The 72,089-nt window shown below is 44.9% G+C and overlaps 1 protein-coding gene across 1 annotated transcript; it reads right to left on the bottom strand.

Moving 5' to 3' along the window:
- Positions 1 to 36,849: 36,849 nt before the first annotated feature.
- Positions 36,850 to 68,450, bottom strand: LOC126235630 (uncharacterized). The gene is made up of 2 exons (XM_049944341.1): positions 67,577 to 68,450; positions 36,850 to 37,040 (listed from the first exon to the last, which is right to left on the bottom strand). Exons 1-2 carry the CDS (start codon positions 68,448 to 68,450, stop codon positions 36,850 to 36,852), a joined length of 1,065 nt encoding a protein of 354 aa, XP_049800298.1.
- Positions 68,451 to 72,089: the final 3,639 nt, after the last annotated feature.

Here is a 72,089-nt window from a genome sequence, read left to right as displayed (position 1 = left end):
TGCTAGTCTCCGATCACTGATGTTCAATGACACAGAAAAAAAACTGTTAATTGTTCCGGGATGGTTGGCGCAGATTCGATGGGGTTACAATTTGCTATGTAATAACAGCCAGAGCTATGTTGGTGCGATCGGCTGGTTGACTGAAACCTTACCAACGAGTATTGCCTGCTCTCCCGTACCTATGAGGTCCAATATCGGACCAAAATTACATAGGAGTACACCACAAATCTGGATATTGCAGGATTCGACTAGGCGGGCAAACAGAGACTCAGAAAGAGCACCATTTCGAACTGTCAGGTGTTGATAACCCTGTTTCACACAGTTACACGGCATTTCCATGTCCTTCGCAGGGAAAGTCAACGTCTAACGCTCTTCTCGTTCCTTATACAGGGTGTTACAAAAAGGTGCGGCCAAACTTTCAGGAAACATTCCTCACACACAAAGAAAGAAAATATGTTATGTGGACATGTGTCCGGAAACGCTTACTTTCCATGTTAGAGCTCATTTTATTACTTCTCTTCAAATCACATTAATCATGGAATGGAAACACACAGCAACAGAACGTACCAGCGTGACTTCAAACACTTTGTTACAGGAAATGTTCAAAATGTCCTCCGTTAGCGAGGATACATGCATCCACCCTCCGTCGCATGGAATCCCTGATGCGCTGATGCAGCCCTGGAGAATGGCGTATTGTATCACAGCCGTCCACAATACGAGCACGAAGAGTCTCTACATTTGGTACCGGAGTTGCGTAGACACGAGCTTTCAAATGCCCCCATAAATGAAAGTCAAGAGGGCTGAGGTCAAGAGAGCGTGGAGGCCATGGAATTGGTCCGCCTCTACCAATCCATCGGTCACCGAATCTGTTGTTGAGAAGCGTACGAACACTTCGACTGAAATGTGCAGGAGCTCCATCGTGCATGAACCACATGTTGTGTCGTACTTGTAAAGGCACATGTTCTAGCAGCACAGGTAGAGTATCCCGTTTGAAATCATGATAACGTGCTCCACTGAGCGTAGGTGGATGAAAATGGGGCCCAATGAAGACATCACCAACAATGCCTGCCCAAACGTTCACAGAAAATCTGTGTTGATGACGTGATTGCACAATTGCGTGCGGATTCTCGTCAGCCCACACACGTTGATTGTGAAAATTTACAATTTGATCACGTCGGAATGAAGCCTCATCCGTAAAGAGAACATTTGTACTGAAATGAGGATTGACACATTGTTGGATGAACCATTCGCAGAAGTGTACCCGTGGAGGCCAATCAGCTGCTGACAGTGCCTGCACACGCTGTACACGGTACGGAAACAACTGGTTCTCCCGTAGCACTCTCCATGCAGTGACGTGGTCAACATTACCTTGTACAGCAGCAACTTCTCTGAAGCTGACATTAGGGTTATCGTCAACTGCACGAAGAATTGCCTGGTCCATTGCAGTTGTCCTCGTCTTTCTAGGTCTTCCCCAGTCGCGAGTCATAGGCTGGAATGTCCGTGCTCCCTAAGACGCTGATCAGTTGCTTCGAACGTATTCCTGTCGGGACACCTTCGTTCTGGAAATCTGTCTCGATACAAACGTACGGCGCCACGGCTATTGCCCCGTGCTAATCCATACATCAAATGGTCATCTGCCAACTCCGCATTTGTAAACATTGCACTGACTGCAAAACCACGTTCGTGATGAACACTAACCTGTTGATGCTACGTACTGATGTGCTTGATGCTAGTACTGTAGAGCAATGAGTCGCATGTCAACACAAGCACCGAAGTCAACATTACCTTCCTTCAATTGGGCCAACTGGCGGTGAATCGAGGAAGTACAGTACATACTGACGAAACTAAAATGAGCTCTAACATGGAAATGAAACGTTTCCGGACACATGTCCACATAACATCTTTTCTTTATTTGTGTGTGAGGAATGTTTCCTGGAAGTTTGGCCGTACCTTTTTGTAACACCCTGTATACGCTACTGGGCCTTCTAAGAGCACGAGATAAAAATACTATCATTCTACCTGTCACAGATAATTGCCACTCCAGTAATTTTTACATCTGCCGATGATGTGTACGTGTACGGAGGTATAACCAGATCACGTCTTATGGGCGCTTCACGTGGGGAATAATTCATCTGTTCTTACCTCTCGACATTGCTGGACTGAAATACCGAATTAACACTAAGCCTGCAGGTACCTGGTGGACGGACTGTACGAGGGTCACCCACAAAGTAATGCGCCGCATTTTTTTTCTCAGCCGAAAACAATGATACAAACGCGTAACGTTACGTATGTCGCCTGAGTGAGCGCGCCAAGTTCCTGTCACTCCCGACAGATAGCGTAGCTGCAGGGCAGTCTCAATATAGCCTCTGCAGATGATCTACGTCACAATCAACGTGCCGTCATCGAATTTCTCACTCCAGAGAAAGAAACTGTGGTGAATATTCGCAAACGCTTGTGCAAAGTTTATGGAGCATCTGCTGTCAACAGAAGTACAGTTGGTCGCTGGTCATGGAGGGTGAGGTCATCAGAAAGCGGTTCGGCGGAGCTCCACGATTTGCAGCGGGCGGAGAGACCACCCACGGCTGTCACACTTCACACGTTGCTGCGAGCTGACGTTGTCATTCGCCAATAGAGGACACTATTCGTGGAAGACTTTTTGAGGACGATGAGGAGGTGATTCACACAGTGAAGCACTGGCTCCGCCACCAGGACAAGGATTGGTACCGACGGGGCATACACGGCCTTGTTTCGCGCTGGAGGAAGGCCATACAACGAGATGGAGTTTACGTGGAAAAATAGGGTGTGCACATAAAACACCGTTCTTTCGTGTGTGTCATTCCCATTATGTACAATAAAGAATTGTCGAAAAAAATGCGGTGGTTTACTTTCAGGGCAACCACCATAGTTTTCCTAGTTCATGACCAGTGTTCCAGCAATACTACCGGAAAATTTACCGAGAAACCCTGTCACCACCGATGGTGTAATTTGATAAAAGAAATTTTGTGCTATGGTGTACGAAGGTAAACATACCAATTTTAGGTAGGAAACAATTGTCCAAAAACGACAGAATCGAAGGTTATGAACATAAAATAGAATATTTCAAAAACAAACGTTCGTTCAACACTCACCAAAGCGCACAGCAGAGAGTCCAGCAGTGATCCAGAGTAGAATCAAGAATGAAACACGTCGGCTCTCTGGGTAGACATGTTTCATTACTGCACTACCGCCCCACTCGCCGACCTTCTGTTTCCTTCCAAAGTGTAGCATTTATAACAGGCGACACTGCTTAGCTCGCTGCCGTATCTATTTATGTGTAGCCATATGTGGTACGTCAGGAGTAGCTCAAGAACTTTGTCCTGAGACAGCCAATCGGAGGTTTAGCACGAATTTCAGTTAGCGAGGGCACTGACTGCCGGAAGTGACACGACTGTAGATTTAGGTTTGGCATAGAACGGACGCAGATACGCCGTTAACTCATACTCCGAAACTTATTTGCATGGGATTGCTATACGCTCTTGAGATAAACCACGTCTCCACGAATGGTTCACTTAACGTTTCTTCCAGGATCTGCTACTTTTGCTTTATAGCGGAGTTAATTTCTCACGTTACCTGCTTATTTAGACTGTACAGAAACACGGAATTCCTTTGTCGTAGGCTCGGAAACATTGGTCCATGTGATTAAAGATATACATCCGTGCTTCTTACGGCCGCGAGCCTTCGTGCAAATCAGTCCCTCTCTCTCATAAGTATTAATGAGCACGTTATGAGATTGATATTACTTCTTTCTCTATGTACTAAAGTTATGAATCTGACGGTTTCTATGTAACGTCTGGGACGGTTACCAGTCGTTAATTTCGGACTGCCTATCATGTAATCAAAGTATCTATGTCACATCGACTCTGCACAAGTACAGGGGGTGGACAAAAATACGGGAACTTCAAAAACATGAGGCACTGACATGTCTAATGAAGCATAGAAAAACCGTTGGCATACAAAACAGCTTCCAGTCCTCTCTGAATGGATAAACACAGGCCCTGTATGATTTCAATGAAATCTTATACCTTTCTTCCAGGAAATTAGTGCAAGTATAAGTAACAATGATGAAGGTGAATAGCGATCACGCAAGCTTCTCCCCAAAGTAAACCACAAAGGCTCAATAAGTCTGGTAACTGCGGTGACCAGGGGAGACGCGGAAATTTATCCTCGTGCTCACCAAGTGAGGCGATGCGAGCTGTGTGAGCAGGGGCACTCATGTCCTGAAACACAGCATCACCATTGGGGAGCAAACACTGTACATGGTATGGACGTGAGCAGCCTTTATTGGTCACATACTCCCTGGCAGTAACGCGACTTCGCCGAGTAATCATGAAACCCATGGAATACCACGATCATCACCGAAGCCCCCAATGTTTCGCTATTGTGGCGTAAATTCGGTTGTAAGTTGGAAACACTGTGATGCAAGACTCATCCGACCAAATGACTTTCTTCCACTGCTCCATCGTTCAGGTTTTACGCTTTCGGCGCCAAGCTTGTCTATTACGGGCATTGGCATCACTGGTGAGTGGATTTGGAATACCAGCTCGCCACGTAATTCCTAGGTTATGGGGCTCCCTTCATGTTGTTTGGTGCCGACAGGATCCGTGAGTGCGACATCTCGGTCCGCATTGTGACTTAGCGGGTGGTGTTTTTCCGCTTTCCCTGCATGCAGTATAAATCTTCGATACGTTCCTCTTGGAACACAAAACACTAGGGCTACCATTTTTGCGAGAGCGCCCGCCATAAGGGCAACAACAATTTACCTACGTTCGATTTCACTTAGCTCCGACAAAATTCACTCAAAACTATACAACACTGCTGCAAGCGTGACTGACAGTTACAATGTATTGAGGACATTACACAGGGGTCGTTCGTGACCAGATACAAAAGTGCAGCCTGCAGGTTTGGCTACCATCAAGCGTGAGGTGTTTCCATATTTTCGTCAGTATCCTGTATTAGTATTTGTCTATACGCCACATTAAAATTTTCTTTTGTGTACGCTTTGGCTACAAGTAATGCACACACTTTTTACCGTCTTGCTCTATTCTCTATTTCGAGTAATATTTTCAGCTCCAAAGTAGGTTGCAGTTGGTCGCTGAATGCAGTTCCGCTAGCAGCCAAGCTACACTCAAGCGCCAAAGAAACTGCCACAGGCATTGGTATTGAAGTACAGATATATAAACAGGCAGAATACGTTGCTGCTGTCGGCAACGCCTATATAAGACAACAAGTGTCTGGTGCAGTTGTTAGATCGATTACTGTTCCTACAATGGCAGGTTATCAAGGTTTAAGTGAGTTTGAACGTAGTGTTATAGTCGGCGCACGAGCGGTGGGACACAACATGTCAAAGGTAGCGATGAACTGGAGATTTTCCCGTACGACCCTTTCAGGAGTGTACCGTGAATATCAGGAATCCGGTAAAACATCAATTCTCCAACATCGCTGGGACCAGAAATTATCCTGCAAGAAAGGGACCAACGACGACCGAAGACTATAGTTCAACGTGACAGAAGTGCACCCCTTCCACAAATTACGGCACATTTCAATGCTGGACCAACTGCAAGTGTCAGAGTGCGAACTATTCAACGAAACATCATCGATATGGGTGTTCGGAGCTGAAGGCACACTCGTTTACCCTTGATAACTGCACGACACAAAGCTTTACGCCTCGCCTGGGCACATCAACACCAAATTGGACTGTTGAAGACTGGAAACATGTTCTCTGGTCGAACGAGTCTCGTTTCTAATTGTATCTAGCGGACGGACGTGTACGGGTATGGTGACAACCTCATCATTCCACGGACCCTGCATGTCAGCAGCGGCCGTTCAAGCTGGTGGAGGCTCTGTAATGGTGTGGGGCGCGTGCAGCTGGAGTGATCTGGGACCCCTGATACGTCTAGATACGACTCTGACAGGTGACACGTACGTAAGCATCCTGTCTGAACACCTGCATCCATTCACGTCCGTTGCGCATTCCGATGGACTTGAGCAATTACAGTAGGACAGCGCGATACTCCACACGCTCAGAATTGTTACAGGGTGGCTGCAGGAACACTCTTCTGAGTGTAACCCCTTCCGCTGGCCACTAAACTCCCCAGACATGAGCATTATTGAGCACGTCTGGGATGCCTTGCAACGTGCTGTTCAGAAGAGATCTCCACCTCCTCGTGCTCTTACGGATTTATGGACATCCCTGCAGGATTCATAGCGTCAGTTCCCTCCAGCACTACTTCAGACATTAGTCGAGTCCATGCCACGTCGTGTTGCGGCACTTCTGTGTGCTCGCTGGGCCCTACTCGATGTTAGCCAGGTGTACCAGTTTCTTTGGCCCTATCGTGTAAAAGGAGGCGGGAGTATTGTCAGTAACAGCAGGATAGGGCGGTCAGGAAAATTCTGTGACGTTGAAACTGGACCAGTCGTTGGATATGGCCTGAGCAACAAATGTTTGAGCGACATTTCAATCCTTCAACAGATCCCTAAGTCGACTGGCAGTGATGGAATTGTCTAACGTAATGGAAATGCGAAGGGACAACCGCAGATAAACAAAGAGCAGGAAGACCTCATGTATTGACGGACTGGGATTGTCGAGCATTGCGCACAGTGGTTACAAAAAATGAATGAATTCATCTCAATGAGGACTCGTGAGATGCAGTGTGGCAACAACAGTTCAGTTAGCACAATAACTGTGCGTATGGAGTTAAAAAGGATGGGATAGAATGGGCTACCAGCTGTTTATAAGTAACACATTTAGGTAGTCGGTGCTAAGAGACCCCTGAGGTACTGTAAAGAGTGACACCAATGGACAGTGGATCACTGGAAGCGAGGGATTCGTTATGATGAATCAAGCTATCGTTGTGGTAATCTGTTTGAAAGGTTTGCTTTTGACGAACGACTGGAGAAGGTTACTTTCTATCGTGTATAGTGACAACTCTGCTGTACAGGGGAGGTGGTGTGCTTCATAAAACGCTGAATACGAAAGGATATCAACACATTTTCCGTCATTGTGTACTGTCCGCAGTAGAGGAACAGTTCGGGGATATGACTGTATCAGCAGGAAAATGCACTCTGTCATAAAGCAGCATCTTCGAGGCATTGCTCTGGGGACAATAACATTCCTGATATGGACTGGCCTGACCAGTGACTCGACATCAACCGAATGGAACGAGTTTGGGATGAATCAGAACGTCGACTTCGGTGCAGACCCCAGAACCTTCTCTAGTTTCGGATATTGAGGAAGCATGGGCTCCCATTACTCCACAGGTACCCAGACACCTCATTGAAAGGGTCCCCAGTAGAGTTCAAGCTGCCATGAAGGGTGGACACAAGCCGTACTGACGTCCCCTAATAACTGTGCGGATACCTTTGGACACATACTGTACGTGTATATGCGGCGTATAAGAAATCGGTTGCGTCAAACTTTGAGAAATTGTAGAGTGTCTCGGGAAAGAAATGGGGATAGGAATCTGTCCTAAGAAATGTCATCTATCCTCGCTACGGGATGTGGAAGCTAAAGGGGTTTAATCTTCATAGACGACTCCTTCGACAGAAAATGTGACTTTTTACACTGGCAGATCGGAGCGTCTCACAATGGGCCTATGATCGCTGATAGCGACTGACTGTCAAAATCTCAACTGCAGAAGATTAGGATAGCCGTCGCTTAGGGCATGTGTACGTCGCTGTAGTTTCTACACTCTTCACAACGTGGTTGGATGACATTTCTGGACACACCACTGTCGTTTTCTTATTCTCTGGTTATCTAAAATGTGTATAATTTTCGGCAAATATTCCAGAATAATTCTTGAATAAGTAATGATATTGCGAACTACTAGCTGGAAGTATGGAATGAAGATTTGACATCGTGGTCATTGGTAAACGGAAAACAGTAATGAGGGAAGCCTCTAGGCACTCACCTAAATAAGACAGTATTAATTCCGAAATACGTACGCCATAGCAACAGTATATTAATGTGCGTAGCTAATTTGAACATAAAAATGTCCGCTTTTATAACGCGCTGGACTTAAGGGCTCCCTGGATAGTGGAGGGGGTTGCTCTATTTGACAGCCTGGAAATCTAATCCAAACATATTTAGTATTTCTATGACCAGATACAGTGTGGGAAAACTATTTCTAGAAAAGTATTTCTAGAAAAAGTTACAGAGTGGATGAAAACCTAGGTCATAAGACCAAAAATATAGTTATGCAACAGATTGTCATGTTGCTTGAGGTCCTATGTAATGGCGGTACAGGTTGCAGATTAGGAAAGATATGTTACTCTTTGTGTTTCTTCGATGCAGTCACATGAGAGCCGGCTGCTGTGGCCGAGCGGTTCTAGGCGCTTCAGTCTGGAACCGCGCGACCGCTACGGTCGCAGGTTCGAATCCTGCATCGGGCATGGATGTATGTGATGTCCGTAGGTTAGTTAGCTTTAAGTAGTTCTAAGTTCTAAGGGGCTGATGACTTCAGATGTTAAGTCCCACAGTGCCCAGAGCCATTTGAACCATTTGCACCAATCACATGAGTATATAACGCGGTCACGTGTTTTGAGTTGCTTGTAGTCATCTCCAGACCGCCAATAGATATGAAAAGGAGACAAAAAGCGATTATATAGTGTATGAAATACACTGGTGTCCAAAATTAAAGCAAAAACGGCTATTTCTCCGTCCTGTGTCTAATTCACGATATAATCATACCAACTGTCAACCAGATGTCTCTCACCACATCCACAATCACTGTGTACACAGTCTCAGATGGTGCAGTATCGCACAGAGAAGATTCCTAGCATACTCTCTGTGTTGGAGCGCCATAGAAAGAAAGGAATCAGGACACTCGCAAACTGATTTGGCCCGCTGGATTAATGTGAATTGTGTTGTTTCTCGCATGTAGCTGCAGTTTATAGAAACCGATACTGCGTCCATAAGACCAGGGAAGGTCCGACCACGTGTGACTTCAGAAGAGAGGACCGATATTTGACTGTAAGGGTACAACAATAACGTCTTAGTACCGCATAGCAACTGCAATATGAGCTCGCAACATCCACTGGACGTGTTGTATCGAGACAGACGGTGTGCAGAAGGCTTTGGCAGAGTGGTGACTATTGTTGGAGACATGCTGTATGTCTACCTCTGACGCGTCTCCACAACTCTAGAGGATTCATCAACAGGCCACCTGGACCGTCAAAGAGTAGGCGTATGTTGTTTTCGCGTATGAGTCCCGATTTGGTCTGGAGAGTGAATTCGCATCTGGAGTCGACGTGGAACACGATTTCAGGAACCAAATATTGTGGAAAGAGACCGATATCGAGGAGGATTCCTAATAGTCTTGGCGGGGATTATGTCGACAAATCGAACACCTATTCATGAAATTGTACGGCTGAATCGGAAAGGTTTAACTGCTGTCAGATATCGTGGCGAGATCTCGGGACCTCATTTGTGGTTGTGCGACGTGCTATGGGCCGAGACTTCGTATTGGTGGACGGTAATGCTTGACCTCATATAACACGGGTGGTCGACGTTTTCCTGGAAACGGAAGATACTGCACGCATGGCGTGGACTGGTCGCTCTCCTGATTTGAATCCCATATAGCATGTCTGTGATGCGCTAGGGAGACGGCTTGCATCACATCAACATCCGCCAACCCCTCTCCAAGACAGCGAACAGTTCTGCAGGGAGAATGGGCGTTATTGCCTCAACATGAGATTGATGACATCATTCACAGCACGCCCCGTCGTTGTCAGGCCTGTATTGCTGCCAGAGGTGGTCACACATCATACAGAGAAACATTAACCAGTTGTCGGAATGTGTGTGCAAATACGTTAACTACGAAAAAACGAAGAACATCTTCGTTTACCGTTATGCATGTTGCAGTTGTTTACGTTCTGTATTCTTTACATCGTTTCTACTTTACGATCAACTGTTCATGCTGTTCTGTGGCAACATTAACGCTAACTTTCAAAATTTCCGTTTGTTACTTTAATTTTGGACACCAGTGTATGACAATAACTATCTACGTAGCGATGGAAAAGAATAAAACCATACCTAATGGAACATACTGCGAACCGCGTCCGTTGCATTGTCAACAATACTGGAGGTGACAGGAGGTAGAGGTCGAAATTTTGTAGGCGGAATGAATTTGTCTTTATCACATGTCTGTATTCACAAAAGGAATAGCTACTTCCGCATCTAGTTTCGTTTGAGCATCAAGGCACGAGTTTTTACAATTTGTAAAATTCAAAGAAAAGTTAAAAAAAAACTTTTTTAAATATGTGCATTTGTAAAGATGGGGGATTAAGCATAGTGGAACGGTGGAAGTGGCTCATAGGTAGCTGACGATGTCGGTGCATTAAACGAGAATAGTGTAGGAGTAATAATTAAGTATGCAAAGCTGTTTCACAGAGGAAGACTGCACTGTAGTTCCCTCTCTAGATTGTCACACAGGTGACAAAATGGTAGATATCGAAATAGACGACAGAGGGAAACAATTAAAATCGCTCAAAAGAGGAAAGGCCGCTGAACCTGTTGGGATACCAGTTCGATTTTACACAGAGTACGCGAAGGAACTTGCCCCCTTTCTTGCAGAGGTGTACCGTAGGTCTCTAGAAGAGCGTAGCGTTGCAAAGGATTGGAAAAGGCACAGGTCATCTCCATTTTCAAGAAGGGACGTCGAACAGATGTGCAGTACTATAGACCTATATCTCTAACGTCGATCTGTTGTAGAATTTTGGAACACGTATTATGTTCGAGTATAATGACTTTTATGGAGACTAGAAATCTACTCTGTAGGAATGAGCATGGGTTTCGAAAAAGACGATCGTGTGAAACCCAGCTCGCGCTATTCGTCCACGAGACTCACAGGGCCATAGACACGGGTTTCCAGGTAGATGCCGTGTTTCTTGACTTCCGCAAGGCGTTCGATACAGTTCCCCACAGTCGTTTAATGAACAAAGTAAGAGCATATGGACTATCAGACCAATTGTGTGATTGGATTGAAGAGTTCCTAGATAACAGAACGCAGCATGTCATTCTCAATGGAGAGAAGTCTTCCAAAGTAAGAGTGATTTCAGGTGTGCCACAGGGGAGTGTCGTAGGACCGTTGCTATTCACAATATACATAAATGACCTTGTGGATAACATCGGAAGTACACTGAGGCTTTTTGCAGATGATGCTGTGGTATATCGAGAGGTTGTAACAATGGAAACTTGTACGGGAATGCAGGAGGATCTGCATCGAATTGACGCATGGTGCAGGGAATGGCAGTTGAATCTCAATGCAGACAAGTGTAATGTGCTGCGAATACATAGAAAGGAAGATCCTTTATCATTTAGCTACAATATAGCAGGTCAGCAACTGGAAGCAGTTAATTCCATAAATTATCTGGGAGTAGGCATTAGGAGTGATTTAAAATGGAATGATCATATAAAGTTGATCGTCGGTAAAGCAGATGCCATACTGAGATTCATTGGAAGAATCCTAAGGAAATGCAATCCGAAAACAAAGGAAGTAGGTTACAGTACGCTTGTTCGCCCACTGCTTGAATACTGCTCAGTAGTGTGGGATCCGTACCAGATGGGGTTGATAGAAGGGATAGAGAAGATCCAACGGAGAGCAGCGCGCTTCGTTACAGGATCATTTAGTAATCGCGAAAGCGTTACGGAGATGATAGATAAACTCCAGTGGATGGCTCTGCAGGAGAAACGCTCAGTAGCTCGGTACGGGCTTTTGTTAAAGTTTCGAGAACATACCTTCACCGAAGAGTCATGCAGTATATTGCTCCCTCCTACGTATATCTTGCGAAGAGACCATGAGGATAAAATCAGAGAGATTAAAGCCCACACAGAGGCATACCGACAATCTTTCTTTCCACGAACAATACGAGACTGGAATAGAAGGGAGAACCGACAGAGGTACTCAAAGTACCCTCTGCCACACACCGTCAGGTGTCTTGCGGAGTATGGATGTAGATGTAGAAGTGTAGTAAAGAGGAAAAATACGTAGTTGGATATAAATGCGTTGGCAGAAATGAAGACGAGCTGCACTCTACTGTCTGTTACCAGTCATAACTGTCAGCGCACCATTTCGTCACACCAGGAAACACGCAGGCAAATAGTAAGTTAAGAAAATTCCAGAAAGACAATCACTCACTCGCTCTGTGGAACAGAAGGATTTCCTCGGCCAGCTGCGTCGTTCTCTTCGCCTGGGACACTGCTGATTCGCAGGCTGTGGCCAAGCAGACGAGCCTTGCTACGGCCAACACGATGAACGACTGGTCGACAAATGTCTCGACTTCTAGCGCGGCTGCCGAGGAGACGGTAATGAGCAGGTAGAACGCAAGTCCAGTTATCAACAGGAAGTCCTGGACAACAATGGCGACGATGGAGACACCGTACATGTCATTTACTGAAGAAGCCGCGTGCGTGAGCATCTTGTATATAATTTCGAAATATAGGCATTGTCGATGAAGCGTATGGTGGCTGATTACGGACGTGTGCCGTTGTGTCACCGTCCGTTTAGTGGCACAGAACGGCCACGTTTCATTCGGTTCTTCCCAGATATCGGAACTGGAACCAAAAGTGCTTATCAGCGCTTCGTTCAGTAAGCAAAATCTTTGACGTAGCAGCGTCACCAGCGTCGCAAACTGCGCCGCAGTCACCGTCGCCACGACACTGGCGAGACTGAAGAGCACGTAATCGCCCTTATACAGAGTCTTGTAGACGGCCAGCGAGCCGTGGTACACCGCTGCTAGGGACGTGGACAGCGCAGAGTAGAACAGAGTGCTGCGGTGGAGGCGGGGCCGGTCTGCGCCGAGCAGCTGGTCTACCACCTCGAGGGCGGCGAGGGCCCGCGCGAAGGCGTCGCGACGCCCGAGCAGGGCGGCCAGCAGGCAGGCGACGCCCCCGCAGGAGCAGGCGACCGCGCCAACTAGCGCTGGGGCGAAGAAGGACCGGCACGCCGCTCCCCGCACGATGCGCCAGAACGCGCAGATCGCGGCACCCGCCTGCCAAGCCAGCAGCGCGAGGACCGCCGAGCAGTAGCCGCGGGAGGCGGCCCGCAGCCAGCGCCGCCACCGGGGGTGGGCCGGCGCCGCCCCGACCGCTAGCGACAGCACCCGCAGCGGCCACAGCGCCGCCCCCAACGCGCCGTCCGCACGGACCGCCCCCTGCCACCTCCCGGTAAACGCCCAGTCCATGACGGCTATCAGCACTGCCGCACTACTGTTTGTCACGCCGCCTCCATGCCCGCGGGCAGTCCTAGATAAGTTCGTCATATTTTGCTATCCTTATCTTCCACGAAATCGCTTCGGGCGTCCCGTGACTTTGCTGTAGTTACACGCTGATAAGCGTAATTATTAAAGACCGCTCCAGTTTCTGATAAGTATTTCATGGTCGATTTCGGCCTCCACACACGGCCCATTTTGATCTGAAACTGTCATTGTTAATATTTAATATCATGAAAACAGTCCGCGGGTCGGTGATTAAAAAAAAAAGAAGAAAAGAAAAAGATGGATAGAGCGTTGCCATGACTGGGTGTTGTGTGTCTTTCAGCATCATTTCATCCTCATTCAATCGCAAGTCGCCGTTGTGGCGATAAAGAACTTGTGGAGCGACAGCCGAACCGCCCCGCGAGGGGTCTCCAATGCCATACGCTCATTATTATGAATACATAAAAATTTTACATGGCAATAAATGAACAAAAATGTACATCTTACACTCTGCTTTTGTGAAGCAACGTAAAATATTCTAAAGGTCTGGTGGATTAAAAAGTTATACGCTCAACGATATCGTGAGAAAAATTAGCGTGCCATAATTATAAAAACTGTATAATTCGGCACATTAAAAGTACTGGTATGTTACCAATAGTGAGGTAAAAGTAATTATTAGCTTTAATAAAAATCTAAAGTAGTTACAGTGGACCTTGCGACCAGATAGAGACTAAAGTTGAGTCCTCCAAACCTGATAGAAAACGAATCGCTCAGTACTCGAGGTACCCGGATCGCTCAGTACTCGAGGTATTTTAACTTGCCTCTCTGTTCGTCTACACAACCTCACAGCTCCTCAAAAATTTTAAGACTTGCACCGAAATATTTATTTCATTTATATAGCTAATCAGACCTCATTACGGCCATTACGCCCTCTCTTCAATCGCACCAGGGTTTCTCACATACAGTATATTTTTAATACCATAACTTCCTAAAAAATTATTTTAAGACGACAGATAGTATTAGATTGATCCGGGTGTCTGAAGTGGCTATGTGAGTAAATAATGCAGACCATGAACTAAGAAGTTAATGCTGATAGTACTTGTACTACCTCAGTTGTTGGCACTAATACTAATAATAGTAACAATAATAATGACAACAACAACAATAATTATAGTGGCAGATATGAAAAGAATTTAGAGATGAGAAAGATAAATGTTTTGTAATAGAGCGAGTTCTGGGGAAACGAAATTTATGGAGATTGCACCAGCTAAGAATTCTGGGTAAACAGGAAGATCTGTTTGGGAACAGAAAAGGGGTAACGAGTGCACACAGTAACAATGGTAATTTTTATTGTTGCTCTGGCAGACATATCACTAACTTATGAAGCTGGAGATGTTATTCAGCTCTCCAATGTGATGTGGGGGGTTATTGCAGAGTCGGTTTCCTGCTTCTGAGAAGGACTTAGAGAAATTGGTTTAACGATGGAGTGGGACAGGAAGGATTTTGCTCTGAGGGTAACGGGTGTTTCTGCCATGTTGTTCAGACAAGAGAATTCGGGCAGAGGAGACATATCAGGGACATTGTCCGTTGATAAGACAGAGGTTGTGGAAATCTCAATGCTTCTCCGCACGCAGCCAGGATAGCTGTGCATATGATGGTGAAATAAGATCAAAGAATCGAACATCACAGATGTAAAGAACACAGCATTGACAACTAGTTGCAGGCGCCGTCAGCTTTGCTGAGGAAGGCTTTGCACGATAACATCGCTGTAATCAATAATTGGAAGTGTAAGCACTTTTACAAGTTTCTTTTTCAGGCCAAGAGGGAAATGCTTTTTATATTTTTGTAGAGCATAGCGAGATGCTGAAGCCTTCTTGCACATTGTGGTTATATACTCAGTCAAATTTAGATTTTCATGTGTTATTACTCCTAGGCTCTTGGCTAAAGTTGATATTTGTCCCGTTTAGGGTTAAAGATGGTAGGGATTCCCGATATTTCTGGATAATGGGCGTAGAGCGATGGGTTGAGATTTAACCGTATATCCTGAGCCCGGTTTGATAATGCACACAGGTCGTTAATGAGACTCTCCATAGCTGTCTTCAAGTTTACTAGATTCGCACTGGAGGTCATCAGCATACATATGGTATTTGCAGTGGGACAGAACTGTTTACACATTACTTACGTACAATGAAAAGAGTGTAGGACGTAATACCGTACCCTGGGGGCACCTGATACTACTTGCATGCACTATGACTTTATGGTACAGGACAGGATGAATTGCTGGCGAGACGTCAAGTACGAGTGAAACCACTGGACTGCACTTGGAGGGAAATTTAGGCTGGTAGGTTTGCCAAGTAAAATGTCGAAGTCGACAGTCCAAAGACTTTGCTGAAATCTAAGAAGCACATGGCAGTGGCCTCTTGTGCATCCATGGCAAGCTTCAGGTCATCTGTTACCTTCCTTAAGGCAAAAGTTGTGCAGTGATGTTTATGGAAAGCTGGTTACATTCATCTAGTAGGTTGTTTGTGGTTAGATAGTTTGTTACACTCATGCTCATAAATTAAGGATAACTGCAGAATGTGGTGCCACACAATGTGGCGCTACACAAAACAGGTGCTAATAGCATAGGCACATATGGAACACATGCAACACAGATCTGTATGTCCACGGTATTGGTGGTAAGTTGAGAAAACCGTACCGAAACACATATGCTACAAAACTCCACTGTTTCCTGCGCATGTACCCCGACTTCAATATGGGATATGATCACCATGCATACGTACACAGGCCGCAGAACGGGTTGGCATACTCTGGATCAAGTGGTCGAGCAGCTGCTGGGGTATAGCCTCCCATTCTTGCACCAGTGCCTGTCAGAGCTCTTGAAGTATCGTAGGGGTTTGAGGACGTGCAGCCATACGTCGACCGAGAGCATCCCACACGTGCTCGATGGGGTTTAGGTCTGGAGAACAGGCAGACCACTCCATTCGCCTGATATCTTCTGTTTCAAGGTACTCCTCCACGATGACAGCTTTGTGGGGCCGTGCATTATCATCCATCAGGAGGAAGGTGGGACCCACTGCACCCCTGAAAAGGCGGACATACTGGTGCAAAATGTCGTCCCGATACACCTGACCTCTTACAGTTCCTCTGTCAAAGACATGCAGTGGTGTACGTGCACCAATCATAATCCCGCTCCACACCATCCAACCACGACCTCTATACAGGTCTCTTTCAAGGACATTAAGGGGTTGGTATCTGGTTACTGACTCAAGCCAGATGAAACCCGGCGAGAATCACTGTTCAGACTCATCTGTGAACATAACCTGGGGCCACTGTTCCAATGACCATGTACCGTGTTGTTGACAACAGGCTTTACGGGCTGTCCTGTCACAAGGGTTCAGTGGAATGCATCTTGCAGGTCTCTGGGCGAGTAAACCATGTCTGTTCAGTCGTCTGTAGACTGTGTGTCTGGAGACAACTGTTCCAGTGGCTGCGGTAAGGTCCCGAGCAAGGCTACCTGCACTACTGTGTGGCCGTCTGCGGGCACTGATGGTGAGATGTCGGTCTTCTTGTGGTGTTGTACACTGTGGACGTCCCGTACTGTAGCACCTGGATATGTTTCCTGTCTGCTGGAATCGTTGCCATAATCTTGAGATCACACTTTGTGGCACACGGAGGGCCCATGTTACTACCTGCTGTGTTTGACCAGCCTCCAGTCGCTCTAGTATTCTACCCCTCATAACGTCAATATGTGTTCTTTGAGCCATTTCAACACACAGTCACCATTAGCTCGTCTCAAAACGTCTGCACACTTACTCGCTGCACCGTACTCTGACATGAACCAACACACCTCTGCTTATGTGGACTGCTGCCAGCGCCACCGTGCGACGACCGCAGGTCAAATGCACCGCATGGTCATACCCCGAGGTGATTTGAACCCGCAAACCGTCCAATAGAGCGTTGTTTCACCATGTATCAGCATTATCCTTAATTTATGAGCATGAGTGTAGATGGCTATTGGCTACATACTCTAAGGCCTTGGACAGTTCAGGAAGAGTGGAAATGGGTCAGTAATCACTGGGTGTTGTGGCAACGTCCTTATGTGGTAGTGGTTTAGCTAGTCCATGTTTCCACGACTTAAGGAAAATATTTGTGGCCAAGGAGTGGCTGAAGATGTCTATTATAGTGGACAATAATGGTTCAATAATAAGTTTCACCATTTGGACTGTGATGCGTCGTGTCCAGTAGATGCTTATCTGACACGCATTACAGCCTTTTTAGGGTATTGCAATTAACAAGCTTTAGATTGAATGCTTAGTGGCTACAGTTGCTTCCTATGAAACAAAGATAAGGAATGAAAAACACTGACGTGTCTCACACAAGTGATTAGCTTTCTGGTAGGAACAGGCTAGCAGAGGAAATGGTACCATTTCTCGCTAAATGGTTAGTAATACTAAACATAGGCCCGCTTTTGACAAAGAAATGTCTGAGACTGAACTTCTAGAGTACAGCACTGGTTGGAAGTGAATAGTGTACTGTAGCAAAATACACTTATCAAAAAAAGTTTCGCATCACCTCGGTTCCGAGAGTGTTGGAACCTGAACAGCGAATTGGAATAGAGATCAACATAAACATCATTTTCCATTTTTATTGCTCAGAAAAACCATACATTGCATGTTGTTGCATCAGACTGCGAGACCTTCAGAGTGGTGATACAGATTGCTGTACACACCGGTACCTCTAATACCCAGTAGCACGTCCTCTTTCATTGATGCATGCCTCTATTCGTTGTGGCATACTATCCACAAGTTCATCAAGTCACTATTGGTTCAGATTGTTCCAGTCCCAAACGGTGATTCGGCGTAGATCCCTCAGAGTGGTTGGTGGGTCACGTCGTCAATAAACAGCCCTTTTCAATCTATCTCAGGCATGTTCAGTAGGGTTCATGTCTGGAGAATCTGCTGGCCACTCTAGTCGAGCGATGTCGTTATCCTGAAGGAAGTGATTCACAAGATGTGCGCGATGAGGGCGCGAATTGTCGTCCATTGAGACGAATGCCTTGCCAATATTCTGACGATATGGTTTCACTATCGGTTGGAGGATGGCATTCACATATCCTACAGCCGTTACGGTGCCTTCCATGACCACCAGCAGCATAAGTCGGCCCCACATAGTGCTACCCCAAAACAGCGGGCCACCTCCACCTTGTTGCACTAATTGGACAGTGTGTCTAAGGCGTTCAGCCTGACCAGGTTGCCTCCAAACATGTCTCCGACGGTTGTCTGGTTGGAGGCATATGCAACACGCGTCGGTGAAAAGAAAGTGATGTCAGTCCTGAGCGGTCCATTCGGCATGTTGTTGGGCCCATCTGTACCGCGCTGCATGGTGTCGTGGTTGCAAAGATTGACCTCGCCATGGACGTAGGGAGTGAAGTTGTGCATCATGCAGCCTACTGCGCACAGTTTGAGTCGTAACACGAGGTCCTGTGGCTGCACGAAAAGCACTATTCAACATGGTGGCGTTGCTGTCAGGGTTCCTCAGAGCCATAATCCGTAGGTAGCGGTCATCCACTGCAGTCGTAACCCATGCGCACCTTAACTTTCCCCGGCGAATCGAATGTTCAAATAACTTACGGGTTTGCTGCCGGGTGACGTCGTCGGACACCGCCGATATTTCGGCAGGAGCACACCCTGCCATTCTCAAGGCACAAATGCAAGGAAGAAAAAATGTGCAAGCAAATTTAATACCTCGGTTCATAGAGGAGAAACAAGGAAGATATCACACACAGAACAAGTGTCAACACAACCAAAGATAACCAACATCAGAAATATCGATGGTTACTGTTAATCGACAGGTGAGGTAGCACTAATTTTGTCCCTCTGTTTCTTGAGGAGAGACGGAGCCGGATTCCAAGTAGCATTTAAACAAAATCCACCATCTCTGTTAATAAGGTTGCTTCATAGTCTGATTTCAACAGCTTCCTTAATAACACTATCCCCCTAGTTTGACGTGCAAGCCAGAATCTCCGTGTTGTTGTATTCCATAGGATGACCGGTGTCAAGCAATGTTCTGCAATAGCGGATTTGCTCGGCTGTTGTAAGCGTGTGTGACGCTTATGTTCAATACACCGGTCTGACACAGTCCTGATTGTCTGACCAATATATGACATGCCACAACTGCAAGGAGTACGATAGACCCCAGCCTTACGCAAACCAAGATCATCTTTTACTGACGCCAACAGGGCCTTAATCTTGGAAGTTGGTCGAAAAACACATTTCACATCATATTTCCGTAAAATACGGCCAACGCTGTTGGAAATGCTTCCTGCGTAAGGCAAAAAGGCCGTGGACTTAGGTGCCACTTCGTTGCTATCGTCAGACACCCGTTGCACAGAAGGCTGATGGCGCAACGCACGTTTGATCTGCCTCTCACTATAACCATTCTGACGAAAGGTGACTTCGAGATGTGCTAGCTCAGCTGCCAAACTTTCAGGGTCTGAGATAACGTGGGCCGTGTGAACCAAGGTGCGAAGTACTCCTTCACGCTGAGCTGGATTGTGACATATATCAGCTCGCAGATACAAGTCAGTGTGGGTGGGCTTCCTATAAACAGAATGTCCCAACATACCATCAGTCTGCCCTTTGACCAACACATCAAGGAAGGGAAGGCATCCATTCTTTTCCACCTCCATAGTGAACTGAATATTCGGGTGGATTGAATTGAGATGTTCCAAAAACCGGTTTAAATTCTCACTACCATGAGGCCACACAACAAAAGTATCATCTACATATGTGAAAAAACACTCAGGTTTCAAGGCCACAATAGGTGACAACGGGCTTCCCATTGCAACTCCATCAGTCTGTTCGTAGTACTGACCATTCAATAAAAAGTAAGTGGAAGTCAGCACATGTCGAAACAAATTTGTTAATTCGACACCAAACTTAACCTCAATTAGCTGCAACGAATCAGAGAGAGGAACGCGAGTGAGAAGAGAACCACATCAAAACTGACTAAAATATCAGAGTCATTCAAACGCAATCCCTGCAATCGACGTAAGAAATCTGCAGAGTTCTTAATGTGGTGTTCACACCTACCTACTAGTGGGCTCATCAAACTAGCAAGATGTTTAGCTACACGATATGTCGGAGCACCAATGTTAGAAACATTAGCCCTCAACGGGACAGCCTCTTTATGGACCTTAGGGAGGCCATATAATCTAGGTGGTACAGCACAGTAAGAATTAAGACTCTTGATGGTCTCCTGTGACAAAAAACTTTTCTTCAGGAGGCTATTTGTCTTTCTCTCAACACTCTTAGTAGGGTCAGTACCGATTTTGCGATACGCCGAATCAGAAAGTAAACACTGCATCTTTTAAATGTAATCGCGCTTGTTCAAGAAAACGGTGGCGTTACCCTTGTCCGCAGGTAAAATAACAATATCAGGATCGCTTCTAACAAGGGAACCTCCCCATCGCACCCCCCTCAGATTTAGTTATAAGTTGGCACAGGGATAGGCCTTGAAAAACTGAACACAGATCAATCGAAACAGGAAGAAGTTGTGTGGAAGTATGAAAAAAATAAGCAAAATATACAAACTGAGTAGTCCATGTGCAAGGTAGGCAACATCAAGGAGACTGTTATCTCACGAGCGCCGTGGTCCCGTGGTTAGCGTGAGCAGCTGTGGAACGACAGGTCCTTGTTTCACATCTTCTCTCGGCTGAAAATTTTAATTTTTTATTTTCAGATAATTATCAAAGTTCAGGCTCTCACACATAATCAACTTCGCTCTCCAAAATTCCAGGACATGTTCAGATTTGCTTGGACATATACAGAATTTGACGGTGTACGCACGGAAACATTTGAAAACGTAAAAAAAAAAAACATATGTTTTGACAGAGCACAGGGAAAACTGTGAGACTCTGAAACTGTTGCATTCATTTGATGCAGTTTATGTGACAAACTCTTATGTTTTCATCACTTTTTTTTGGAGTGATTATCACATCCACAAGAAAACCTAAATCGGGCAAGGTAGAAGAATCTTTTTACCCATTCGCCAAGTGTGCAAGTTAGGTGGGTCAACAACATATTTCTGTTATGTGACGCACATGCCGTCACCAGTGTCGTAAAGAATATATCATACGTGTTTTCCTGTGGAGGAATCGGTTGACCTATGACCTTGCGATCAAATGTTTTCGGTTCCTATTGGAGAGGCACGTCCTTTCGTCTACTAATCGCACGGTTTTGCGGTTCGGTCGCAAAACACAGACACTAAACTTATTATAGTGAACAGAGACGTCAATGAATGAACGGACAGATCGTAACTTTGCGAAAATAAAATTTTCACTCGAGGGAGGACTCGAACCAAGGACCTTTCATTCCGCAGTTGCTCACTCTAACCACGAGACCATGGCGGTCATCAGCTAACATACTCCTTTATGTTGCCTATCTTGCACATGGACTACTCAGTTTGTATATTTTGCTTATTTTTTCATAGTTCCACACAACTTCTTCCTGTTTTCTCGATTGATCTGTGTTCAGTTTTTCAAGGCCTATCCACTGTGTCAATTTATAACTAAATCTGAGGGGGGTGCGATGGGGAGGTTCCCTTGTAAGTGAACGTAAAGCAGCCGCCTCAGCTGCTGTAATGTTACACTTGGGTGGACAGGCCCCAGTCAACACACGACAAGCTTCCCTCCTAACCTCTTCCGCAGCCTCGGAAGGTAGTTTCTAAACAGCCTGTTCGATAGAACTAATAAAATCAATGACTGGCAAACTCTTAGGCGTCGGTGCGAAGTTCAAACCTTTCCCCAGCACAGACAAAGCTGCGTCGTCAAACGTTTTCTCCGTGAGATTGATCACAGAACGTCGAGAATTAGAATTAGACACTGAGCCAAGGAAACGTTCAAACTTCGCCGAATGACGAACAGTTACAGATTGAAATTCCCAGTCAGACTGCGACTAAGAGGCACCTCCTGAAGAAAAGTTCTTTGTCACAGGAGACTATCAAGAGTCTTAATTCTTACTGTTCTGTACCACCTAGATTATATGGCCTCCCTAAAGCCGTCGGCACACGGACCGTTCATCCGAACGTTGAGCGTTGAGCGTGCCGAGTTTCTGACCTCATAACGTGGAACAGCACGCTCGGGAGTCTTTCCGAACGTGCAGAGCAATATCTGGCATGTCAGATATTCTGAGCGTGCGTCTGAGCGTTGACCAACGAGATGGCACAACGCCACCTACGTCACACGGACGCCGTCTCCCCTCAGTACAGAGTTTTGAGGCGCCATATTGGCATTCATTTCAAGCCTATATGTATATATGCCGCTTCTGAGCACCAGAAAGTTGAGAATCACTGGAAAACCCGTTATTAACTGTGTGATTCGTTCCAATAGAATCATGAAAAACATAAGATTCGTGGCAAAAGAATTATAGTAACTTGCGTATTACGAGAGTAGGCTATTTGAAGGCAGCGAAACACTGAAGATCCACCCAAAACGAATTGTTCTTGGTACAATTTGTTATAATTAAATTTCAATTAGTAACATATCTACGATTAAGGTTTTCAGCAAGGGGTAATATAATATGATTACAGTCCAAGAGTGTGCTGTTGGTATAGCGTAATGAGTAGCGTCACGTTCCTATTTTAAGTTGAATGTAAGGGCGGTGGTTCACGTCTTGACAGGTGCAAATTTTTTTTCCTAACATTCGCGTTTTTATTAGGTTCTGATACTTTATTATTAGTTTAATATAAGTATATACTATAATATTTGATGTTACGTAAATATAAGTTCACCTTTTTTTGAGGGGCTGGCCGGTGTGGTCGAGCGGTTCTAGGCGCTTCAGTCTGGAACCGCGTGACCGCTATGGTCACAGGTTCCAGTCCTGCCTCGGGCATGGATGTGTGTGATTTCATTAGGTTAGTTAGGTTTAAGTAGTTCTAAGTTTTAGGGGACTGATGACCTCAGATGTTAAGTCCCATAGTGCTCACAGCCATTTGTAATACGTAAAAACTGCAGAATAAAGCCATGTGTCACTTGTTATCTGAATGGATGAAAAAAAAATGTTCAAATGTGTGTGAAATCTTATGGGACTGAACTGCTAAGGTCATCAGTCCCTAAGCTTACACACTACTTAACCTAAATTATCCTAAAGACAAACATACACACCCATGCTCGAACCTCCGCCGGGACCAGCCGCACAGTCCATGTGGGAAAGATAAAATAACGCTTATGTTATCTGGAGAACTATTGCAAATTTGTGTCACACTGTTTGTAATGGAACTTTTATGAGCCTGTGTCCTTCTTGATTGTGTATATTAAATATAGAACAACGCGACTAGGATCCGGAAAATCGAGGAAACGTGCGTTTTAATAGGGCTAACATGGAAATTTTACGCGCACCCTTTGAGTAAACAGTGTGATTTACGGACAGTAACATCCCACAACTGCCGCTGATGTGCGTCGCGATCGCGTATACCACGTCGGGGCCCACGTACCGTATGCACAAGTCGCATCGTTCCTGAGCGTTCAGCAGCACGTTGAACTTGGCACGCTCAACGTTGACGTTCTACAGCATGGTCCGTGTGCCGACGTCTTAAGGTCAATTAAGAGGCTGTCCAGTTGAGGCCTATTGTTTCTAAAATTGGTGCTCCGACATATCGTGTAGCTAAACATCTTGCTAGTTTGTTGAGCCCACTAGTAGGTAGGTGTGAATACCACATTAACAACTCTGCAGATTTCTTATGTCGATTGCAGGGATTGCGTATGGATGACTCTGATATTTTAGTCAGTTTTGATGTGGTTTCTCTTTTCACTCGTGCTTCTCTCTCTCTGATTCGTTACAGCTAATTGAGGTTAAGTTTGGTGCCGAATTAACAAATTTGTTTCGACATGTGCTGACTTCCACTTACTTTTTATTGAATGGTCAGTACTACGAACAGACTGATCGAGTTGCAATGGGAAGCCCGTTGTCACCTATTGTGGCCAATTTGTTTATGGAGGACTGTGAGGAACATGCATTAGAGTTAGCGACCTTGAAACCTGAGTGTTTTTTCAGATATGTAGATGATACTTTTGTTGTGTGGCCTCATGGTAGTGAGAATTTAAACCGGTTTTTGGAACATCTGAATTCAATCCACCCGAATATTCAGTTTATGGAGATGGAAAAGATTGGATGCCTTCCCTTCCTTGATGTGTTGGTCAAAAGGAAGACTGATGGTATGTTGGGACATTCTGTTTATAGGAAGCCCACCCACACTGACTTGTATCTGCGAGCTGATATATGTCACAATCCAGCTCAGCGTGAAGGAGTACTTCGCACCTTGGTTCACAGGGCCCACGTTATCTCAGACCCTGAAAGTTTGGCAGCTGAGCTAGCACATCTCGAAGTCACCTTACGCAGGAAGCATTTCCAACAGCATTGGCCGTATTTTACGGAAATATGATGTGAAATGTGTTTTTCGACCACCTTCCAAGATTAAGGCCCTATTGGCGTCAGTAAAAGATGATCTTGGTTTGCGTAAGGCTGGGGTCTATCGTATTGCTTGCAGTTGTGGCATGTCATATACTGGTCAGACAATCAGGACTGTGGAAGACCGGTGTATTGAACATTAACGTCACACACGCTTACAGCAGCTGAGCAAATCCGCTATTGCAGAACATTGCCTTGACACCGGTCATCCTATGGAATACAACAACACGGAGATTCTGGCTTGCACGTCAAACTAGGGGAATAGTGTTATTAAGGAAGCTGTTGAAATCAGACTATGAAGCAACCTTATTAACAGAGATGGTGGATTTTGTTTAAATGCTGCTTGGAATCCGGCTCCGTCTCTCCTCAAAAAACAGAGGGACAAAATTAGTGCTACCTCACCTGTCGATTAACAGTAACCATCGATATTTCTGATGTTGGTTATCTTTGGTTGTGTTGACACTTGTTCTGTGTGTGGTATCTTCCTTGTTTCTCCTCTATGAACCGAGGTATTAAATTTGCTTGCACAGTTTTTCTTCCTTTCATTTATGCCTTGAGAATGGCAGGGTGTGCTCCTGTCGAAATATCGGCGGTGTCCGACGACGTCACCCGGCAGCAAACCCGTAAGTTATTTGAACCCTTGGGCAGTCTGAGCGAGGCACGTCATCAACAGTTCCTGTCTCTCTCTATCTCCTCCATACCAGAACAACAACGCTTTGGTTCACTCTGAGACGCCTTGATACTTCCCTTGTTGAGAGCCCTTCCTGGCACAAAGTAACAATGCGGATGCGATCAAACCGCGGTAATGACCGTCTAGGCATGGTTGAACTACAGACGAGCCGTGTACCTCCTTGCTGGTGGAACGATTGGTACTGATAGGCTGTCGGAACCCCTTCGTCTAATAGGCGCTGTTCTCTGAACAGTCAAAGGGGCTGTGTCTGTGATACAGTAGCCACAGTCAGGGCCTATCTTCAGGAGTTCTGGGAACTGGAGTGATGCAAAACATTTTTGATGCGTGTAGAAGAAGAAGAGAATTTGTACGTTTGAAATGGTGAGCTGCAGAAGGATGTAGAAATTTATATGGATGAAGAAAGATGAAAAATTAGGGCGTACTCCGTAGAGTCTACGAGGACACGATTATAAGGAGAATACTGACTACAAGGAATGACTGGATGTTAGGAAAATATTTATGTCATCAGGGTACAACTTCTGTCGTGCTAGAGGAAACCGCAGTAAGGTAAAGCTGTAGGGGAAGATAGATATTGGGATATTTGCCCTAAATAATATAGAACTTGGGGTGTAAGTTCAACTCTAAGATGGTGATTTCGAGACTGAAGATATAGTTCTAGCGAGCTGCATCGAACCAAACACAAGAATGACGACCTACATTCCCCACCACCGCGTCTCTCCCTTACAAAAAGAAAAAAAATATTCGGTGCGAATTTATACAACTGTGTTAATGACCAATATTTACAATCAATTTCTTTAAGTTGAGTGATATCCATACAACTGAAACTGCTGATTCATTATATTCCCGGCTACTATTTAACGATCTGTTGAAAAGATTAAAATGTTTAGAGTTGGAGATTGGAATGTTTCACATGTGTTGTAGTAGTACTTCACCTGGAGCCTGTTTTAGAATCGCAGAATTTTCTATTAGTGTGCTGTCAGGCATGATATTTATGCATGACTGCGAGAATAATACTAGACGCGCGCATGGACGGCACTGTCAAAACACTTTTGCAGACAGAAGACAGTCAAGTCTGGTATCCTTTTCTGGTGTTTTCTGTCGCGTTGCTGTGATGGGATCGATGGAGCAACAAACGGTAGAGTGATGTAAACCAAGATTAGCTATTTCGCCTGATCAGGAGAGAAGAAAGATCAGAAATTAGCACACGACACGACGACGTAGCGTGTGATACAGTTCACATTGTCACATGGCAAGTTATTCGTAGAAATTTCGCAAATCTACATCACGTTCAACGTATGTAGAGACTCCCGTTTGCCGATCATTGTTCACAGCAAATCTTCTGCCGATAAGCTGTTGCATAAAGTGTCAGCCAGAAGTTTGTATTTCCAACTATGTTTACAGATGAAGCCATATTTGGAAGAGATCGAATAGCAAATTTTCACATCCAAAATTTATGGGAGAATTAAAATGTTAATGGCGCAGTTGAGCATAAATACCGACATCTACAAGTGTATTCCACAATCCACGGTATAACGCGAAGGCTCGTTTCATTTGAATATGGTACGGGAGAAGAAAAATTGATATTACAGTTCCATACTAGTCGTGAAACGTAGCTGGGTTAGCCTAAATTGCTTTAATGCAGTAGTCGATCTAAAACTTCTGGTATACTTGACGACAGGTACCACTTATCGGTTTCGCACTATTTAATTGTATTACGAAGTCTGTTCAGTTGGTAATGAGGGACACGCTAAATTCCAAAATTTTAGGAATTTTGTTTGAAATGTATTGGACTGAAATTTATTATTCAGAATTTAGGTATCATTTATTTGTTACGAAGAATAAAGCTAGTTTAATTGAAAACATGGTAGTCAAAGAAAAAATTACAAAATAGCAATGTAAACGAAACAAAGATCATATAAAATTTCTACGCAGACTCACATTATTTGAATTTATTGTCATTTATCTTAAGAGGAACATCTTTCCACTAACGAAAGAATAATTTATTCCGATCAAAAAATATTTCTTTCAAAAATAATTTTTACAAAAGAAACTCGTAAATTATAGAAACGACGATAAAACTTTTGAAATGAATGCAAACAACAAATACTATTTTTGTAACACTAAAATAGTAGTTTGCAAAAAAGTGTAGCTTTGTTGAAATTAATGTTGAAATAACGAAATTAGTGTAATTAAAAAGTGTATTTTCGTACAATTTTATGGTCTAAATAGTTAGATTATAAACAGGCGAAAGCGGTCCAGCTGCAGTGCAGTTGTTATTCAGATTCAGATTTTGTTGGATAGTTCAGTTGTTGCAATTCATTTGTTCAGCCACTCTCTTGTTAGAATGAGCTTTGTAAAACGTTTTTCTGCCGTGTGTGCTTCACTATGTTGTTTTCTAAGCAGTGTTTTGGAGGTAATTATATGTCAAGAAAAGATGTCCTGAAAAGTTTTTCAGTCAGTATAACAAGAAACGAGACGTTAACGGGCTGCGAATGACGTACAGGAAGGCCAGGAAAGATATGTAAAAGTCTCTTAGTATTTGCAGCAATTTTTTCTGGGTTTTAATTATATAGCGCAACATTGATTTAAATTACTCCAAAAACGCAAAACGCAATTTCTGATCATTGGCCAACATTATTGTTATCATTATTTAGGAAGAGGTGTATTATAATACGTAATTATAATCCTAATAATCCGGGATTATTACGATTTATGTAGCTAATCTGGGAAGGAATATTACAGTCGTAAAGTCTGTAAATTCGCCTTTGTGGCTATTACACGATATAATTTGTTGGAGGACGTAATACGTTTTTAAGCTCGTTTTAGAAAGAGAGCTCTTTGATTTTTGTGACTGAGTCTCTCTGCCGAGTATATCGTTTTTCTCTTATTTGACTTTTCCCTGTCTGTTCCTTTAACCCTATTTGATAATAGCGCCTACTCTCTTGAAACTAGCAGCAGCTAGTGCAGCGGGTGCTCGATTTGTAGGTGACTGTGGAGGGGGTCGGGGGGCGGGGGGGGGGGGGCATGTCCTTCTAGCAGTTCTTACAGGTGCTGTCTGCAACGAGTTTTCTCAAAACACTCTTCCAGATATAACATTCGTCTCCAAATAAAAGGAAGTACTTAGTTTGTTAGTGAAGGGTATCCAGCACATCTTAGTAACACTGTTCGAGGCTGCACCAGGTCAGCGCCACGTGCTTCGCATTAGTGAGCCGTACGTCCAGCATGACGCAGCGTGATATCCAAACGACGATTGTGCAAATACACGAGGATCTACCAAACTTTTGCGTTAGTACTGGGACTCCCAAGCAGACAGAGGGTGTCAGTACCTGTGCTAACGGTGTTACATCGACAGACGGAACGTGAATTATCCCAGCAGTGTTGAATTTACGTTGCTGTCTATTGGCGATATGTTTGTGTCTCCCTTGACTCACGTTTTGTACGTTACAGTACGGTTGGGCGTGTTCGGTATGAAATGTTGTGCAATAAATAATCTAAAATCATTGCCTGGAGAAGTCTGTGGAAACAGTGGGCAATGCAACTGTGCCCTTTTCCAAGACCATTACTTAACCACCATTTAAGACTTGGTTTTGCATCCTTCGCTAGATGTTGAATCCCCCCACAGCTTTTTTCTAGCAAGATACGTCCCGTAGTGGCTTTCCAGGTAGTGGAAGACACTGACTTCGTTACGGAATTCCTGGCCAAGATATGTCTACCGCTATGAGACGTAAGCCTTAATTTCAGGACGAAACTTCTGAGTGTGTATGTTGAAGCTCAGCATTTCTGGCAGTGAATCACGGAGAATGAGAAAACCGGAAAAAAAGAATCCAAGCGTTTGATATGTGGTACTGCTGAAGAATGTTGAAAATTAGGTGGATAAGAAAAGGAATGAGGATGGTCTCCACGGAATTGGCGAAGAAAAGAACATATGGTAAACACTGACAAGAAGAAGGGGCGGGATGATAGGAAATGTGTTAAGACATCAGAGAATAGCCTCCATGGTATTACACGGAGCTGTAGAGTGTAAAAGATGTAGAAGCAGAGAGAGAGTGGAAAACATCCACCACAAAATTTAGGATGTAGGGGGCAACGTGCTAAACCAGAAAATGATCCCTTCACCCTCACCCACCTACACCCCCACACGTGGGAAATCTGTCCCCATCACTGTATAAAATCTAGACGAACAACCAACTAATTGGTGTATGTACAAGATCTTTCTTCTACAGATGTGACATAGGACATTCTGTCCAGTTTAAAACACGTAAGAAGGCGCAGATGAGTTGGTGAACAGCGCATAAAGACTTGAAAAAATATTACCATGTTAAACTCGTGAATGTCAATGTTGTACAAAAGCAAAGCTCTGCACATAACCTGAGAAGCAGAAAATCTGAATTTAGAGTGAAGAGATCATTTTCTATCTTACTGTAACGTACATATGTACCTGCGAGTGAAGCTTGACTGTTAAAAAGAAATTAAAGTGTGTTTGTTTGGAGGAGGAGATTAGTGTTTAACGTCCCGTCGACAACGAGGTCATTAGAGACGGAGCGCAAGCTCGGGCGAGGGAAGGATGGGGAAGGAAATCGGCCGTGCCCTTTCAAAGGAACCATCCCGGCATTTGCCTGAAGCGATTTAGGGAAATCACGGAAAACCTAAATCAGGATGGCCGGAGACGGGGTTGAACCGTCGTCCTCCCGAATGCGAGTCCAGTGTGCTAACCACTGCGCCACCTCGCTCGGTTTTGTTTGGAAAAACATCACCTGCACATGACCCGTTTTTTGTGTTTCTGTGCAAAAGAATTCACAGCATCTGACTGGAGAAATTATAGAACCTCCTCTGAACGGACCGTGGCGAATTCTGACAGGTACTTACGACAACTGACATTCAGCAATATACAGGGTGACTCAGCTGCCCCTATCGTTGTCGTTTTATGCAACCCGCTTTGCTACATCTGGCCTTCACAAACCATGCGTGAAATTTTCATATTCTCTCGCACGCGCACGCTATGCTCAAGCTATTAATCCTAAAAGAATGAGAGAGAGAGAGAGAGAGAGAAAAGAACATGATGTTTTTGTAGGAAATTTGATTTAGTTAAATTTTGTTTTCGCTAGAGGCCGTAGTTTTCGAGTTTTATAAGAAAAACATATAAAACTGACTTTCAAACGCAATCCCTCTACCACACTCAGCGTCATCGGCTCAGGAATTCTAGTATGTTGTTCGTGGCACTCCCTCCTACCACTGTGCAAGTATTTGCGACTGCACGAATTATTCCCCACACTCGACCTTTATTGGTTTTCATCGACTGGTCCTATTAAGCAACCGCCATAGTCGAGCATTTACAGATGGTAAAAATAACGTTTGTGTAAATTTTACCTAGCTGTTTTGTTGATTTTTACAGCATAAAATAAGCAATTACATCGTTGTATTCGTCGGGCTTCTGACTACGAAACTTCTGTGCTCGTAACTTTCAAGTTTGGTTCGAATTGTCAACGTCATTAGATTTAGAATAACGTTTACAAAAGTTGTTTCTCGTTAATTACTCTCACGGGCACGTTCTAATTAATAATGCTAATGAAGTAGTCGACTATGCTAGTGGCGTAATAGCCCAATAAATAGAGACCAAAGAAGGTCGAAAATCGGGAATAGTTCAGGTAGTCAAAAATTTCTGTCCAGTGATAGGAAAGAGTGGCACGAACAACATACTAACAACCCTGACTAGTGAGGGATGAATGACGGTTAGAGGTGTGTTTGGAGGCCACTTTTGTGCGTTTCTCTTAAATAAGTTGATAACCGTTCAAATGGTTCAAATGGCTCTGAGCACTGTAGGACTTAATATCTGAGCTCATCAGTCCCCTATAACTTGGAACTACACTCCTGGAAATTGAAATAAGAACACCGTGAATTCATTGTCCCAGGAAGGGGAAACTTTATTGACACATTCCTGGGGTCAGATACATCACATCATCACACTGACAGAACCACAGGCACATAGACACAGGCAACAGAGCATGCACAATGTCGGCACTAGTACAGTGTATATCCACCTTTCGCAGCAATGCAGGCTGCTGTTCTCCCATGGAGACGATCGTAGAGATGCTGGATGTAGTCCTGTGGAACGGCTTGCCATGCCATTTCCACCTGGCGCCTCAGTTGGACCAGCGTTCGTGCTGGACGTGCAGACCGCGTGAGACGACGCTTCATCCAGTCCCAAACATGCTCAATGGGGGACAGATCCGGAGATCTGGCTGGCCAGGGTAGTTGACTTACACCTTCTAGAGCACGTTGTGTGGCACGGGATACATGCGGACGTGCATTGTCCTGTTGGAACAGCAAGTTCCCTTGCCGGTCTAGGAATGGTAGAACGATGGGTTCGATGACGGTTTGGATGTACCGTGCACTATTCAGTGTCCCCTCGACGATCACCAGTGGTGTACGGCCAGTGTAGGAGATCGCTCCCCACACCATGATGCCGGGTGTTGGCCCTGTGTGCCTCGGTCGTATGCAGTCCTGATTGTGGCGCTCACTTGCACGGCGCCAAACACGCATACGACCATCATTGGCACCAAGGCAGAAGCGACTCTCATCGCTGAAGACGACACGTCTCCATTCGTCCCTCCATTCACGCCTGTCGCGACACCACTGGAGGCGGGCTGCACGATGTTGGGGCGTGAGCGGAAGACGGCCTAACGGTGTGCGGGACCGTAGCCCAGCTTCACGGAGACGGTTGCGAATGGTCCTCGCCGATACCCCAGGAGCAACAGTGTCCCTAATTTGCTGGGAAGTGGCGGTGCGGTCCCCTACGGCACTGCGTAGGATCCTACGGTCTTGGTGTGCATCCGTGCGTCGCTGCGATCCGGTCCCAGGTCGACGGGCACGTGCACCTTCCGCCGACCACTGGCGACAACATCGATGTACTGTGGAGACCTCACGCCCCACGTGTTGAGCAATTCGGCGGTACGTCCACCCGGCCTCCCGCATGCCCACTATACGCTCTCGCTCAAAGTCCGTCAACTGCACATACGGTTCACGTCCACGCTGTCGCGGCATGCTACCAGTGTTAAAGACTGCGATGGAGCTCCGTATGCCACGGCAAACTGGCTGACACTGACGGCGGCGGTGCACAAATGCTGCGCAGCTAACGCCATTCGACGGCCAACACCGCGGTTCCTGGTGTGTCCGCCAAGTATGGTGGGTCTGACACACCGGTGTCAATGTGTTCTTTTTTCCATTTCCAGGAGTGTACTTAAACCTAACTAACCTAAGGACATCACAAACATCCATGCCCCGGCAGGATTCGAACCTGCGACCGTAGCCGTCGCGCGGTTCCAGACTGAAGCGGCTAGAACCGCTCGGCCACACCGGCCGGCTTGATAACCGTGGCCTACAGCGAAAACGTGTTCCAGTACGAAATTTAACTACATTAAATTTCGTGCAAAGAGGCCCTGCTCATTTTTCCTGTAACTTCCTCGAGCGTGGGAGAGAATATGATAATCTCGTGTGTGGTTTATGAAGGCCAGCTACAAGATTGTGGGCTGCACACAACGGCAGCGGTAGGGGCAGCTGAACCATGCTGTTCGCTGAATTACGAACATAACACCCTCAGACGTCATACTGAGCGAGTTCGTGCAGCAATTAAATCACTGAATACACATTCAAGAGGAAATCGGTTCAAACCCTCGCTCAAGTATCCAGATTTAGATTTTTCGTGGTCCTTCAGTGTTTCCTCCTTTTATACTCCTGTTTTTTCCTTCTTTCACTCTACAGACGCCAGGTGAAGGACAGAATCAGAAGCTGTCGAGAAGAATTAGCTGGATAAATTACATCTGAAGTCTCTTGCACGCCTATGAAATCCAGACGCCTAGATTCAGATAAAGAAAGCGTTTCTTGAGGACTGGATAGCCGTTTCCATTGCATCCTAGATATCAGCTGACACAGTACTTGGAGCTTAACTCTAGGATTTCAAGAAGGTACCTGCTGACGGTCACGAGAGGCAGTACATGACATGGAAGTTTGTCAACAGACTGAGGGCTTGAGTGCTGTACAAAGAAAAGTCTGAAGATTGGAAATATATCAGTGCAGAGGCACTCCGAGATTGTGCAAAACAACGCGAGTGCTATTTTGTGGAAGATCTGTTGAAAACAGAAGAAAACTATATTTAAGATGTAGAATTTTGCACTAGATGGTCAATCTGATCTGTTTGTTTTAATTCATTTAGATAGCTGTTTACTAAATACAATTTTGTAATCTGATACTATGTACACAAAACAATAATACTAAGCGAGATGATGCACTTTGCCACATGATGCAACATATCGGAAAACTCCGAAACAGTAAAGTCAGTTTTTCGATGTACTAGCCTACCTCCGAAGTTCGCGAGAGCTTAACCCAGCTTAACATTGGAGGGAAACTCTCACTCATTGTACTACCTTTGTAGACGTTCAGCTATTCACGTTTTATTGGTTTCTATAACATTTCACATAGTGTGGCTCCAAATATTCAATGACTCCGTTTTTACTCGACTGAGTCACTTCCATTGTTGTGAGAAATGATAGATGTCTTAGTATTATTATTTTTATTATTTACTTGCATTAAATTCTTACCACACTCTGTGTTATCTATCTTATGCTGTATAGAATGTAAGCTTAATAGATAGCTAATAGATAATTTTAAGTACCTTTATAAATAAGTTCGTTTTAGGAATTCTTTATATCCTTGACCAATGTTTTATTTCTTGGTATAAAAATATTGTTTTGAGCCTTATGTTTACACATTCTTGATAAATATAAGTTCAGAATACTCGTACAGTTTGTTCCACGGTCATGGACACAGTTCCTCATGTAGTAATGAATAATGTTATTCTTTTATGTGCACTGACATTGACATTGTGTACTTAGATCCAGTATTTTGAATAGATCCTTAGAATGAGCTCGACAACCATTTTTTGTTCTTGTTCTTGTGGAACTTTTTTGTTATTTGAAAATTGAAATTTGAAAATTGTGTTTATACCGTATGCATTTTTCCAGCTAAGAACTGAGTGTGCATGTGAACAGTAAGTAATTGAAATTCACTGATTGTTGCACACTGATGACAAGCTTCTAATGGCGTACTTGCTGATGACATTCTATTTGCAAGTACCTTTTTGTGTTCACGCAACTAATTGACAATCAATATCTCTTCTAGAAACTTTGTGTTCGTTACGCAGTCTATAGAGGTACAATCTACATTTAATTTAACAGTGTCATTTTCCCTCTTTAGATTGAAATTCTTAGTTGTTTTCTTTTGTGACCTTGACGATATCATTTATTCTCTTGTCTTATCGTTGACAGTAATACTGCTGTCATCAGCAAACATAATTTATTCCTTATGGCTAACCCTGTTTGGGAACTCATTGATGTATGTTAGGAACAGTGTTCGTCTTCATATGCAACCTAATGTATTCCTATATTAATGTTTTAATTCTGATACGTTTTTCACCAATAGTTCAGACTTAATAGAGGTTTAAGGTTTTTGTGATCTGTAGTTCTTGTACCCTAACAATCCTGATAATTCTGGGTACAGTATTATGGTCAACAGTACTATAAGCCTTCACAACTTCTAAAAATATGTCTGTGACACATTCATCCTTGTCAAGGGCAATAAGTTCCACTTTTATGAGTTGATTCTTTAACTCTACCTCTTCAGAACCCAAATTGTGACTCACTTACAACACTTAAATTATTCCGGAAATTGCTTAATCTGTATTTTACTCTAGCAGATAAAAAAGTAAAGCATCCAAAAGACATTATCTGACGCCAGTGTTTCTTCGTATACATACACACGGTAGGTGGGTGCATAAATGATTTGAGGAGCGATTCTCTGCTACATGTATAACAGCCATCAGAATGGAGTAGTATACCTCATATTAATGGTAGTCATCGGATCTGATAGGGTAAAAAAATGATGTGAACAGCGTCAGAAGTTGAGTAATCACTGAACAGGACACGGAGATGCTGCGCACTCACACGAGACAGCATTGTTGTTGTTGTGGTCTTCAGTCCTGAGACTGGTTTGATGCAGCTCTCCATGTTACTCTATCCTGTGCAAGCTTCTTCATCTCCCAGTACCTACTGCAACCTACATCCTTCTGAATCTGCTTAGTGTATTCATCTCTTGGTCTCCCTCTACGATTTTTACCCTCCACGCTGCCCTCCAATACTAAATTGGTGATCCCTTGATGCCTCAGAACATGTCCTACCAACCGATCCCTCCTTCTAGTCAAGTTGTGCCACAAACTTGAGACAGCATTATCAGCACCTAAAAGACTCTGAAAGGGCCCTGATTGAGGGTCCCCTTGTGACTGGCCGATCGAATCATGGAACGTCCAGATTTGTTGCATATAACTTGGACTGCACGGAAACGTGGTGGGGACGTTTTCATCATCAAGGTTCTGGTGGACTGTGTCTGACCATTACAACAGATGGTCACTGTATTGTGCATCATGCACATCGATAATCCTTCTGACCCACGTGTGCCATCTGACAGCAAGTAATGGACTCCCTGCCACATTCTGCATCATCCTGTTCCATTGGTCAGAGACTAGCACCAGCCGACTATGGAAATACTGTCCCATGTGTAGGTTGCCGTTAACATCACAACACAAACGGCAGTGTTGGGAATGGTGCCGTGATTGGGAAGCACGGACTGCTGATGAGTGGCATTGCACTCCGTTCAATGATGACTTGTGGTTCTGCACAACCCCAAACGAGCAATGCGGGTGAGTATGGAAGGGCTACCTGGGAAGAGGTTCCAATCTTCCAGTGTTTTGGAGTGGCACAGCGGTATTAAGGTGTGGGGAGCCATCAGGTACCACTTTGGATCACAGCTGGTAGTGATATGGATAACTCTGATGATGCAACAGTACATCAAGGTTACTCTGCACCGCCATGAGTTACCTCTCATCGGACCGTATCTGGTGCCATTTTTCAACAGGACAACGTTCTTCCACGCATAGCACTCTCTGCATGACTTGAGGTACTTACATAGCCAGCGATATCGCCAGATCTGCCCCCAATAGAACATGTGTGGAGAAGCTTCAACGTCAATTACATCCCGATGTCAGTATCCAGTATGAAGCATCAGTTTCAACAGTTGTGGTCTGGTTTGACTCATGAAAGGATAAAATATCTTTATGACACGGTTCACAAGTAAATAATTCCTTACATCCAGGGTAGAGGGGATGCTGTGTCATACTGATAAGGGGCCCATACTGCCATGTTGTTCGAAAACTTAACATAGTTTTTTGATGGCTGCAGTAGCTTCACATATCCTCTCAACTTGCCAAGTTTCTTTTCTTCTTTCCCTTCTGTTATGACTACTTCACTTTATTCAGACAGTATATGACTATACTATTTATTGAGATTAGCGACAATGGGTATGTAGGCAGCTTACCTCAGAGATAACTCTCAGGGCAGCGCTGACGGTTATCCGCTAAGGTGACTGGATCTCTGAGGCGATGAACTGGAGCAGGATGACGGTGTAGGTAAGGATGGTGGCCGCCATCGTGGTCAGCAGGCCGGCGTCCACCGTGAAGAGCGAGCAGGCGCTGAAGGTGACGGGGCGGAGCCGCGCCTGCCGCGACAGCTGCCGCAGCTCGCGAGACACCGCCGGGCTGCCCCGTCCTGCGCCATATCAATCCGTTTCAGTCTCTCGAAAAACAGGGTGCTATTCTCGCACTTTACTCTCTCCACACAAGGCTGAACCTAAGCTGTGAGGCCAGACCTTTCTTCACTGACGCTGTTTTTCACAGCAGCAGAGTGAGTATGAGTCTGGTGTTGCGGGTTGCATACATCAGAGATCAAGGCACCGCTGTTACGTCATCGCTATACTGGCCGAGGCCCAAGAGAAAGACAGGCCGCGGCGCGTACGTCACGAAGGTAGTCCTGAACTCGCTCGCTCGCTCGCTCAGGTCAGCAGACAAAATGCGTTTCTAAACCTTTTAACTCGCAGCTGGGCGTGTAAGTACTAACGAGAATTGCATCTTCCTCTGGAATCTGCTATTGTGAAGTTTTACTGATGAACAGTACAGCTACAAAAATTAATTTAAGATCATTACTCGATATAAATGGTATAACGGCTTGTTTATACCATTTAGTCTCATCTGCTTAACAGTACTCATTACATCCTGGAAGTGGTGCCTTATGCAACTGATGATCATTTTAGCATGATTTTATTTTATTGTACGCCAGTACAGCCGTAACAAATTATAATTAGGCCCATGGACTTCCCATCGTAATAGGACTAATAAGAGTAAGATTCCATGATAGCGGATTCCAGTAGAAGATTCAGTTTTCGTTTGTACGGACACGCCTAGTTACGAGTTAACAGGTGTAGAAACGTAGTTCGTCTGCTGATTTGAGCGAGCGAGCGAGCGAGCGCAGGACTGTCTTTCTCGTAGGCCTCGTATACTGGCTTTTTTCTTCCGACTGTTTTCCGTATGTAGGCCGGCTGGAGTTACTAGTGCTACCGTAGAAGCTGCTTAGGCTTTGTCGCACCTGCGCTGTTCAACAGCGGTGGCATCGCCGCCTATCTGCCGTGAGTAGAACGCCGTCTGATTCATGGCCGCGAAACACTGTGCGCCACGGTTCTGTGATTGATGCTACTGCAGAGTGTATCTTCAAGAAACAAATAGAGAGAGAGAGGGAGAGAGAGAGAGAGACAGATAATAACCAATAGACAGGTGAGTCAAAACATTGTGACCAGTTGCCTAACAGTGTATCGGCCCAGATGAATGTCCCTCGTACCTTAACACTTCCCCCATCGGCCTATGTCTGTGGCGCAGGGCATCAGCCGTTTTCTCGGATGACACAGTATCCAGGCACGACCATCGAGCTGGTGTAAGAAGTGATTAATCCTATAAGGCTAAGACTTGATCCAGTCTCGAAGATCCCGTGCTCACTGCATCCTTAAACCACGTCGCACTCGAATAGCCGACCAGGTCCGGCGTTTCGCAGATGCTCGTTCCTTGGTACAGGGCAATCTCAAACCACTGGTCGGCATATTCGATGATGCCAGTGGAGTTCCCCACTTGTCGCCCGTATCGTCGCGGTAATTATTCGCCATTCACCTCTGGTCAGCTTATACGCATTCCTTAGCGCGTCACATTATAACACAAATACGATGAAAAATATACCGAAATGAAAACAAGCAGTGGAAAGTGATGTACACTGCAGATTGTTAAGCCTCTGTATAAACGCATTACACTCTGCAGCGTGGTCCTATGACGTCATCTCCGACTTCGGTGTCTCCGTACGCGAGATGATTCGACTCGCCAGTATCCACCGCTGCCCATTTACCTGAAAACTCGTCGCTTGTGTCTGTTGTCGGCTACAAGTGGACTATAGCAGCGTAGAAAGGGGTATGTGTACCCGAATTCATAAGCGTATCCGAGGAATCGTGTCATTTCTGCCAAATACGGGCAGCCCTTACGGATGATGATGAGGTGCAGCGGCGGCGGAGGGTCTGGCGCGTCGCTTGAGACACCCCAGGTGTCGCTTGCTGCGCCCGCTGACTCAGCACCTTCTAGTGTACCCGGCGCGTTGGGGCCGCCCTCACCTCAGGGTGAGTGGCGGACTGCCACGCGTTCGCGTCGCTCGAGGCGGAGGGTCAATGTGGAGGCTCGCCGGCTGGCCTCGCCCGTTCATCCTGTCGGTGGGCAGGTGGCCGCTCCTTCAGCAGGGCCCGAGCAGGCACACGGGGGCAAAGGCTTGCTGATTATTGGGAGCTCCAACGTTAGGCGGGTGATGGAGCCCTTTAGGGAAATAGCGTATAGGGCTGGAATAAGTCCAACGTGCACTCGGTTTGGCTTCCGGGGGGCCTCATCCAAGATGTGGAGGCGGCCTTGCCAGCGGCTATCGAGAGTACGGGGCGCAATCGTCTGCAAGCAGTTGCTCACGTCGGCACCAATGATGCCTGTCACTTGGGTTCTGAGGCGATCCTCAGTTCGTACAGGTGGCTGGCGGATTTGGTGAAGACCGCTGGCCTCGCACGCGGGGTGCAAGCAGAGCTCTCTATTTGCAGCATCGTTCCCAGAGTGGCTCGGGGTCCTTTGGTTTGGAGCCGAGTGGAGGTTCTCAACCAGAGGCTGTGACGGTCTTGGCTGCTGATTTCTAGACTTGCGCTATTAGGTGGGGAATTGTAGGACGCCCTTTGATAGGTCAGGGGTGCACTACACAAATGGAGTGGCTACTCTGGTACCAGAGTACTTGTGGCGTGCACATGGGTTTTTTTCGGCTAGGCAGTAGTGCGAGGTGTCCTGATGAACACTCACCAGTCGACATGCAAGCAGGGAAATTAGGACGCGCTCAGTGTAAAGACACTTCAGCTATCAAGATATTAGCAGTAAATTTTCAGAGCGTTCGGAATAAAGTTCCTGAATTTACTGACCTCCAGGAAGCGTGTGGCGCGCAAATTATTCTCGGGACTGAGCCCTGGCTGAACCCTGAGATAGGAAGTTCTGAAATATTTAGTGAGGGCTGGAAAGCGTATCGGAAAGACAGATTAGACACCGTAAAAGGTGGTGTCTTCATTGCAGTTGACAAAAATATTGTGTCTACTGAGGTCGAAGTAGAGTGTGATTGTGAAGTTATCTGGACATGTTTAACAGGGCTAGGAGAAATAAAGTTAATTGTTGGGTGTTATTACCGTCCACCCGGTTCCACCGTGACAGTTCTAGAATCATTGAAAGGGAGTCTACACTATGTATCGCAGAAGTACGCGAATCATGCTATATTAGTCGGAGGCTTCAACCTACCTAGTATAGACTGGGATGTCTATGGATTCATTACAGGTGTTACAGACAAGCCGTCATCTAAATTACTTTTGAACACATTATCCGAAAACTGTCTTGAGCAGCTACATCAACAGCCAACAGTTCTAGAATCATTCAAAGGGAGTCTACACTATGTATCGCAGAAGTACGCGAATCATGCTATATTAGTCGGAGGCTTCAACCTACCTAGTATAGACTGGGATGTCTATGGATTCATTACAGGTGTTACAGACAAGCCGTCGTGTGAATTACTTTTGAACACATTATCCGAAAACTGTCTTGAGCAGCTAAATCGACAGCCAACGCGTAATGGAAATATTTTAGATCTGGTAGCCACGAACAGACCAGACCTCATCGGCGGTGTCAGTGTTGAGACAGGGATTAGTGATCATGATGTTGTCATTACGACTATGGTTACGAGAGTAAAAAGTCGGTCAAGAAGGCTAGGAGAGTATTCTTACTAGAAAGAGCAGATAAGCAGTTGTTAGCATCCCACTTAGTAAATGAATCGACTTCATTTACTTCCGGTACGATGGACGTCGAAGGAATATGGTCAAATTTTAAACACATTGTAAATCACGCATTGGAGAAGTATGTGCCGAAAAAGTGGGTTACGGACGGAAAAGATCCACCGTGGTTTAACAGCGCAATTCGGAGAATGCTCAGGAAGGAAAGACAGTTGCACACGCGGTACAAGAAAGATCGGGAGAATGAGGACAGGCAAAAGTTAGTAGAGATTCGTGCTGTTGCAAAAAGAGCGATGCGCGAAGCGTACAACCACTACCACCGTCATACCTTAGCAAAAGATCATGCTGAAAATCCAATGAACTTTTGGTCTTATGTACAATCGGTAAGCGGGTCGAAGGCTTCCAACCAGTCACTCACTGATCAGTCTGGCCTGGCAACGGAAGACAACAAAACGAAAGCTGAAATTTTAAATTTAGCATTTGAGAAATCTTTCACGCAGGAGGATCGTACAAACATACCGACGACAGCTGAAATTATAAATTTAGAATTTGAGAAATCTTTCACGCAGAAGATCGTACAAACATACCGCCGTATAGGTCTCGTACAGATTCCCGTATGGAGGACATAGTGATAGACATCCCTGGGGTTGTGAAGCAGCTGAATGGGTTGAGGGTTGGGTTGGGTTGTTTGGAGGAAGAGACCAAACAGCGAGGTTATCGGTCTCATCGGATTAGGGAAGGACGGGGAAGGAAGTCGGCCGTGCCCTTTCAAAGGAACCATCCCGGCATTTGCCTGGAGCAATTTAGGGAAATCATGGAAAACCTAAATCAGGGTGCTCGGACACATTGAACCGTCGTCCTCCAGAATGCGAGTCCAGTGTGCTAACCACTGCACCACATCGCTCGGTCTGAATGGGTTGAAAATAAATAAATCGCCAGGTCCTGATGGGATTTCAATTCGGTTTTACATTACTCTACTGCATTGGCTCCTTACTTAGCTTGCATTTATCGCGAATCCCTTGCCCAACGTAAAGTCCCGAGAGAATGGAAAAAAGCGCAGGTGACCCTTGTATATAAGAATGGTAGAAGGACGGATCCTCAAAATTACAGACCATAATCCTTAACATCGGTTTGTTGCAGGATTCTCGAACATATTCTCAGTTCGAATATAATGAATTCCATGAGACAGAGAAGTTGCTGTCCATGCATCAGCACGGCGTTAGAAAGCATCGCTCCTGCGAAACACAACTCGCCCTTTTTGCACATGATATCTTGCGAACCATGGATGAAGGGTATCAGACGGATGCCATATTCCTTGACTTCCGGAAAGCGTTCGACTCGGTGCCCCACTGCAGACTCCTAACTAAGGTACGAGCAAATGGGATTGGTTCCGAAGTATGTGAGTGGCTTGAAGACTTCTTAAGTAATAGAACCCAGTACGTTGTCCTCGATGATGAGTGTTCACCGGATGTGAGGGTATCATCTGGAGTGCCCCAGGGAAGTGTGGTAGATCCGCTGCTGTTTTCTATCTACATAAATGATCTTTTGGATAGGGTGGATGGCAATGTGCCGCTGTTTGCTGATGATGCTGTGGTGTACAGGAAGGTGTCGTCGTTGAGTGACTGTAGGAGGATACAAGATGACTTGAACAGGATTTGTGATTGGTGTAAAGAATGGCAGCTAACTCTAAATATTGATAAATGTAAATTAATGCAGATAAATAGGAAAAAGAATCCCGTAATATTTGAATACTCTATTAGTAGTGTAGCGCTTGACACAGTCACGTCGATTAAATATTTGGGCGTAACAATGCAAAGCGATATGAAGTGGGACAAGCATGTAATGGCAGTTGTCGGGAAGGCGGATAGTCGTCTTCGGTTCATTGGTAGAATTTTGGGAAGATGTGGTTCATTTGTAAAGGAGACCGCTTATAAAACACTAATAGGACCTATTCTTGAGTACTGCTCGAGCGTTTGGGATCCCTATCAGGTCGGATTGAGGGAGGACATAGAAGCAATTCAGAGGCGGGCTGCCAGATTTCTTACTGGTAGGTTTGATCATCACGCGAGTGTTACGGAAATGCTTCAGGAACTCGGGTGGGAGTCTCTGGAGGAAAGGAGGCGTTCTTTTCGTGAATCGCTACTGAGTAAATTTAGAGAACCATCATTTGAGGCTGACTGCAGTACAATTTTACTGCCGCCAACTTATATTTCACGGAAAGACCACAAAGATAAGATAAGAGAGATTAGGGCTCGTACAGAGGCATATAGGCAACCATTTTTCCCTCGGTCTGTTTGGGAGTGGAACAGGGAGAGAAGATGCTAGTTGTGGTACGAGGTACCCTCCGCCACGCACCGTATGGTGGATTGCGGAGTATTGATGTAGATGTAGATGTAGATTATAGCAAAATTAATGTTAGGCAGCACAACTCACAATTAGGCCATAAAACGAAGTTGTCGTGACCAAAAGAATGCAGTACCGACTACTGGCCAATCACGCAATGCCACTCCACCGCGGGCTCACCAGCGGCCCGTGTAGTCCAGCTCCCGGACGTGTTAAAAGCGCACGCCCCACCGGACGTCCGCCATGTACGTGCCGTACAGGTCCGACACAGGCCAGACATGTTACACATAGCCCTCATCAAGGGCATCACACGCACACTGAACCATACGGCTGAAAACGATCTGGGCTCAGACCACATGGCTGTAATACTGCACAAGGAAGAAACACTGAAGGGGACAGAACCACGCAGAATACTGAACTGCAAACGCGCGAATTGGACCCTCTTCAAAAAACGCTTGATAATCGTATTCCGGACACTCACGAAATTAAGAACACACAGCAAACTGATGAGGCGGTGGAGGCTCTTATTACTGCTGTCTACATCTACATCTACATCTACATCTACATCCATACTCCGCAAGCCACCTGACGGTGTGTGGCGGAGGGTACCCTGAGTACCTCTATCGGTTCTCCCTTCTATTGCAGTCTCGTATCGTTCGTGGAAAGAAGTATTGTCGGTATGCTTCTGTGTGGGCTCTAATCTCTCTGATTTTATCCTCATGGTCTCTTCGCGAGATATACGTAGGAGGGAGCAATATACTGCTTGACTCTTCGGTGAAGGTATGTTCTCGAAACTTTAACAATAGCCCGTACCGAGCTCCTGAGCGTCTCTCCCGCAGAGTCTTCCACTGGAGTTTATCTATCATCTCCGTAACGCTTTCGCGATTACTAAATGATCCTGTAACGAAGCGCGCTGCTCTCCGTTGGATCTTCTCTATCTCTTCTATCAACCCTATCTGGTACGGATCCCACACTGCTGAGCAGTATTCAAGCAGTGGGCGAACAAGCGTACTGTAACCTACTTCCTTTGTTTTCGGATTGCATTTCCTTAGGATTCTTCCAACGAATCTCAGTCTGGCATCTGCTTTACCGACGATCAACTTTATATGATCATTCCATTTTAAATCACTCCTAATGCGTACTCCCAGATAATTTATGGAATTAACTGCTTCCAGTTGCTGACCTGCTATTTTGTTGCTAAATGATAAGGGACCTATCTTTCTATGTATTCGCAGCACATTACACTTGTCTACATTGAGATTCAATTGCCATTCCCTGCACCATGCGTCAATTCGCTGCAGATCCTCCTGCATTTCAGTACAATTTTCCATTGTTACAACCTCTCCATACACCTGTCCAAGACACAATGGCTGACACCATTCCACATACAACGCGACAACACTCGACAGCCCTGCCCCAGAAAATCCTGGGCCTTATCTCAATGAGGAACCGCCCCAGGAGACAGTGGCAGCGTACCAGGCGCCCGTTCTATAAATTGCACGTCAGCAGACTCCAGGGTCCTATACGGGAGAAAAGACAAACATTTAGAAACGAGAAATGGGGCAGAAACTTGCAGGGCTAGATACCACACGTCCTGGCGTGCGGAATCTAGCCAGTCGCTCCACAAGAAGAAACATTACGTTCCTACTCTACAAGGACCAGACGACCCCGCATACCCCGTGAAGGAGAAGGCAGAGCTTTTGGCCACAACACCTGCAGCGTTCCTCATTCCGAATTCGGCTCCTTCAGACCTGGTATTCACACCTGAAACGGACCACGATATTACTCGACTTGTAGCCCAGCACACGCGCGATGGAATCAGACGTACTAGTACAAACGAAATTGCTTGGGCTATCAAGCATACTAGTGCTGGGAAAGCCCCTGGACTCGATGGCATTCAAAACAGTGTTCTCCTGTTCACGGATAGAGCTGTAGAATACCTTGCACACATGACGACTGCCATCTTAGAACACCAACGCTTCCCTGAATTTTGGAAGGCGACCAACTCCTGATTTTCAGGAAGCCAGAGAAAGACCGCTCCCTCCCACAAAATTACCGACTCATCAGTCTGCTATGCTCGCTCAGCAAGATTGTTGAGAAGGTAATACTAAAACGCATCACTAGGCACTGCATCGCCAATGACACCCGAAGACTGAAGCAATTCGGCTTTAGGAACAACAAGACACAGCTACAACACGAACACAGCCACAGAGGCCGTGTTCCTGGACATCGAGAAAGCTTTCGACCGTCTCTGGCAGAACGGTCTTTTACGCAAGCTGAGCGATGCAGTTTCCCCGATGGACTCATACATTTCATACACTCGCATTTCAGGAATAGATGTTTCAACACTGACGTGCTAGCAAACACACAAGACGGTATCCAAACTGCAGTACCCCAGCAAAGCATTCAGGGTCCCATCTTATTCATCCTCTCCACTTTCCAGCAACACAGAACTCGACGTTAGCCATCAACGCGGATAACAGAGCCATTCTTGCACGAGACTGGAAACTATCTAACATAGATTCACGAATACAGGCGGCACTCAGAACTGCCGAGCCCTGGTTGCAACAGTGACGTTTTAAAGTAAACGTCGAAAGTGCGAAGCAGTTTTGTTCACATGCAGACTGAAGCTACTGCGCAAACCTTGTAAGAGGTGCGGTATGCGCTATATGCGCTGCCTGCAATAGGCAAGGCATAGGAGAGTCTCTGACCAGAGAGCAGTATGTCGTTAGTTGTTGCTTGTCGCGAGTCTGTGCGAGTCTGCGTGTGTCGACTGTTGTCTTGAGTTGTCTGCGTGAGTCGGAGGGAGTCGGCGCGTGTCGGCTGTCTGCTCTGCTCGGGACTCTGGTCAGGACTCTGGAGGATGAGTATTGTTGTAGAAGGTAAAGAAGCAGCCTTGCACATATCTAGTAATGTATATTGTCATTCAATTTCTTTCAAAAAAATGCCCCAATAATAACTTTTATAATATAATTTTTTTTTAAAAAAAAGCATTCATTTCAATTTAAAGATTTTATCCAATGAATAATTAATTCCTTTCACGAGTCACAAAGCATAGGCCAGCATTGCACGGAGCTGTGCCGAAAATTTTTATGTAAGAGCAGATATATTTGCAGTTTTTATTAAGGTAAGAATTTTTGCTTTTTTTATTCAGAATATAGGGCCGAGGCGCAGCGTTGCTGTCGTCATAAAATTTACCAGGTTACTGAATTTTTTTAATTATTTCCGGGTATAGGAATAAAATTTTGTGGGAACATTAAATGTGAATGCATTTCTGCACGGAGACTGTAATTGGGAGCCAATTTTGTTCAGAGGTTACAATATTAAAAAATTCATTTAATTATTATTTTTGTGAGAAGTTTACGCATGGTTCACACTCATTTATATAAAATTGTGGGAGGTTACACTTGGTTCATGGTTCATCATTTAATTAATATTTTCGTGTGGGGAGGTTACACTTGGTTCATATTTTAATTAAATAATTCTGTGGGGAGGTTACAACCTCAACACTGTTGACAGGTAACGTTACATGCGCGCCCAGTACTTTTGTGAGAGAAGATCAGAGACCTCGGTATCTGGCTGAGCCGGGAGCGTAAGTGGGGGGACCACACAGTATACTTTGCCAACAGAACGCACGTGAGGCTCAAACAACTCTACGCAATGCTCAACAGGGAAAGTATACTGAATTGGGGAGGTGTCGAGGTGCATATACATGACACTGATTAGACTTCTGATGACGTACACAGCTCCCGACTGGGAATATCCAGCGCCTACACGCCTGCAGATCATACAGAACAAAGTGCTACACATCATTAGCAACGCTCCACGCCACACCCGCACCGTGGATATTCACAATGAATACCGCCTTGAAACCCTCGAGGAAGTGTTCAAAAAACTCGCCACACGACTATAAAGGAACTTGACTCACTCTAACAAACCTTTCATCCTTACTCTGGGGAACTATGATCACAACCATAGATGGAAGCACAAGCGGCGAAAGACACTGTTAGCGAGGGAATAACCACCTATGGTGAGCCAGCATACACCCACAAGCGACAACACCGGCAAGCCACTGCCAGTCAGTAACACTGGCTGGATATGCCAGCTGCTATTGAAGCCGACCTGCAGCCTACAGCAGGGAAGCCGACAAGCTCGCACAGTAACGCACAAACAAATTGCCAACACTATCCTACACTGTGAATCAAATATATGATCTATCGGACACTAAATCGTGATGAACCCAACTGTTACAGGTATGCTGATGCAGAACGCGAAGCCAACACCGGTACCCAGCTGCTCCTGCCGAGTACGGCCGCGCGGAGAAATCCCACGGTCTTGGGCGCCTTTCCACGATTCGCGTGGCTCCCCCCGTCAGAAGGTCGAGTCCACCTTCGGGCTTGGGTGTGTGTGTTGTCATTAGCGTGAGTTAGTTTAAGTGAGGTTTAATTAGAGTATAAGCCCAGGGACCGATCACCTCAGCTGTTTGATCCCACAGGAACTTGCGACCGAACCGCCGAATCCTTCCATTAGTAAATGGGGTATGTTCTCAACTGACTCGGTTGTTTTAACCCCCTCCACTGACGGAATGACCCACATCCTACTTCCGTATATATAAAGCCAATACGGACTTGTAGCTGTCACGCCTTTGCGCTTACTGCTACGTATTTTAACCGTAAATAGCTCAGTCCTAATGGTAAGACGTAGTAGTGAATTCGCGTTGTTAATCTTTGCATACAGCACAGCTGCCACAAGCTCAGCTCACTTGTACTCCACTCCTACCCTCGCCATTGCACCACATTAACTAGGTGCTACGTGGACCTTGCTAAATTCACTTGCGTCTACATTTTTGACCGTTACTCGCCAGTATTTACCTAATGATTAGTACACTCCTAACCGGACTATTTCACAAAGAGCTGTGATGATTGAACGGGTTCGATCCACGGCCTACAGTGCCCTACAGTTCACACGGTAACACTGCCTACCTGACCCACTTAACTTGGTAGTGAGCTTATGTATCCAATCACCACTGCTAGCAGCAGTGGATAATCCTATCAGCACGACGAGAGCAGCAGACTTACCGTCGAATCCTCCTGAAAATACTTATAACTACGGTCGCCAGCTCTGAAGGAGCAAAAGAATAAATCAATTTTTGGCTCGTTTCAAAGTGAAACGGCTTGAGTTGAATTTAAACTTAATTCTGAATATTACTATTTCTGATCATTCTAGGTGATTCTACAAAGCAAATACTCTCTCAATTTCTGTGAGTTGGCTTGGTAATTACTACCAAGACAATTTATGCAACTTGGGTTAACAAAATTCTATCCTTCAACTTATTTAATGATTTTGGATATTACTCTTTGGACAACTGATATAGAATTAGTTAAGTGACTTTACTTGAAAGGTTACTCAGAAAAATTTAAGTAACTATAAATAGGCGACTCATTCTGGTGTGACCATTGCTCTTTTCAACATTCTTATACGCTAAAGTATTCTACAACCAAAAGAATTGTAAATGAAAGAGGCGATGGTGGCCTCAGTCTGATTTCACTATACTATGTTTTAGGTTACTACACTTTACAATGAACAACATGCGTCGTAATTTTACTCATTACTATATTCTGCACTTGCATAAAAGATAACTGGTATTCTCCTTTTACATGTATACAAAGTTCGACTTAACAATTGCAAGCAGTCTTGCCTTGGGTAGACGTGTCGGTGCTGGTGGTGAGACGCATGTGGCTAACGCAGCTCTTCACGCCTCATGCCCTTAATGGCGGCTGGAACTACGAGCTGTAGCACTCGTATAAGCTACTGCACGTCCGCCATAAAATCTTGGCGCAGTAACTCTTACAATCAGCCCCAGTGGCATAGAGGCGGCTTCAACAACCATTCGTCGCGTTGTACGCCACAAACGGCGACGATATTCGCCTCTTCGCTGTTGCACAATCGCTTTTGCGTGAGCACAGTTACGCACGTCCGATCACGTCAACACTCCACAGGCCATTTCATTGTTCAGTCCCTGTGTCTCCAGCTACCCCTAGCTACGCTCGTATCACCAAGAGTGGGGACGTTCCCCTACCACCTTTTTACCGAAATCATTTAGTATTTAAGAATATTTATATTTATTACCCTGGAGTTCATACCAGTCATAATGATTTACTACTAGCGATTTACAACATTAAATTATACAGTAATAACTTATAATAACCAAGAAAAAGAATACATTTGACTCCGAGAGCTTAGTGCATTGTCTGACAGGCAGCGCGAATTCCCAGTTTCGCCAATAGATGGCATCAGGGTGCACTCCCTGGCAGTCTCACACCAGCGCGCCCGTTTCCGACGCGCGGGCTCCAAATTACTGTCAGCCCACCATCATTTCAGTTCCGTTACAAACTTACCCCCACTATCCATCCTGCCGATTAACACCGCTGCACAACACCAAACTATCTGCCTGCATGATACCCACCACTAAAAAACCCTACCCTTGCAAGACCTGCCGCAGCCACCAAGAAAACCGCTACTGATCTTACAACCCGACCCAGCAATCGCAGAGGTTTTTTCCCCTTGGCTCTTGCCTTGGTGCTTTTTTTCGTCTGCCCTTCAAATCGCTACCCCTTGTTCGACCTCACTTAGCGAAAACTAATTAATATGCAGATATAAGAGTAGACCTTTTGTGCTGGCCATCATACCGGTGGGGGCGTCGAGGGGCTCCACCCTTAAAAAAAAAAAAAAGCGGATGGCAATGCGAAGTCAGGCTGCTGTCTCGCGAAGTGTTTGGACTCACCGCTTGTAACTACGGACAAAAGACAGTGTTCAGTGACTGTGATAGGGTTCAAATGGTTCAAATGGCTCTGAGCACTATGGGACTCAACTGCTGAGGTCATTAGTCCCCTAGAAAACTAGTTAAACCTAACTAACCTAAGGACATCACACACATCCATGCCCGAGGCAGGATTCGAACCTGCGACCGTAGCAGTAGCGCGGTTCCGGACTGCGCGCCTAGAACCGCTAGACCACCGCGGCCGGCGACTGTGATAGGGACTAAGCGTACAATTCCGTCTAACAGCGTTTGTATTCAGATCCTGTGTGAACTTCAATTGAGAGATTAAATTTGTATTTCCACTCGCGCCCCCAGGCTTTGTTGTTCCGCTCTTCCCGGATAGCACACACTTCTTTTCTTCTCGTAGTACACGTGCATTGAGCTTACTTTCGTAAATGTTTATTAATACTTGCGGTGGCTTCATCTCGTATGTGACGTTAACTGAGGTCCATTAAAGATCATAAGTACATGTGTTGTATTGTGAGCCCATCTTACACGATTTACAAAACTGATATTGTATTAAAGAGGGACAGACACATTCCAGCAAGAGTTACGTAACACTTTCCATCGCTTTTTATCTGCACAAATACTAGAAAAAATTTGTATATTTTACTTGAAAAAAAAAGAAAAAGACCAAAACACCTACAGTCCGCACCTCTGAACATGATGTGGCATCAGATTTCATAAGGACTTACGCTGTCACTTTTCGTCCTTTTTCACAATCAAATGTATAAATTTCGTGACAGTTAAACCACATGCATGGAAATGGCCTGTAAAGCAGCCCCTGCGTTACGTCCTTGGGCTTGAAACGTTTTCGAAAACGGAAGAGTTGTGACTTGAACTCTTTCAAATGACTTGCTTTCGAAGGCACCTCTGCTAGTATGCCGAAACATGTCGAAATCGTTTAGCTGCAGTGTTCTTCTTCGCCTTCTAAGCTGACCCCAATGCTGAGAGACGAAACAATCTCCGTTCGTCCTCGGTTTTACTCCGAGTAGAACATAGCGCTATATCTTCGTCCGCCTATGTTGTCACGTCATAAGCTTCTCCTTCCCACGAAACGTAAGGCATTGACAGTCACATCTTAGCATAAGAGTATACAGATATTGCAGATCGGCACAAGACCTGAAACTGTACTGCCCTCCCTGTCCCTCGCTGGTAAACAAGACGATTGGGCTAATGCCACAGGACGTACATTTCCTAACAGGCGAACAACCAAACTTCACATAATTAATTTCCACTCTGCAGCAGTCCGCTGATGTGAAACGTTCTGGAAAATTTCTGTGAACTTTGCAAGGCAGGACAAGAGGTGTTTGTGGGAATAAAGCTGTACGGGTGAGTTCGAGGCTGTTCTTGCGTAGCTCAGTCAGTTAAGTCAGCCTTAGGTCGTGCGCGGACGTGCTGTTTACGTTCCGTCTGAGGAGTCTCGTGACCGCGTAGTTGTTTACTTCTTCGTCGGAATAATTAAGGATCCATCAAAGCTGACATAACATGGTATACTAATACAGCAAACCACTATACAGATCAGTTTTCAACCCAACCATGCACGGTCGGAAGCTTTTGAAGTTGAACGTTTTATACATGATGACTTTAAAATTTACTCACAGGACATCATCGGTATCCGCCTTTCTATTACAAGTAGTGTCGTGTACAAGTTCGTGTACATCAAGTTAGTCAGTGACGATGTGTACAACAGAATCGTGCGCGAAAAGGCGAAGGATCTGAAATTCGAACACTCCGATGGTCATATTTGAGACGTTTCTATCGATCACGCTGGACTCGGCTTTCGTACACTACGAGTTTTCCAACACTCGTTCGCCAGCCGGAGTGGCCGAGCTGTTCTAGGCGCTACAGTCTGGAACCGCGCTACCACTACGGTCGCAGGTTCGAATCCTGCTTCGGGCATGGATGTGTGTGATGTCCTTAGGTTAGTTATGTTTAGTTAGTTCTAAGTTCTAGGGGACTGATGACCTCAGACGTTAAGTCCCGTAGTGCTCAGAGCCATTTTGAGCCAACACCCGTTCGAAGTATCGCCGGACGCTGTCACCGCTGCTTTCCAACCTTACGCAAAGTGGTCAGCCATATGGCTGAAAAATGCACTACTTTTACAACATACACTAAATGGAGTAAGACAGATTGAAACTGAGTTGGCGAAACAAGTGCCGTCCTAACTCGTCACCGGCGTATGTAGGGCGATTATTATGTACAATGGACAGCCATGTACTTGCTCCGGTTGCGGCCAAGAACGACACGTCAGGTCGACGTGTCTACAACGGCGATTTGCTCAAATCCCGACAGGTGGAACTGTGACTCCGAAGTCGACACCCGTCAAACAGACGCCCCCGACAGGACGAATAAGGCGGAGTCAGAAGTATTGGACGCGTGCACTACGACAGCTCCCTATTCAGAAGACAATCAACTGCCGACCTTGCAGGAGGACACAAATGGGAAGATGGATACTGACGCTTTCTTCCGGACAGCAGAGCAGTCGAAGAGATCCATCCCCATTCGAATACTGAGACCACGTCCGCAAACAGCATTTCCCTGCGAAGAGATAGGGAACGGCAGCGTGCTTCGTCAGACGACTGCATCCTGTGAACGTCTTGAAAGGACTGTGAACACTCTGACGGTGGTGACGGCGATAAAGGAGTCGCAGTAGCACCACACCCTGTAGTTCTCATTGGCGATGGCTCCAGTCCTTCAGACCCCTCTCTAAGGCACTATCGTATGGAGATATCAGCCACAGATTACCGGCCTGTAGTGACCGCGAAGTCTGCCCCAGGAACCACAACTGACATATTCCATCAACAGTCGACGGTATCTCATGGAGTCTGGGCGAACAATTCTGAAGAAGACTCATCGCACATAGTGTCAAACACCGCACCAGTGATTCCATCCGAACAGTGGTGATCCTCTGCCGCTGTCGGTGACTACGATAAGTCATCCTGACATAACGCCGGCCGGGGTGGCAGAGCGGTTGTAGGCGCTACAGTCTGGAATCGCGCGACCGCTACGGTCGCAGGTTCGAATCCTGCCTCGGGCATGGATGTGTGTGATGTCCTTAGGTTAGTTAGGTTTAAGTAGTTCAAAGTTCTAGGGGACTGATGACCTCAGAAGTAAAGTCCCATAGTGCTCAGAGTCATTTGAACCTGACATTACGCGACGCGCCCTCATCACTGACGCTGGTGCCGATGGCCAACAAGGGTGCGATGGGCCGACTACAAACTTACCGCGCTGCGACATTACTACTATACGAACGTGCACTAACGTATCTTCACTTCGGGATATGCTACACGCTCCTGCCATCGATATAGCCTTTCTCCGGGAAGTATATGTCGAACTAAGGTATCTTCGCTTCCGGATATGCTACACGCTCCTGCCATCGATATGGCCTTTCTCCGGGAAGTATATGTCGAACTAAGGTATCTTCGCTTCGGGATATGCTACACTCTCCTGCCATCGATATAGCCTTTCTCCGGAAAGTATATGTCGAACTAAGGTATCTTCGCTTCGGGATATGCTACACGCTCCTGCCATCGATATAGCCTTTCTCCGGGAAGTATATGTCGAACTAAGGTATCTTCGCTTCGGGATATGCTACACTCTCCTGCCATCGATATAGCCTTTCTCCGGGAAGTATATGTCGAACTAAGGTATCTTCGCTTCGGGATATGCTACACGCTCCTGCCATCGATATAGCCTTTCTCCGGGAAGTATATGTCGAACTAAGGTATCTTCGCTTCGGGATATGCTACACGCTCCTGCCATCGATATAGCCTTTCTCCGGGAAGTATATGTCGAACTAAGGTATCTTCGCTTCGGGATATGCTACACTCTCCTGCCATCGATATAGCCTTTCTCCGGGAAGTATATGTCGAACTAAGGTATCTTCGCTTCGGGATATACTACACGCTCCTGCCATCGATATAGCCTTTCTCCGGGAAGTATATGTCGAACTAAGGTATCTTCGCTTCGGGATATGCTACACTCTCCTGCCATCGATATAGCCTTTCTCCGGAAAGTATATGTCGAACTAAGGTATCTTCACTTCGGGATATGCTACACGCTCCTGCCATCGATATGGCCTTTCTCCGGGAAGTATATGTCGAACTAAGGTATCTTCGCTTCGGGATATGCTACACTCTCCTGCCATCGATATAGCCTTTCTCCGGGAAGTATATGTCGAACTAAGGTATCTTCGCTTCGGGATATGCTACACGCTCCTGCCATCGATATAGCCTTTCTCCGGAAAGTATATGTCGAACTAAGGTATCTTCGCTTCGGGATATACTACACGCTCCTGCCATCGATATAGCCTTTCTCCGGGAAGTATATGTCGAACTAAGGTATCTTCGCTTCGGGATATGCTACACGCTCCTGCCATCGATATGGCCTTTCTCCGGGAAGTATATGTCGAACTAAGGTATCTTCGCTTCGGGATATGCTACACTCTCCTGCCATCGATATAGCCTTTCTCCAGGAAGTATATGTCGAACTAAGGTATCTTCGCTTCGGGATATGCTACACGCTCCTGCCATCGATATAGCCTTTCTCCGGGAAGTATATGTCGAACTAAGGTATCTTCGCTTCGGGATATGCTACACTCTCCTGCCATCGATATAGCCTTTCTCCGGGAAGTATATGTCGAACTAAGGTATCTTCGCTTCGGGATATACTACACGCTCCTGCCATCGATATAGCCTTTCTCCGGGAAGTATATGTCGAACTAAGGTATCTTTGCTTTGGGATATGCTACACTCTCCTGCCATCGATATAGCCTTTCTCCGGAAAGTATATGTCGAACTAAGGTATCTTCACTTCGGGATATGCTACACGCTCCTGCCATCGATATGGCCTTTCTCCGGGAAGTATATGTCGAACTAAGGTATCTTCGCTTCGGGATATGCTACACTCTCCTGCCATCGATATAGCCTTTCTCCGGGAAGTATATGTCGAACTAAGGTATCTTCGCTTCGGGATATGCTACACGCTCCTGCCATCGATATAGCCTTTCTCCGGAAAGTATATGTCGAACTAAGGTATCTTCGCTTCGGGATATACTACACGCTCCTGCCATCGATATAGCCTTTCTCCGGGAAGTATATGTCGAACTAAGGTATCTTCGCTTCGGGATATGCTACACGCTCCTGCCATCGATATGGCCTTTCTCCGGGAAGTATATGTCGAACTAAGGTATCTTCGCTTCGGGATATGCTACACTCTCCTGCCATCGATATAGCCTTTCTCCGGGAAGTATATGTCGAACTAAGGTATCTTCGCTTCGGGATATGCTACACGCTCCTGCCATCGATATAGCCTTTCTCCGGGAAGTATATGTCGAACTAAGGTATCTTCGCTTCGGGATATGCTACACGCTCCTGCCATCGATATAGCCTTTCTCCGGAAAGTATATGTCGAACTAAGGTATCTTCACTTCGGGATATGCTACACGCTCCTGCCATTGATATGGCCTTTCTCCAGGAAGTATATGTCGAACCAAGGTATCTTCGCTTCGGGATATGCTACACTCTCCTGCCATCGATATAGCCTTTCTCCGGGAAGTATATGTCGAACTAAGGTATCTTCGCTTCGGGATATGCTACACGCTCCTGCCATCGATATGGCCTTTCTCCGGGAAGTATATGTCGAACTAAGGTATCTTCGCTTCGGGATATGCTACACTCTCCTGCCATCGATATCGCCTTTCTCCGGGAAGTATATGTCGAACTAAGGTATCTTCGCTTCGGGATAGGCTACACGCTCCTGCCATCGATATTGCCTTTCTCTGGGAAGTATGTATATGTCGACGACTTCCCAGACATGTGCGTCTGCCGCTCATGCCTGTCCCACGCCTCTCCCACAGGCAACGGTGCCCCTAAACTTCTACGGGATGGAGTGGTGGTGGTGGTCAATACCCATTATCTGCCAGGGACTCGAAAAATGGTACTCACAGTCCTGAGTATAAGTCTCGTTGACATCTACGCACCTTCTGGCACGAACAGACGTCGCTAACGTTCGCGTTTCTTTGCAGAAGAAGTCGCGGCGCTCTTCCAAGGACGCCTCGTACATTTAATATTCGAGGGTGACTTCAGTTGAGTGCTGGCACTCAAAGACCAGCTCCCTTGACGTAATCCATGCCCAGAGCTCAGGACGATAATCTGGGACCTACAGATTTTGGACACTTGGGAAAATTTTCACTGCCATAGACCTTTGTTTACACGCTGTACGAATCACTCTCCCAGTCGCATTGACGGATTTATGTTTCACGTTCTCTCATTGCTGAGACGCAGGATGTGGAAATTTGGCCTGCCGCCTTTTCGAACCATTTGGCTTACATATATGCTATCACCCATCGCCGACAACGAGTGTGGAGTAGGCGCTGGCCGTGGAAATTAAACGTCACTCGCTAAGCTTACCCGCACTGCCCTCAAACCATTGAGGACACCTGGCTTCCGTGTGACATCCACCTCCGGGAATATCCTATGATGATCCACTAGTGGTTGGACCGCACCAAAACGGGCCTACTTCGAACGCTGATTAACTATGATCGAGATCACGCAGCTTCGTGCAGACATACATTTGATTTCTATTAGATGGCACTGCGGGACTGTGATACTATAACATCATCTCTGTGATACTGTGACATCATCTCCAGAGTGACAAATGGCGACTCACCACGCTAAGGCTCAGAACATCGCCCACACCTAGACGGGGCGTTAGTCCGATCAAGGGCGCAGGACAGGGTAGCAAGTGAACGGCTGTCTATGTTCCGTGTACTGTGTGAACGTAAACGACGCCGAACAGCGCTCGCTGCACGCTCAATCGTACGCAGGTCGGTCGACGCCTCTCCACGCAACGCGACGTATGCATCGCACTCCCCGACTATTATTCCCGTGTTTATTCAGCTCGGACTCCTGATCGAACGGCATCAGCAGACGTTTCTCACGGGCCCAAATCTAGGGGATCGGAGGAAGGGGACGAGGAGGGGGGAAAACCAGGGTATCTGCCCCGGTCAGCAATTTCAGGGGGCGCCAAATTCGTATTCTTAAAGAAAAAAAAACTTGTTTCACGAAGCGCCTAGCATCCTTCGCAAGTTAGATTAGATTTACTTTCATTCTGATTGATCCGTAGTGAGGAGGTCCTCCGGGATGTAGAACATGTCAGATAAACAACAATACATGACAAATGTTTACAACTGAAACAAATAAGCTGATGTACAATTCCACAGGTCCCAAGTGGCATGGTCGTCATTTATTAATGATCGCTATGTGGAAGAATCATTTTACAAATACTAGTGCACTGAATTTAAAATAAAAAAAGTTTTTATTTATTTATAAGGCAATAAACGTGTAATACAACTACTAAATACTTATTTACAATGAACACATTACTGCACTGAAATTGTGCAGAAGTTATATATATATATATATATATATATATATATATATATATATATATATATATATATATATATAAGTTGGTTCTACTGAGAAATTCCTCAATGGAGTAGAAGGAATTGGCCACCAATAAATCCTTTAGGCTTCTCTTACCTGAATTTCATTGGTTTTTAAGCTTTTTATGGCTGCTGGTAAGTTATTGAAAATGTGTGTTCCTGAATAATGCACACCTATTTGAACAAGACTAAGTGACTTTAAATCCTTGTGAAGATTATTCTTATTTCTACTATTGATTTCATGAATTGAGCTGTTGGTTTGAAAAAGAGATATATTTTTAATGACAAATTTCATTAAGGAATAAATATATTGGGAAGCAGTAGTTAGTATCCCTACTTCCCTAAACAGGCTTCTGCAGGATGTTCTTGAGTTCACAACACATATAACTCTTCCTGCACGTTTTTGTGCCCGGAAAACTTTAGCTTCGCTTGATGAATTGCCCCACAAAAATAATCCCATATGACATTATGGAATGAAAGTAAGCATAGTATGCCAGCTTTTTCATTTTTATATCCCCTGTGTCTGACACAATTCGCATTGCAGATAGAGATTTTTAAGACGCTTCAGCAGTTCTGTGGTGTGCTCCTCCCAGTTGAATTTATTATCAAGCTGTAATCCCAAGAATTTAACACTGTCCACTTCTTCTATCTCCTTGTCATCGTATGTCAGGCATATACTCGTGGGACACCACTTACAAGTTCTGAACTGCATGTAGTGTGTTTTTTCAAAGTTTAGTGACAAAGAATTGGCTGGGAACCAGTGATTAATGTCCACAAATATTTTATTAGCTGACCTTTCTAACACTACACTTGATTTGATACTTATTGCAATGTTTGTATCATCAGCAAACAAAACGAACTTGGCTTCTGGTAATGTTACTGATGATAGGTCATTGATATATGCAAGAAAAAGTAAGGGCCCTAAAATGGAACCTTGTGGGACCCCACATGTAATTAGTTCCCAGTTGGATGATGCCTGATAGCCTGATACATGTCTCTTTCCTAATAACCCTCTTTGTTTCCTGCCAGAGATATAAGATTTGAACCATTTTGCAGCATTTCCTGTTACTCTATAATATTCCAATTTACTTAAAAGGATATTGTGATATAAACAGTCAAATGACAGATCACAAAATTTACCAGTTGATGCAATTTTTTATCTAATGAATTAAGCACATTTTCACTGTAAGTGTAGATAGCCTTCTCAATTTCAGAACCCTTTAGAAATTCGAACTGTGGCTTTGACGGTATGTTATTTGAAATAAGAAAGTTATGAAGCCGATTGTACATGACTTGTTCCAAAATTTTTGAGAATGCTGGCAAAAGTGAAATTGGACGGAAATTTGATGCTACTCCTTTATCTCCCTTCTTAAACAGTGGCTTAACTTCAGCATATTTCTACCATTCAAGAAATATTCCACTGAATATCGATTGTTCATGTGATTTTGAAACGCATCACTGTTGATTTTTGAACATTTTTGTACACATTCCAAGTTGATATACGAAAGAATCATAAGTTGATTTTTGAGTGGGTGCGTAGTACGTGATGGCTCTGCCAGGAGAATCTCGGTCACTTCTAGAAATAACATACTTTCCCGCAGACAAAAGAGGACGACGCTTTACGAGCTGAGCTCAGTAAACCTGAATGGGTAAATGCCAATCGCTGTTTGTTTATGTGGTTGATTGGGTGTGCGAGTGATAAGCGTTGTTATAATTATTAGCAAAATCCATAGATTTAGACTACAGAGTGGATATAAACGACTAGCATGTATAACATGTGAGAAAGATTACATATTATCTTCTCGGTGTGTCTAAAAAAACGACATTTTGACAGAAAAATTTTGCCAGATCACTACACCACAAAGCGCCAGTTGTACAGTCCCTGATTAGTAGCCGCTTAATTCTAATCTGGGAATAACGCGGAAAACGCGTTGTTGTTGTTGTTGTGGTCTTCAGTCCCGAAACTGATTGATGCAGCTCTCCATGCTACTCTATCGTGTGCAAGTTTCTTCATCTCCCAGTACCTACTGCAACCTACATCCTTTTGAATTTTCTTAGTGTATTCATCTCTTGGTCCCCCTGTACGATTTTTACCCTCCACGCTGCCCTCCAGTACTAAATTGGTGATCCCTTGATGCCTCAGAACATGTCCTACCAACCGATCCCTTCTTCTAGTCAAGTTGTGCCACAACCTCCTCTTCTCCCCAATCCTATTCAATACCTCCTCATTAGTTATGTGATCTACCCATCTAATCTTCAGCATTATTCTGTAGCACCACATTTCGAAAGCTTCTATTCTCTTCTTGTCCAAACTATTTATCGTCCATGTTTCACTTCCATACATGGCTACGCTCCATACAAATGCTTTCAGAAATGACTTCCTGACACTAAAATCTACACTCAATGTTAACAAATTTCTCTTCTTCAGAAACGCTTTCCTTGCCATTGCCAGTCTACATTTTATATCCTCTCTACTTCGACCATCATCAGTTATTTGGCTCGCCAAATAGCAAAACTCCTTCACTATTTTAAGCGTCTCATTTCCTAATCTAATTCCCTCAGCATCACCTAACTCCACTACATTCCTTTTTGCTCGTTTTGCTTTTGTTGACGTTCGTCTTATATCCTCCTTTCAATACACTATCCATTCCGTTCAACTGCTCTTCCAAGTCCTTTACTGTCTCTGACAGAATTACAATGTCATCAGCGAACCTCAAAGTTTTTATTTCTTCTCCATGGATTTTAATTCCTATTCCGAATTTTTGTTTAGTTTCCTTCATTGCTTGCTCAATATACAGATTGAATAACATCGGGGATAGGCTACAACCCTGTGTCACTCCCTCCGCAACCACTGCTTCCCTTTCATGTCCCTCGACTCTTATAACTGCCATCTAGTTTCTGTACATATTGTAAATAGCCTTTCGCTCCCTGTATTTTACCCCTGCCACATTCAGAATTTGAAAGAGAGTATTCCAGTCAACATTGTCAAAAGCTTTCACTAAGTCTACAAATGCTAGAAACGTAGGTTTGCCTATCGTTAATCTGTTTTCTAAGATAAGTCGTAGGGTAAGTATTGCCTCGCGTGTTCCAACATTTCTACGGAATCCAAACTGATCTTCCCCGAGGTCGGCTTCTACCAGTTTTTCCATTCGTCTGTAAAGACTCGCGTTAGTATTTTGCAGCTGTGGCTTATTAAACTGATAGTTCGGTAATTTTCACATCTGTCAATACCTGCTTTCTTTAGGATTGGAATTATTATATTCTTCTTGAAGTCTGAGGGTATTTCGCCTGTCTCATACATCTTGCTCACCAGATGGTAGAGTTTTGTCAGCACTGGCTCTCCCAAGACTGTCAGTAGTTCTAATGGAATGTTGTCTACTCCCGGGGCCTTGTTTCGACTCAGGTCTTTCAGTGCTCTATCAAACTCTTCACGCAGTATCATATCTCCCATTTCATCTTCATCTACATCTTCTTCCATTTCCATAATATTTTCCTTAAGTACATCGCCCTTGTATAGACCCTCTATATACTCCTTCCAATTTTCTGCTTTCCCTTCTTTGCATAGAACACTTAATAACACCTAACCGGAGAATAAAGGCGAGATAACTGAACTGGTGGTTCTGTCAGTGTTAGTGAAGTTAACCAGAGAATACGTTTCGACAATGGCAGGAATAGTTACAGAATTAGTGATGACAAGACCGTTTGTTAGAAAGAGGGAGAAGAAGAAACGGGAACATCAGACAAGTTATATGGAAGAATATGACGATTCCAAATTTATATAAAAATTTCATACTACTTCTGCTTTTCGATCTCATGGTTGAGAAGCTGGAGCATGTGTATGAAATTTAAAACTATTTTCTAACATAAAACTTTTTGCTTTGTGAATAACATTCCGTCGTGATATTGATGTAAATGAAGTAGATAAAAATGACCATTTGTGACAAAAGATTCTCACTTATTAGGGGTGCGTTACAGCTGCTGCGATTTGAGAAAGGCCTACGTCGTTTTATCTAACAGACAGTGACAAATTGTACTTAATGAAATCGAGAAACCACGCCAGTCTTGGGTACTATTCGTATTAACAGCTTTCTGAGTATTAGACGTTTGATTATTCACGTAGCAAAAGGTCTGACGAACTTTAGTGACGTAATACATTCTTTTGCGGAAAGGAAAGCCCGCCGTGTAAAGCTGTCGCAAGATTAGAGAGAAAAGTGCTGGGATAAGGGTTGAAGAAATGTGTACTGTCTTGCCTGTCATCTTTTTGCCTTTACTGCTTTTATGTTTCCTATATTTAATTTTTTGTCACACAAAAGAGAGAGTAATTAGATGAGGCAATAAAGACTACAAATTTTCTGAGGAGTTGTCCTTTTCACGGCCACAAATAATCCCACCCGTATTAACATTTTTTTTTTTTTTTTTTTTTTTTAAGGATGGGGGTTAGGATGTCAAACAGGCCGTCTGGGAGCATGAGAAGTACGACAGGACATTTTAATTTCCACTGTCCTGAATAAAGGTTTGATCGCTCCCCTCGCAAACTATACACGTTTGAACGCCACAGAGCGAAATACGGTGACGTGTGGCAGAAGAATACATCAAACTCTTGAGAAAGATGTGCGCTACAAAATGAACATATTTGTGAAAAATGAATTTATTTAAAATTTTTTACGTGCTATATCAAAACCTCGATGGGGAGGTGGTGGCGCCACCACCAAGTTTGTACCCCGGTTCGGAAATATCGTAGATCCGGGGATGGTTTCTCAGACGATTTACGGAACCCCGGCAATGGCGGCGTCTTTGCTGGAAGAAATTTCGGAAGAGGAGGTGACAGATTCCATTGGTAAATGGGCGGCCAACACGTCTGCGGACCCTGACTGTCTTCCTTTAAAATTTTACCGGACTTCTCGACATTTTTCAGCCACCCGATGGACGGACATCTGTCGCGTCCTGCAATCTACAGACGTGCCGCTCCCTGCGACCTTTGTGGAATGGATGATTATAGCAAATCACAAACCGTCCTGTGGCTCACGAATACAAGTGTACCGCCCGCTGACGTTCCTGAATTGTGACGTTAAGATTTTTGCAGGCTGTTGGTGTCACGGTTACGGCAGACCTTTCACCAAGTTATTTCTGGAGAGGAGCGAGGACCCAGGATGAGCGGTAAGCGCCTAGGCCACAAAACTAAACAGTCTTTTTATTGATTCTTGAGAATATTTAATAGAGCCAGCACAAGTGAATCAATGGAAAAAAGGGAAACATCTCACTACCGAATTTAGCATTTCATAAAAGGAAGAACACCTAAAATTTATAATGATGCAGTTTCGACCCGCAGGGACCGGATTCTCAGAATGGCCTCTTCTACAGCTAAGGAATAAGTAAAAAAGAGTGACGGTACATTGTAAACGATGCAAAACAGAAACTCGCAAGGCCATAAATAACCTAGACAGTGAAATTGTAAGGATTCCTTTAAGAACTGAGCAACAAGACAAATAATGAAGCGTTTAAGTTTAGCTCTAAATAACAAAATCTTCAAAACAAAGAACCTCTAAAAACCAACCAATATGAAAAGTTTAGGACTTGTGATCTTAACTGTAGGTAATTAACTCTTTAAGAAGATATAAATAACACTTACCTACTGGAAAACTTCAACTTCATGAATATAATTAAGCTAAACCCTACTGCAAACTCAATAATTCTGTTGTTGCACCACAGCAGACAAATGATTTATAGCAAATAGCTCCGGAATTTGTTGTGATACGTCGTGGAATATTCCCGCTTCAGCCCCTACAGTTTCATGAAGTACCGTAGATGGCGACCCCACACGCAGCCTTGAAAGTGACGTGTGTGAAGGAGGTGCGTTCCAAGTAGAGAGCTGGCATAGAGTTTCTTTAAGTGGAAAACCAGACCATCGAAGATATTCATAGGCGCTTGCAGAATGTCTACAGAGACATATCAGTGGAAAAAGTCACGGTGAGTCGTTGGGCGAGACATATGCCGTCACCGCAGCAAGGTTACGCAAGCCTGTCCGATGTCCCGCGTACCAGTCGGCTGCACACCGCTGTGACTCCTGCAATGTTGGACTGTGCGGACACACTCATTCGAGGTGATCCACAGATCACAATTAAACACGTCGCTCCACAGCTAGAAGTCTCTTGTTGGTACTGCTGACACACTCGTTTACCAACTGGGGTACTTAAAGGCGTGTGCCCGCTGGGTTCGTCACCTTTTGACTTCCATCTGTTTGGCCCAATGAAAGATGCACTACGCAGGAAGCAGGAAGTAAATCATGTGGCGGTTACTGATGCAGCAACAGGACGTTGGCTCCTACATCGACCAGCAGAGTGGAACCATGTGGGCACACGGTCCCTCCCAATAATGTGGCATAAAATGTCGTCGCATTGAACAGAGATTACGTTGAAACATAGGATTTTGTAGCCAAAAGAGTGGGGAATAATGTGATCTACTGGAATCCTGCATTAAACAAACTTGCTTTCAGAAACAAATGTGTGGCATTACTTATTGTAGTTATAAAAACCAAGTATCTTGACCTCGTGCCTCGATTAAAGTACATCAGGGGCTTCAAAAGGCTTTAAAAAACTTCAAAATCAAGATTATTAGTGTTCTTTGCGGGATTGATTGATGGTCGCCATCCGCCAACAAAACGTACCATGTCACTGCGAATACGAGGTGGTTCTGACATCCATCACATGTTACTTACAGTAAAGCTGGAAGTAATCTCTCGAAGTCAAACCAAAAACTGAGTGTTCTTAAATGAGGTACACTAAAGTAACCTTTATCTGTAGAAAGGGTAAGTAATTTAAAGAAATATTTTATACAGAGCTGAATGGTGTATATCTTCATGTTTTATTTGTAAATGTTCATTATTTTGTAAAATGACACAAGTTACGTCTGTAGACAGTTTCCTGGAAATCGTATAAAGCAAGTTTCGATGCGTGGTGGCAACTACCTTTGTTATCCGTTTTCGCAACTCGTCGACGTTTTTCGGAAGCGGAGCAACAAACACTCTATCTCTAATGTAACCCCATACACAGACGTCCATTGGGGTTAAATCAGATGATCGTGGTGGCTACGATATTGTTCCACCACGTTCAGTCCAGGTCGACACATTCCTACGGAGACAACTTCACGATGATAATGTGGTGGCGCGCCATATTGCTGGAAAATAAATTCTATGCCCATATCATAACGTAACTGGGCATTAGATGATGTTCAAGCATGTCTAGGTACAATATGTCACTTATCGTTGACTCGCGGTAAAAGAAGGACCCTAAATCTTGTTACATCTTACAGCAAAAAAAGCGAGTACCGTACATGTTCGATTACGTGACGTGTGATTTCCGCTCACCCCACATCCGACCATTATGCCAACTCACTTTACCGCAGGTATGGATGGTGTTTTCGTCACTGAACACAATTTTATTAAGGAAACCATCATCAGTCTGCAATTTCTTAAACTTTTCTACACAGAACTCAGCCCATTTTACTTTGTCACTTTCTCTTAAAGTTTGCAGCATCTTCAGTTTGTAGGGCTTGAATGACAGACGATTCCGTTATATCTTCCACTCTTTAAAACCAGGTATAGTCAACTCTAAGCTGGCATGTTTAATCGACTTATCCGAACTGCGAAAGTAAGACTGTCGAACTTGTTCAGTTGGTGCTTCAGAAACAGCTGGCAGACCCTGATCTGGTGTGCTGTGTAATACACAGCCAGGTTTGGTGAAACGGTTTTACCAGTTACTAACATGTTTCCTTGAGGTGGTGACTTGCTACATTTAGTCCTGTATTGTCTCTGAATCGTAGCAGCGGATTATTCATGAAATCATAAACAGCGCTACACACGCTCTGCACCGTCCTATGACTCCAAGTTGACTGTTGTAATAATTCATTCACACATGCCACCAAGTGAGAATGTCGGGAACTAACAGTGGTAGGCGGGAATAAATCTTGATATACTACATTCAGAGATGTATCAAACATTTCTGTAAGTTGTTTACCCTTTTCACAATTAAAGGTTTCTTTTCTAAACACCCCCATTGTGTGTTAACGTTATTTCGGCAAGTGAGATGTATAGAATTATATCACCTTGAGTCCTGTGGGCTCCTTGGTCGTAACACTCACTTGATCTGAGTTGGTGTTAGCGGCCGTTAAGAGACGACGTCAGCCTGTCTGACAAGGGAACCTCCCCATCGCATCCCCCTCAGATTTAGTCATAAGTTGGCACAGTGGATAGGCCTTGAAAAACTGAACACAGATCAATCGAGAAAACAGGAAGAAGTTGTGTGGAGCCACGAAAAAAATAAGCAAAATATATAAACTGAATAGTCCATGTGCAAGGCAGGCAACATCAAGGACAATCTCAGCTCAGGAGCGCCGTGGTCCAGTGGTTACTGTGAGCAGCTGCGGAACGAGAGGTCCTTGGTTCACGTCTTCTCTCGAGTGAAAAGTTTAATTTTTTATTTTCAGACAATTATTATCTGTCCGTCCGTGCGTCCGATGCGAGGCAACTGTGCCGTAGTTTGGGGACGCTACACCTAAATGGAAAAATTTGAAAACGTTAAAAACATATGTTTTGACAGAGCACAGGGAAAACTGTGCGACTGTGTGACTGTTGCATTCATTTGTTGCACTTTATGTGACAAACTGTTATGTTTTCATCACTTTTTTGGGAGTGATTATCACATCCACAAGAAAACCTAAATCGGGCAAGGTAGAAGGATCTTTTTAGCCATTCGCCAAGTGTACAAGTTAGGTGGGTCGACAACGTATTCCTGTCATGCGAGGCACATACCGTCACCAGTGTCGTATAGAATATATCAGACGTGTTTTCCTGTGGAGGAATCGGTTGACCTATGACCTTGCGATCAAATGTTTTCGGTTCCCATTGGAGAGGCACGTCCTTTCGTCTACTAATCTCACGGTTTTGCGGTGCGGTCGCTAAACACAGACACTAAACTTATTACAGTGAACAGAGACGTCAATGAACGAACGGACAGATCGTAACTTTGTGAAAATAAAAAAGTAAACTTTTGACTCGAGGAAAGACTTGAACCAAGGACCTCTCACTCCGCAGCTGCTCACGCTAACCACGCGACCACGGCGCCCCTGAGCTCAGATTATCCTTGATGTTGCCTATCTTGCACATGGACTACTCAGTTTGTATATTTTGCTTATTGTTTTCATAGTTCCACGCAACTTCCTCCTATTTTCTCGATTCACCTGTGTTCATTTTTTCAAGGCCTATCCACTGCGCCAACTTATGACTAAATCTGAGGGGGGGTGCGATGGGGAGGTTCCCTTGTGAGAAGCCCATGATGGTAGTGCAGACACTTGTAAAATAGTTGGAATGCTTCATGCCACAACTCGAGTTTTGCACCACTAGCACAGTACTGAACGAAAAATCAGTAAAGGTTCTCTAAAATGGTGCTCTTACACACTGTTGTGTACATAGTTCAGCGTAGTCAGAGCGTACACAACTTTCCCACTAAAGCGTGCCCCGGTAAGCACAACAGCGCAGGCGCAGCGCTCGTCCGTCTCCGGACTACGAGATGGTGCTGCCTTAGAGATGGACCAAATTCTGCTTCCGCCGATCCGCGTATTAATATGTAACGCAGCCAATGAGATTGCTGCTAACGTAGAACCTTTTCTTCTCGTTGATCACACTCGCGCAGTGATACCTGAACGCGCGAGGTATTATAAAGAGTGTACAGACCTCCGATTAGTCAGTCTGCATTAGTCTGCATTTATCTGCACCTGTCTGTACCCGTCTACATTAGTCTGTACCAGTCTACAGTCAAGTTTCAGTCTGCGCCTAATAAGATTACCATATTCCTGTACATACACATGAAGATAAATGAATAGACACTTTGTCAAGTATCAGAGATATGTGAGTATAAGATTAACGTACCACGACCAAAGGAACTTCAGATTGTCAATTGTAAACAGCATCCAGAATCAAGTTACGTAATGTCTATGCTTTTTATTATTTTAATAAATGTGTGTGAAAATTAATCAAGTTCTGTTTAAAGTTGGTCACCGTCAATCTACTACTCTAAGCGTGCAAGTGGCATTTCTATTATCTGACCCAACGGCAGAAGATAAACACGCCACGATAAGACCACGAGACATATTGCTGACACTCGCCTACTTCGTTAGAGCGACAAGTGAAATAATCTGATGGTGTGTGTACTGAAGGTCTTACAGTACACACACCACACACACCGTCTCCGTTTGACAATTGGTGTCGCTTTATCATTTCTATAACACGATGATCTTGTGCTGCATAAACTCACTTGCCATGTTCAGTAGAAGAAGTTCCTCGGCCACATCTACGGTTGTCACAGCCTCCGACGATGTCGTCTGACACACCGAGGCCAAGCAGACGAGTCTCAGAGCTGACAGGACCATGAAAGACTGGTCGATAGTGGTGTCGACTGCGTCGTACTCCCTGTCCGAAAAGGCGACCAGCAGAAGGTGGAACACCAGTCCCGTAATGACCGCGAAGTCCTGAACCACTAGAGCAACAATCGGTACTGCGTACATGTCATTGACAGATGAGGCCAACTGAGTGAGTCTCTTGTAAACAACCTGAAGCTGCAGAAGCCGTGCGCACAGTGTGTCGTCGCCCACGATGATGTGGTCTATCAGGCTGTGATTGTCCACCGAACGCCACTTTGTACCGCCACAGTTGTGTATTTGGTCTAGCAGTTCCAAGCTGTCACCACTGTAACCCAGACACTTGACTAATTCCCGGTTCAGAGTGTGAAACCTGTAGCGGAGTGTGAGTACCAGCGTGAAGAACTGCAGTAGTGTCAGCATGGTGACGGTCGCGACGAAGGGGAACAGGACGTACTGGTGGACGACGAGGCCCTTATAAACGGCCAGAGCGGCCTGGTAGAGCAGGACCACGGAGAGCGAGAGGACGCAGTAGGTGCGGGTGGTGGAGTAGGCGCGGGGGCGGTCTACGGCGAGCAGCTGGTCGACCCTCTCGATGGCGGAGACGGCGCTCGGGAGGCGGGAGGAGGACCTCAGCAGGGCACAGACGCCGGCCACCACGCCGGACACCGAACTGCAGAGGGCGCCGGCCAGCGCGGGCACCAGTACCGAGCGCATGGTGCCACTCAACACCAGGGCGGACAGCCTCACCTGGGGACACGGCAGAACCATCACTCGTTCTTGCTACCGAGTACTTTCATTTCTAAACCCGTACTTCTTTACTTGCTACTTATCACATAATAGTTTTACTGTTGATTATACAATAAGTAGATGAAAACTGAAGAAACTGCAAAAAGGTGGGAATTTAAGGAGATGGGACCTGGATAAACTGAAAGAACCAGAGGTTGTACAGAGTTTCAGGGAGAGCATAAGAGAACAATTGACAGGAATGGGGGAAAGAAATATAGTAGAAGAAGAATGGGTAGCATTGAGGGATGAAGTAGTGAAGGCAGCAGAGGATCAAGTAGGTAAAAAGACGAGGGCTAGTAGAAATCCTTGGGTAACAGAAGAAATATTGAATTTAATTGATGAAAGGAGAAAATATAAAACGCAATAAATGAAACATGCAAAAAGCAATACAAACGTCTCAAAAATGAGATCGACAGGAAGTGCAAAATGGCTAAGCAGGGATGGCTAGAGAACAAATGTAAGGATGTAGAGGCTTATCTCACTAGGGGTAAGATAGATACTGCCTAAAGGAAAATTAAAGAGACCTTTGGAGGAAAGAGAACCACTTGTATGAATATCAAGAGCTCAGATGGAAACCCAGTTCTGAGCAAACTGGGCAAAGCAGAGAGGTGGAAGGAGTATATAGAGGGTCTATACAAGGGTGATGTACTTGAAGACAATATTATGGAAATGGAAGAGGATGTTGATGAAGATGAAATGGGAGATATGATACTGCGTGAAGAGTTTGACAGAGCACTGAAAGACCTAAGTCGAAACATGGCCCCGAGAGTAGACACCATTCCATTAGAACTACTGATAGCCTTGGGAGAGCCAGTACTTACAAAACTCTACCATCTGGTGAGCAAGATGTATGAGACAGGCGAAATACCCTCAGACTTCAAGAAGAATATAATAATTCCAATCCCAAAGAAAGCAGGTGTTGACAGATGTGAAAATTACCGAACTATCAGTTTAATAAGTCACAGCTGCAAAATACTAAGGCGAATTCTTTACAGACGAATGGAAAAACTGATAGAAACCGACCTCGGGGAAGATCAGTTTGGATTCCGTAGAAATGTTGGAACACGCGAGGCAATACTGACCCTACGACGTATCTTAGAAGAAAGATTAAGGAAAGGCAAACCTACGTTTCTAGCATTTGTAGACTTGGAAAAAGCTTTTGAAAATGTTGACTGGAATACTCTTTCAAATTCTAAAGGTGGCAGGGGTAAAATACAGGGAGCGAAAGGCTATTCACAATTTGTACAGAAACCAGACGGCAGTTAGAAGAGTCGAGGGACATGAAAGAGAAGCAATGGTTGGGAAGGGAGTGAGACAGGGTTGTAGCCTCTCCCTGTTGTTATTCAATCAGTATATTGAGCAATCAGTAAAGGAAACAAAAGAAAAATTTGGAGTAGGTATTAAAATCCAGGGAGGAGAAATAAAAACTTTGAGGTTCGCCGATGACATTGTAATTCTGTCAGAGACAGCAAAGGACTTGGAAGAGCAGTTGAACGGAATGGACAGTGTCTTCAAAGGAGGATATAAGATGAACATCAACAAAAGCAAAACGAGGATAATGGAATGTAGTGGAATTAAGTCGGTGATGCTGAAGGAATTAGATTAGGAAATGAGACACTTAAAGTAGTGAAGGAGTTTTGCTATTTGGGGAGCAAAATAACTGATGATGTCGAAGTAGAGAGGATATAAAATGTAGACTGGCAATGGCAAAGAAAGCGTTTCTGAAGAAGAGAAATTTGTTAACATCGAGTATTGATTTAAGTGTCAGGAGGTCGTTTCTGAAAGTATTTGTATGGAGTGTAGCCATGTATGGAAGTGAAACATGGACGATAAATAGTTTGGACAAGAAGAGAATAGAAGCTTTCGAAATGTGGTGCGGCAGAAGAATGTTGAAGATTAGGTGGGTAGATCACGTAACTAATGAGGAGGTATTGAACAGGATTGGGGAGAAGAGAAGTTTGTGGCACAACTTGACTAGAAGAAGGGATCGGTTAGTAGGACATTTTCTGAGGCATCAAGGGATCACAAATTTAGCATTGGAGGGCAGCGTGGAGGGTAAAAATCGTAGAGGGAGACCAAGAGATGAATACACTAAGCCGATTCAGAAGGATGTAGGTTGCAGTAGGTACTGGGAGATGAAGAAGCTTGCACAGGATAGAGTAGCATGGAGAGCTGCATCAAACCAGTGTCAGGACTGAAGACCACAACAACAACAACAACAGATTTACTATCCATTACTACAATAAATTCTAAATACCACACGAAGACATGGTGTGTGTAGCAATGTCACCACAGACCCTCTCATCTCACCACACCACACTCCGAGCGCAGCAGTGTAGTGACTGGAACCTGGACTCGCTTTAGGGAGGACGATGGTTCTAATCCTCATCGAGCCATCCTGGTTAGGTTTCTACGTCTACATCTACATCTACACTACTACAATAAATTTTAAGTACCACACGAGGACATGCCGTGAATAGCAATGTCACCACAGACCCTCTCATCGCACCACACCACACTCCCAGCCCTGCAGTGTAGTGATTGGTGCCTGAACTCGCTTTCGTGAGGACGATGGTTTTAATCCTAATCGAGCCATCCTGGTTTAGGTTTCTACATCTGCATCTACATACATACTCCGCAATCCACCAAACGGTGCGTGGCGGAGGGTACCTCATACCACAACTAGCATCTTCTCTCCCTGTTCCAAACAGAACGACGGAAAAATGACTGCCTATATGCCTCTGTACGAGCCCTAACCTCTCATATTTTATCTTTACGGTCTTTCCGCGAAATTTAAGTTGGCAGCAGTAAAATTGTACTGCAGTCAGCCTCAAATGCTGGTTCTCTAAATTTCGTCAGTAGCGATTCACGAAAAGAACGCCTCCTTTCCTCCAGAGACTCCCACCCGAGTTCCTGAAGCATTTCCGTAACACTCGCGTGATGATCAAACCTACCAGTACCAAATCTAGCAGCCAGCCTTTGAACTGCTTCAATGTCCTCCCTCAATCCGACCTGATAGGGATCCCAAACGCTAGAGCAGTACTCAAGAATACGTCGTATTAGAGTTTTATAAGCGGTCTCCTTTACAAATGAACCACATCTTCCCAAAATTCTACCAATGAACCGAAGACGACTATCCGCCTTCCCCACAACTGCCATTACATGCTTGTCCCACTTCATATCGCTAAGCAGTGTTACGCCCAAATATTTAATCGACGTGACTGTGTCAAGCGCTACACTACTAACGGAGTTTTCAAACATTACAGGATTCGTTTTTATATTCATCTGCATTAATTTACATTTATCTATATTTAGAGTTAACTGCCATTCTTTACACCAATCACAAATCCTGTCCAAGTCATCTTGTATCCTCCTATAGTCACTCAACGACGACACCTTCCCGTACACCAAAGCATCATCAGCAAACAACTGCACATTGCTATCCACCCTATCCCAAAGATCATTTATGTAGATGGCAAACAACAGTGGACCTACCACACATCCCTGGGGCACTCCAGATGATACTCTGACCTCCGATGAACACTCACCATCGAGGACAACGAATTGGGTTCTATTACTTAAGAAGTCTTCGAGCCACTCACATACTTGGGAACCAATCCC

Source organism: Schistocerca nitens, chromosome 2, assembly GCF_023898315.1.
Source record: "Schistocerca nitens isolate TAMUIC-IGC-003100 chromosome 2, iqSchNite1.1, whole genome shotgun sequence".
NCBI classification, from domain to species: domain Eukaryota; kingdom Metazoa; phylum Arthropoda; class Insecta; order Orthoptera; family Acrididae; genus Schistocerca; species Schistocerca nitens.
Note: the sequence above shows the minus strand (reverse complement) of the source record. Positions and strands in the feature narration are given on the sequence as shown.

Coding starts and splice junctions, on each gene's coding strand:
- LOC126235630 (XM_049944341.1), bottom strand. CDS start 68,450: ATGGTTCTGCCGTGTCCCCAGGTGAGGCTGTCCGCCCTGGTGTTGAGT. Junction 37,041..67,576: donor TCTTCTACTGAACATGGCAA/GTGAGTTTATGC, acceptor GATATGGCGCAG/GACGGGGCAGCCCGGCGGTG.